The sequence below is a fragment of the Prosopis cineraria genome, unplaced genomic scaffold, assembly GCF_029017545.1.
Source record: "Prosopis cineraria cultivar Desert tree isolate PC_DT_omini unplaced genomic scaffold, ASM2901754v1 PC4, whole genome shotgun sequence".
Taxonomy (NCBI): Eukaryota; Viridiplantae; Streptophyta; class Magnoliopsida; order Fabales; family Fabaceae; genus Prosopis; species Prosopis cineraria.
In genome coordinates, this window is record NW_026555335.1 from 3128106 (window position 1) to 3199718 (window position 71613).

At 32.3% G+C, this 71613-nt stretch overlaps 5 protein-coding genes across 7 annotated transcripts; 3 read left to right on the forward strand and 2 right to left on the reverse strand.

The window, feature by feature from the left end:
* Positions 1 to 8999: 8999 nt before the first annotated feature.
* On the reverse strand, positions 9000 to 10229 carry LOC129308615 (protein FANTASTIC FOUR 3-like). The gene has a single exon (XM_054949853.1). It carries the CDS (start codon positions 9922 to 9924, stop codon positions 9094 to 9096), a length of 831 nt encoding a protein of 276 aa, XP_054805828.1. The 5' UTR covers positions 9925 to 10229; the 3' UTR covers positions 9000 to 9093.
* A 14173-nt stretch (positions 10230 to 24402) lies between these two features.
* LOC129308608 (protein phosphatase 2C 70-like) lies at positions 24403 to 32558 on the forward strand. Of its 2 annotated transcripts, none has more exons than XM_054949841.1 (13): positions 24403 to 24632; positions 25461 to 25650; positions 25791 to 25916; positions 26023 to 26198; positions 26291 to 26449; positions 27158 to 27301; positions 27407 to 27468; positions 28391 to 28526; positions 30895 to 30989; positions 31723 to 31838; positions 31922 to 32051; positions 32207 to 32261; positions 32346 to 32558. In XM_054949841.1, the coding sequence occupies exons 1-13, from the start codon at positions 24411 to 24413 to the stop codon at positions 32502 to 32504; spliced, it is 1770 nt and encodes a 589-aa protein (XP_054805816.1). In that variant the 5' UTR covers positions 24403 to 24410; the 3' UTR covers positions 32505 to 32558. The 2 variants fall into 2 exon arrangements, with proteins under 2 accessions (XP_054805816.1, XP_054805815.1); XM_054949840.1 differs by having other exon boundaries at positions 24405 to 24632; positions 25770 to 25916.
* Positions 32559 to 34400: 1842 nt separating this feature from the next.
* Positions 34401 to 39716, forward strand: LOC129308612 (uncharacterized). The gene is given in 12 exon segments (XM_054949850.1): positions 34401 to 34822; positions 35000 to 35047; positions 35167 to 35340; positions 35463 to 35529; positions 36432 to 36496; positions 36895 to 36973; positions 37861 to 37976; positions 38079 to 38158; positions 38623 to 38692; positions 39072 to 39149; positions 39253 to 39267; positions 39270 to 39716. Coding segments are annotated over 12 exon segments (1155 nt in total). The 5' UTR covers positions 34401 to 34591; the 3' UTR covers positions 39402 to 39716.
* Positions 39717 to 41003: 1287 nt separating this feature from the next.
* LOC129308606 (probable ATP-dependent DNA helicase CHR12) lies at positions 41004 to 50791 on the forward strand. Of its 2 annotated transcripts, XM_054949837.1 has the most exons (12): positions 41004 to 41472; positions 41860 to 42013; positions 42498 to 42562; positions 43065 to 43253; positions 44152 to 44301; positions 45250 to 45645; positions 46331 to 46590; positions 46724 to 46942; positions 47868 to 48075; positions 48145 to 48298; positions 48923 to 49525; positions 49862 to 50791. In XM_054949837.1, the coding sequence occupies exons 1-12, from the start codon at positions 41215 to 41217 to the stop codon at positions 50623 to 50625; spliced, it is 3420 nt and encodes a 1139-aa protein (XP_054805812.1). In that variant the 5' UTR covers positions 41004 to 41214; the 3' UTR covers positions 50626 to 50791. The 2 variants fall into 2 exon arrangements, with proteins under 2 accessions (XP_054805812.1, XP_054805813.1); XM_054949838.1 differs by lacking the exons at positions 41004 to 41472; positions 41860 to 42013 and having other exon boundaries at positions 42500 to 42562; positions 43048 to 43253.
* A 2405-nt stretch (positions 50792 to 53196) lies between these two features.
* LOC129308613 (2-hydroxyisoflavanone dehydratase-like) lies at positions 53197 to 54392 on the reverse strand. The gene has a single exon (XM_054949851.1). It carries the CDS (start codon positions 54300 to 54302, stop codon positions 53316 to 53318), a length of 987 nt encoding a protein of 328 aa, XP_054805826.1. The 5' UTR covers positions 54303 to 54392; the 3' UTR covers positions 53197 to 53315.
* Positions 54393 to 71613: the final 17221 nt, after the last annotated feature.

Here is a 71613-nt window from a genome sequence, read left to right on the forward strand (position 1 = left end):
AATTAAGAACTGACGACAGATTATCTAATTGATAGTAGCAACGCCATTCCCAGGCCAGATGTGTCAGTTTATATATTTTAGGACTTCAATCTGAAACCGCAAGATGTGTATAATTTTCTTGAGCTAATAAATTTGTCAAAAAGGAAGAAAAGGGACGTTGTAATTCAGAGCGAATTCACGGTCCAAATAAGCAGAGTACTGATGAATGAATGTCTGTGAATGCAGATATAATTAGGTTGTTGAATCAGAACATGTGCCCAACATCTCTCAAGTTCGCTTGATATTGCTGTCAGAAGCAGATATTACATTATACACGAGTTTTCATTTAGTGATAAAAAATAGAAAGCAGTAATACATATGAATTTGCCAAAATGGTAACTTTATTATTGTAAGCATTCTGATCCATTCTTTATATATATATATATATAGAGAGAGAGAGAGAGAGAGAGAGAGAGCATTGTCTAGGAGGACCACAACATAAGTGGATGAAGTTTAAAGCCAGCTTCCTTCAGATCAGATCAGTGGACAGGCTCTCAAAACTCAAATGAAGGACATTGCATTACAAATAAAGATAGAATTTATGATCTTGCTTTCGACTTTGTAACAGAGTCACAGATACGTTGGTCCCCTCCAAGCTTGTACGACACAGTTACGAATCCTTTTGTGGATTTATTCTCCTGTACAACATTTTTAGTCCTGCATTTTGTACTGTGCTTTGCTTTGCTTTGAGTGGTCTCCACTCTCCAAAGTCCAAAAGGGTAAGATCTTCCGTAGCATTTAAAACTTTCATTGCTTAAGTTTCCCCAAGTAAGGCTATAATACAATGGAAATTAAACTTATACGTTGGATAATTTTCGTACATTTAAGCACTATCTTGTTTAAATTTTAAGTCTTAAATTACGTACTTCAATTTTAAGATGATTTTCGGTAATAAAGAATCTCAATCTTTTGGCCCCCTACTTGATCGGTGATCGAACCCTCATCAATCTACCTTTGCTGAACAGGAAAGAGAAAGAACCCAAAAAAGAAAATAAAAATGACAACGTGAAAGCCCGTACAAAACTGCAGATTTGAATGCATGATGAATCATATCTTACTCATGTCAGTTGTCATTTGTTTACTTTTGTTTGCCAACAATTTTTTTTTAGAACTGGATTGAACAAGTTTCTTGGCCTACATGTGGCTTATGGGCATGCTTATAATGCCAATAGGACTTGATCTAATAGAAACGACTATTCTTCTGTAATTTGATGAATTAAAGCTCAGGATTTCATGGAAAGATATGCTCATATTTAATATTTAACTATGCCTTAAATAAAATTATCTCTAATACAAATATATTTTTGAACAATAAAAATAAAAAGTGGGTATATTTATATTTATAATTAGCTAAATTAGGCAAAATTTTCCTAAACTTTGAACTATGTATAAATATCTCTATTAACATTTAAAATTTAATAATAAATTTTCTTGAATTTTCATGTTTATGCAAATAACCTCTAACCATTAATATACCTCCTTAAACTTTATTTTTATGTGCATTAAAGCCCTCAATTTTTGATTGATATATGAATAACTCTCATAAACTTGAAGTTATATATAGATATTATATATATATATATATATATATATATAATTAATCATATAAAATTATCTATATAAATATAAGAATTGAAGGGAGTTTATTATAAAGTTTAAAAGGTTATGAAAGTTATATGTGTATGATTTAGCCTTTATAATTTATATGAAACGGTTTGAGTTGAATTGGAGTTTGACGCAAATCCAGCACGTTATAATTAGATTTCATGAAATATTTGTTCTTGCATTAATTGTACACTCTCTTCTCTTCCCTTAAAGGCTTTGAGCAAAACTAAACTTTTTTTTCCCCGGCCAAAGAGCAAAATTATAAACTAGGTGGAGCCCGTTCAGGGGAAAAACACGGGTAAGTTGCAGGGGTGTTCAATCTGAACTCATTTCAATTGGCCCGGTATCATTCCAATTATATCGGGATAGGACTTTACGGGACGGAACGGAAAAGGGTTTGAAACGAGACGGGACACAGGATTACCATCGGGACATTCCGTCCGTCCCAAATATTATATATATTAGTTTTTATTTTAAATATATTAATTATATTAATATAATTTATACTTATATTAATTGTATCAATTATAATTTTAATACTTGCAATTCTTATTTAAAACTAAAGTTTTTTATATTAATAATTTTAATGGCATGGAGTAAACATGATGATATCTTTTTTTATAATATATTAATTATATTAATATAATTTATTCTTATATATATCTATTTAATAACTTTTATTTATAATATATTTCTTGCTTATTTTTAGAAGAGTAATTAGCTTAGTACATCTTTACTAAAGTAGAAAAACAATGATTTGATGTTGTGTTTGACTTGCCTGTTGTTGCTAATCTTATAACATAAAGATTACTTGTATTTGTTATTATAATTTGTAGTTATGATTAATATAATTGAATAATTGATTTTAAATTATTGTTATTTATGTGCTTGTGTTGTTTTGATTTTAAACTTAATAAATTATATTATTTAAAATTTTAATGAACGTTATTATTCATATCTTTTTTTGATATTATTTCATTTATCGGGACGGCGGGACGTCCCGATCTTGTCTCGATACCGTCCTGACTCTTAACAGGATGAGACAACTTTCAAGATGAAACAAGACACAGGATCAAAATTTATTTCAATCTTTTTTTAGGGACGGAACACGGGATCGGGCGTCCCATCCTGTAACATCCCTAGTAAGTTGTTACTTATAAACGAGTGAATCCGTATAAATTTTATGATTCATTATATATGTCGATACATGTTTACATTTTTACTTATTTATACTTTCATTGAATCCAAAATTAAGCATTGTCATGTCCAAAATAAGAACGTTTATAAAAATAAATGTATAAAATAGGAATGCCCCTATGAAAAATTGTCTAGTTACTAACAACAACAAAAAATCTTAATCATATTTAAAGAGTGTCAAATCCTTTCCATCTATCTGACATAATCCGCATTAAATTTGATATTCATGTTGATATATTGATAGTTCATTAATCATAAGGAAATTCACTTTTCGATAGAGTTATATTTTCAATTGTTTCGGTGAGGTAATGTACTACTCAAATTTTTTTTTTTTTGGGGAAAAATTTGGGCAATGTATACAACCCATAATAACATTAAAAAATCACCGATGGACGACCATGAGGGCAAGAAATTAAGGTTATGCTCTGTTAATTATAAGTATATTCCAGATTAATTGCTCTTTATGGGGGGAAAATGATGTCAATGGAAGATGATATGAGCATGAAACATTTACGGGTGTCATGCTTAATTTACAATTCTACCAAACACTGCCCTTTACTTTTACAATACCACGACAGTCTCTGGAAATTAATTTACAGGCAAATGTAGCCAGATTATTTACAAGACTAACAACTCCATGCAAACTTTGGCCAACCAAAAAAAAAAAAAACAACTCAATGCAGTCTTGAAATCTCAGCTACTTTATTACTAAGCTTATCCAAAAACTGAAAAGCTGTTGTATAATGTAAAATTTATAAAATATTGTCATACATAATCAAGTTATGGCAATAGTTAATATAAATGTACATCCCTTAAAAATATATATACTCACTCCATTAAAAAATGTAAGGCCTTTTTTGAAAAGTTAAATATTTAAAAGTTTAAAATATTTTTAGTCTTTTGAGCTATAATCATTATATTTTTTTAAAAAAATATTTTTATTGAACAGATCACTTTATATTTTCTTAGGGTGAAACACCCTGTTAAATGGGAATAAATATTAAAAGATAAGGTTAATTTAAAGATAAGCAACTATTTTATTGATAAGTAAAATGTGAGATTTAGTTAAAAATACCTTATATTTTTTAATTGAGTGTGTGTTTTTCTAAGTTATCTCACAGTCAGCAATCATGATATTAATCTCTTGAGAAATTTAAACATTATTTAAGAAGTTGTCCTCTTTAGGCTTGTCGGTTTCCTTTCGGCCTCGCTGAGTTTATCAAAGTAATCCTCAGTAATATTGTATGAATTTTTTATTGCGTGAGGCTTCCCGTTAATTAATAAAAAATTATAAAGTAAATTATATTGTCATTATCCAAATAAATGATTGTAACTTTGTTGCATGCTACACTATTCACAAATGGACAAAATCCAATTAAATATTTAAGTTCTTGCACTTCACTTTCATCTGGGCAAGCCTATAGTAACAACAATAAGCCTTAGTCCAGTAAATGGAGTTAGCTACATGAATTATATGACATCATTATATTTTATTGCTAATCATATTTTTAGAAATATTGTTAATTAAAATGTCTTGTTCAATACTTTTATAAGCGTTTTCTTTTATCCTCATTTACCCCTCTTTAGAAGGCTTAAGAGTATCTATTTCACTCTTCTTATTGGTGTCTCTAACAACCTTCTCTGTATATATTCAAATGACTTTCTACCCTTTTCCTTCAATGAATGCCATATTCACCCTATCCCATACATGTTCATTTTGAACTTTATTTTTTTGTTAATGCCTGCACATTCATTTCAATATTCTCATATCTGCTGCTCTAACTTTATGCTCTTACTATCTTTTAAAGCCCAATATTCACTATCACATAACATGATTAGTCTTATAACAGTTTGACAAAACTTTTTTTTAGGTTTATTATATACTTTTAAAATTGATCACAAACAACTCTTGTAGTTTTTCTCTAATTAAACAACCTAACTTGTATCTCTTGCACAACATCCTGATCAATGTTCCTATTATGTTAAATAATAGCTCCCAAACATTGAAAACTTTTTACCTGAGGTATAATCTGATCTTTCAATCTCACTTTCATATAATTACTTACTAACCTCTTATAAAATATTATCGAGTTAAGATAATAGTTAATATTGTCAATGCAAGTCTAAATACATACTCCATTTGTTTAAAAATATAAGACATTTTTAATCAAATTTTATTTCTAATAAAGTAGTTATCAACTTTTAAACTAACTCTATATTTTCATATTTAATCTTATTAAACACTGGCAATAAATATAAAATCATTCACCAATAGGGAAACTTAAAAAAAAAGGCAATGATTGCACCTTAAAAGATTAAAAATATCTTACATTTTTTAACATTAAACTCCTTAAAAAATGCCCTATGTTTTTAAATAGATGGAGTAAAATTTAAATTTAAAAACAAGTATATGATACTAATACTAAAAGCTAGTTATAAAATGAGGAATAATGCGTGGGAAAAAAAACATAGATACTTAAGTTTGAAAGTAGGTTTAAGAAGCTTATTTTTCCCTTTATAAAAGCGATCAATAATTTGATTGGTTATTTCTTAACTACTGTTCAAGATTCAAGCCAACCATTTTAATTATTTCTCACATATGAAGTAAATCGAGTCTAAAAAATGAGCTATTTTGCAATATCACCTAGTTGGTAAGCATTGCCTTTCAGGCATTGTAGTTTACCCAAGCTGGGATGAGCTTGTTATTATTTAGGCTAAGTAAGCATGTGAGCTCAAGTTTTTAATTGGTTGCAACTTATTGATTTTGAGAGCAAGTCACTATAAAAAAACAATGAATTAGTGATAGAATTTAGTGACAAGATTTTCAATCACAAATCTGTTGATAATTTACTAGTAGAATTTAGCAACGGTGAAAAATCAACTGCTATTCTGTCAAAAATAATTTTACCAACAAAATTTAGCAATAGATGCTAAAACTTCCATCACTATGCTATCTTTAAACAATCATAAATAATTTAGCGATTGAACTTTTTGATGGAAAAGCCTGTTGCTAATTTTTAGGATACGTTATTCTCATTTTGGATAGTTTTCATGGCAAAACTTACTGTCATAATTCCGTCACAAATTGTTTAAATTTTATTATATATTTTATATATATATTATACATAATTTATTGAATAATTTATTATTATGCTATAGATAAAAAATTTAATAATTATAATTTTTTGTTTTAAATTATTTAGATATTAATAATAATTATAATAATTTAGATTATATATTTAATTGATTTTTTGATAACATAGTAACATACGTAATTATTTTTATTTAATAATAATAAAATTTTTAGGTATAAAATATTATATATTGTAGTGATAATAAAATATTTTTAATTTTAATATTAAATGTTCTATCAAAAATAATTTTTTAAAAAATATAATAGAATATAAATAAGTATTATATAAAAATTTAATTTGGTTTATTGATAAATAAAAGGAATGTTAAATAAATAAATAAATATATTTAAATTATATATTTAATGATATATATAGATGGTTAAACATAATATATTTAATTTATCAATTAAATATTAAAGATTTTTTTCATCTCAACTAGCAATAAGGTTGGGCGTAAAGGCTCGAGAAAGTGTGAGGTGCAAGGCACATTTGAAATTATTTAAAATTAATATATGACACATGGCATGAACATAGTAATGAGGTAGTTATTAGCCCACTAAATGATATGGTGATGATGATTTTTTATGAAACTTTTATTAGTGATGGAATTGCAATTTCATCATTAATTAGCGAATGAATTAGTCCTACTATTTTCAGTGATGGACTTATTCTGTTACTAATTCTGTCGCTGACTTGTTTAGCGACAAAATTTGTATTGATTAGCAATGAAATTTTTATCACTAATCCACTATTTTTTTTTGGCAATGAGTTGTGAAAAAACCTTAGAAAGTAATTTATGAAATCTTATGTAAGGATATTACGCCCGTTATGACACTTACTGGAAAATATTTAGGTCATTATAAGCTAACTCGGATCAAGATTATATCATGTCAACATCCTGATTGATATTGCAGCTAATGGGACAATTATCCTCACATTAATAGCAAAGATCCCAATTAGATTATTCCCTCCATAATGAGGGAATAATGTTTGATCAGGTCCTCCTTTTCTGGTGAGGGGTCCCTGAGCTTATAAATAGGGGCTTAACTTAGAAGCTAAAATGTGCAATTCTCATTCTTGAAATCTCTCTCTCTCTCTCTCTCTCTCTCTCTCTCTCTCTCTCTCTCTCTCTCTCTCTCTCTCTCTCTCAATGAATCTACTATGCACTTCAATCCAGGCTTTAGTTGTCTATTTTCGCATGAGTGGTTTAGGAACACTCTGTAACGTTCGAGTGCGAGCGCGCGCGCGGTGGATAAAATTCTCCGTGTACTTTTAAGGAGATTGTACATAGACTATCTAAAAATTATTTCCTTCATTAAAAAATATATTTTTTAAGGGATTAAATGTTAAAAAATATAAAATTTTTTAAATCTTTCAAGGTATAATCATTACTTTTTTCTCAAAAATATCTTTATTGAATATATTATTTTATATTTATTTTAGAGTGAAACACTCTATTAAATAAGGATAAATATGAAAAGATAAGATTAGTTTAAAAATAATTAACTACCTTATTGGAAGGTGATATTTAGTTAAAAATATTTTATATTTTTAAACAATACCTTGTATTTTTCAACAAAGAAAGTAGGCATTTTAGCTAACTAGTCGTCTTAATTTATTGTATAAGTTCCAATTTTCAACTTATTATAAGTATGGTATTTTTCGGTAGGGAGTAAATTTGTTTGTTATACAACAATAATTGAGAAATAAGGTGCATTGGCTATTTTTGTTTTACAAAAATAATTAAGAAATACATTTAGCTTATTCGTTATGCATTTTGATGTTGGGTGAAGGAAAAAAAGTATTCAAAATTTTTTTAACTAAGAGCATTCAATAATTTAAAATGAAAAAAAATACACAAATGTCGATCAAATTAATTCAATCGGTGCATCTATAATCAAATTGTTAAATATTAAATTCACAATATAATGGTTGAGTTCATTAATTTTTAACAATTTAATTACAAACGTATCGATTATATTAATTTTATAGATATTCATGCACTTTTTTTTCATTTTAAATTGTGTGATGCTCCTAGTGTCGATTCCTTAAATATTTCTGTTCTTTTATCCTTTTATATTTTATAATGACAGTGATGTTTTCATTTTTGGCAAATGTTCCGAGTCATCGATCCTCGAGATTTTTTTGCCCGGCGGAATAGGGCATAGGCATTCTGCACGTCTTCAAACGTGTCTCTTTATTTTAGGAAACAAAAAATGGCACTTCTGATATTTAAAGCCGTTGGTAAGAGCTCTCCTGTCTATAACACGAGTCCGAATTAATGTGGATAAGTGACGATAATACCCTCCAAATTTTTTAGGACTTGGAGGAATATAATTAAAAATAATAATAATGATAATATTTCGGTGCTACTAAGTATAAAGTTCACTTAAAAAATTTTATTTGAGGCGATAAACTTTTAGTTTTGGTTTGATTATAAGAATTGAATCAATTTATTCTGAAGTTTAAGTTCTAAAATTTGCAACCATATTAAATAAATATATTAAGAGCATCTCAAAATATTGATGAGTTGCTATTGGTGATAATTGTCCCGCAGCGATGAACCTAGGTTTTCTAAAATGGTTGAGGATGAAATCAAAAAGACTATTTTTTGAAGCATCCAGACGTGGGTATTTTTAAAAAGTTGTCACAAATTATTTACATATTAATTATAGATAATTAGCTTATCTAGTTTTCTTGATTTATAAGAATTAGTTAATTAAGAGACGAGAAGGGGTATAATTATACCATTAAGAAATTAAATCACCAAACTTTTTGATTCATTCTCATATTTGCAGAACGTAGCTAGTCGCTCTGTTGTATGCATTTTTTTTTTTTTTTAATTTTTTGGGTGGAGAGTGGGTGTGTTCCAAGAAAGACATATAACAGAACAGAGAGAGAATCAAAGAATAACGATAATAACTGCCGATCACAACCATAGCTTATATGGAAATACTTCAGACCTCAGGAGAGGGAAATCGAGGAAAAAGGGAAGTATAATGAACCGGCAAGGCAAGCAAGAAAAAAAGATTAAAAATATTTTTATTTTTATCAAATAGAGTTCCAAAACACAGCTTTAAGAAGTACGGAGTCACCCAGAGGGGCTCCCATTCTCAATTTAATAACTTAACAATTCTTTGCACCTAATCGGCCTCTCGCACATTTCCACTCTTAATTCTTCATATTCTTCATCTTCGTCATCCTCCTCCTCCTCCTCCACTTCGCTTTCGATCTCCTCTGTTTCGTCCGTGTCACCATCTTCGTAGTCAAACCTTGTGCTCTGATTTTTCAAAAGGCAGAGGCGAAGGCGGCCATGGCTTCTCTCCGCTTTGAAACACGAAGCACTTGATGTGACCCTCACCGCCTCGATCACCAGTCGTCCTTCTTCGCGGTGGGGCCTTACGCGTAGAGATTCCGAACCCCTAATGGTCGTCAAAGGAGGTGGGAAATTCTGTGCTCTCTCTTTCTTACCTTCCAAAACAGGACGCACCGCCCTTGTTTGCTCCCTTGTCGGACAATCTCCGGCACTGCCGTTCTCCGACGATGAACACAGCAAGTCAATGCTCTTCCCCACAATGTCAGTACCCGTCTCGTTTCCCAGATTCTCGGTGCAAAGTTGGAGACTTCTCTCGCTCAGTATCAATGAAGAGCGCTTGGTTTGAGGATGGACGTAGATGCTTTCCTTCTCAGATAGTTCTTTGAGGCCGTCATGGCGGACATCGGAAAGAGCTTGAAGAAAGCTCCACCCACCGGTATCAGTTTTGCCGCTGATTTCTTCAGAATAACGGGTTTTGGATTTGAAGGTTAGATCCTTGGGTTGAGGAGGACTAGGAGGGGGAAGAGATTTTGATAAAGGCAAGGTAAGCCTAAATGTTGTACTGGTTCTTGACTCGACGAGCTGAGACTCGAAATTATATGACTGCAACCCGCGGCACACTATTGCAGCCATGAAATGGATTTACAAAATTTGAATCTGAAATATTAAAATCCCACGATTTGCTTGTAGTAATTGAGAAAGAACCGGAAAGAACACCTCGAGGCTTCAACGCAGGAGTTGGAGTGGAAAATGGGAAACAGAGTGCTCTGCTCTGTGAAGCAGAAAAAAGTGGGTGGAGAAAAGATGAGATCTTTGAGACTTTCGAATGGGTGGATGAAAGAGAAGATAAGAGGAAGAACGAGAGATATTAATGGGAGCGAAAAGGCGAGGAAACTGGTATGTTGAAGAAGTGAAGCGGGACGGGTGAATTTGTAGTGCCAAAAAGTGAAAAGAAGATTGTGTCATGCAGAGAGGTAGGAAAGGAATTTCACTAGCGCCACTTGAATTATAGAATTCTTAATCCACCACACACCGCAAAGACGAATTTTTGGACTTGGACCCAATCAGTTGCACAAATCTACACACTCAATGAGTGTCTCGTATGATATGTCAAAAATTTTATTATATAATATTTAGAAAACATGTCTCAAATTTTTGAAAGGACAGTACTCATAAAAAGTGCCCTGACTGTGAGAGCTATTTATTTTAAATTCTTGGAGCAAAATGAATTTCAATTATTTTCAAATGTTAGATATAATATATTGATTACTCTCTTTAATTTTATTTATAAATTATTTCTACCAACTTTATCAATATCGATACAATAAAATTATAAAAAATAAAAACAAGTGAAATTTTAAATATAACTCTCAAGTAAAAAGTAAAAAATAAGTTAATCATATAATATTATTTTTTCTATCTTTTTCTCTCTTATTTTTTATAGGTAATTTAAAATTTTAATTTAAAACAAAATAATTTTATAAAGTGAATTAGATTGTGCTTTTAAAAAATAATTTATATAATGAGCTGGAGGAGTATAGTAAAGATATTTGTTGGTAGTATAGATTCAAGTCACTTGTTGAATTCAAACTCTGAATGAGAACGGAGGGGAGATGAAAGAATACAGCGTATTGGTATTTTTTGATCGACTCAAATGACAGGATGACAAGATTGTGCTGAAAATCCTCCTCACATGTGATGTAGGCAGAATTAGGGGATTTGGGAATGCCGTTGTGGGGAAATGAACGTGAAAAAAGGAGACACAGTTTGGGTTTTCAATTTCCCATTCTTTTCCAAAACAGAGCCAACAAAAGGGCAGAGGACAAAGGGATTCTCCCAAATATTTCTTGACAGCGATTGCTATCCCTGCTCATGTTCAGAGTCTATAAGCAGCGTATTAATTCCTATGTAATAACCCATGGTTCTAAACCATGTCCATGATTCAAACACCCAGTGCAGTCAAAACATGGCTGGTATTGTGGGGAAAAATCAGCCCACATCCTTAGAAGAAAAAAAAAAAACATGAAAACTTGGTTTTATCAGAATGTATTAACGTCAGACAATGTTAGGATGCAACTTAGCAACACATTGATTGGCTGGTGCATGGCAAGAAGACTGGGCGTGACCACCATGAATGATTATGTTAGGAAGGGAAATCAGCAGTGAGAAATACAGTATCCGAATTCTTTGGCCTCGCTTTTCATGATAGGTTTTGAAATTAGAGGATATACATGCAATAGTCAATCCCACGCGGTATGACCTGTTCTGACTCAATTATCACCAAAAAATTAAAAGCTTACAATTCAACAACCTTCATCATGACTTGTCCCGATCTCTATTTATTTATATTTATATTCTACTGTTTATATCTCCATATTTATATTGTTTTTCTTTCGGTGGGCTCTCTATATTTTTATTTTGTTGTTTACAGGTTACCAATAATACAATTCATTTTTCAAGTTTTATGCAAATCATGAGGTCAAACTAAAGGCGTTAGCCAAGTCAAAAGAGGCAAGTTAATTAAAGAAAGAAAAAGCAGAGATCGCCAATTTTTTTTTTTTTTGCGCCTTAAATATGGCCTTCTTGAGTAATGCTTTCAAAGTAACCTATAAAAATATTATTTACAGATAATTAAGAATCTTATAATTTTAAAATTTTGAAAAAAGATCATAGTTCTTAATTGAAATTAAAATTTTTGAGAGCCAATTTTCAATATTCATCTTCTAAATTTTTAGTACGTATCTTTAATAGTCAATGCTCAATTTTTAAATTTTTCACTGGCCATCTTGTATATTTTCAATACTTATCTTTCAAGTTTTTAGTATTGAAAATATTTTTTTATTTTTTCAGCAGTAAAATTGTGGAAGACGGTATTGAAAACTTCTAAACTCATTACTGAAAAAAATTAAATATTGAAAATATTAAAGATAACTATTGAAAATTTGAATGATAAATACTAAAAATATGGAAAATGAGTATTAAAAAATTTATAATTCTACTTAGGAGTTACGACTTAGGACCATTATCTTTTTCTAAACTTTCATAGTTTTATTAGAGCCTTCACCGTAATCAATATTCTTAGAAAGTACTTAAATATATTTGTCCATTTTATTATGTTCGGATTTTGGGTTAATTAATCTTCCTCTTCCTTCGAGAGACGATGATTTATTGTACGGACCAAAAGCTGATTGAAAAAGGGGGAGAAACGATTCTCCACTTTATTTGTCACACTTGTGCTGTTGTTGGCTACAAGCTCTCTCCCCCACCCCCACCCCACAAAAAAAAAAAAAAAACTTCTCAAAAGATACCGAAAGTTTTATTAGTTTGGCCATTGACCAATTTCCTGTTAAACATACAATCAAATTGTTAAATTTGAGAGTTTAAGTAAATTCATATTAAAAATGTAAACTCAAAATATAAATTTAAATTTTAAACTCATAAAAATTTCCCTTTATTAACATATAGTTTTAAAAGTACATAATTAAAATATAAAATATGAGTATAATTTAATTTAAATATATTTTGAATACATATCATTAAAATTAAATACACATATATTTATAGATTATCATACTTAATATAAAAAATTTAAAATAGAACAACTTATTTTTAATATTTTTTTTATTAATGTTAATTTTTGTTTTGTAAGTTTTCTTTTTCATTGAACCAGGCCCTATCATTTTTATGAACCAAATTCTACATAGTGTATATATATTTTACTCAACAAGTTTATGAATAGATTTATATAATTTTATAAGCTAAAAATAAAAAAAATAATAAAATTAAAAAATTAATTAATAAATTTAATTGAATTTTATCTAGTTTAAATTTATGAATGAGTTAATATAATTTTGTAAGTTAGAAATATGTAAAAATAAAAAATTTAAAAAGTTAAGTGATAATAATGCATACAATTATATTACCTAGCCATTTACATTTAGATTCCACTAATTGTTGATGACGAAACCCTTCATTAAAGGCTATTTTTAAGACACGAATATATATGGATAATTTATTTTAAAATATAAAGAATAAGAAAAGGTATTTGCACAGACCTTTGCCATGTGAAAAAAGCATGACGTGCATTTTAGTTTACAATATTTTTAATGGATGGATGACATAATTTAACCAGAGTATGATTAAAATATTCCCTCTATTTAAAAATATAAAATATTTTTAATTAAATTTATTTTTAATAAAATAATTATCTATATTTAAATTAATATTATCTTTTTATATTTATCCTTATCAAATTGGGACCTTGAAATAAATATAAAGTAATTAATTTAATATGGGTACTTTTAGAAAAAAAATACAATGATTACACTTTAATTAAAAAACTAAAAATATCTTACATTTTTTAACACCCAATCTTTAAAAAAAATGACTTACATTTTTGAATGGAGCAAGGTACGTAAAATCGGACCGGTCATTAAATCGATTATGGCACTGGGTCACGGGTTAGTAGTTCAATTAGGGTTGAACCGGGGGTTGAACCGGTGGCAAACCGGTCATGATTAAAATAATACAATTTAAATAAAAAGACATTAATTATAAAAATATTCAACTAAATTCAACCACTCAAAAGTCTAACAGTAATAAAATATAATATTTTAAATATCTATCATTACACTTACAACTCTTCAATTTCAAAAGTCTAGAGAAGAGATGGAAATAGAGTTGGAGAAGAGACGGAGATTGAGCTAGAAAAAAGACGAAGAGTCAGAGACTAAGTTGGAGAAGAGATGAAGATAGCAAAGACAGAAATAGAGCTGGAGAAGAGATGGAGATAGAGCTGGAGCCTGAAGAAGAGACGGAGACTAAGCTAGAAAAGAGACACTGATTAGGTTAGGGTGAGAGAGGAGAGACACAGATGAAAGGCCGAAATAAATGCTGTCTGAAAATCTGAATTGGACTTAGCGTGCTCTATCTCTAATTTTTTATTTTTTTGACTTTAGTTTTACTTTCTTTTTGTTATCTTATCTTATTTCTAAATTCAACACTCCGAAAAATAAAAAATAAAAAAAATTTCAAAAAAAATAACCCGGTTAACCCAATCAACCCACCGGGTTAACCGGGTTACACCGGGTTGAACCGGGGTTGACCGGGTTACACCGGTTTATTTTGTCACCGGTTTAGGAGTAAACCCAGACCGGACAAGAGACCGGGTCACCGGTTTTCGGATTGACCCGGCCGGTCCGGTCCGGGTTTCAATACCATGGAATGGAGTGAGTATAACATATCAATAGGTTTTGTCTTAATAAAATAGGTTATGATCTCTTAAGTAAGACATCTCAAATTCAAGTTTGTGTGAATAAAAAAGGCGTATTTAGAAAAAGGTTACTCTCGATATGAGACCCAATAATATTATTTAACTTATTTAGATAATCATATTAAAAATATACATATCTTACACTTGACATCATTTGATGCAAGAAAAGAAAACAAAAGGTCCCCTACATGTACGGTTAACATATTTGTGTGAAGTTTAAGAGAGTGCGTGTGTGTGTACATAGGCTTTGAGTGGAATTAGAACGAGGCAAAAATGGCAGAAAGCCAAAATGCAAGTGGCAGTAGAGTACGCAGAAAGGGAAGGGAAGGGCCTACCTCACAAGTTGAGGCCATTAATTTAAAGGATATATATAACACTGCAAAAATGAAAGCGAAAAGGTAGCAGTTAGGAGAGAGTCTTCTGACATAAAGCTAACAAGTGTTATGTAGTCCCGGGTACTCGGAACCCATACAGCTGAGTTGATCATTAGCAAGCTTCCCACACATCCCCGCACACCTACTGCGAATTTGATTCTTTTACAACATAATTCTATTGAAACAAGTTGCCTGCTTACCTGCACATGTTACTCAACTTACACTTGCCAATAGGACGGACCCTTTCCTCTCGTGCTATTATTATTTATGTACATAGTTAACATGTTATGCCCTTGGTTTCAGTGCGTGACATATATATAAATGCAAGCAACAGAAAAGGGAAGCTTTGGTCATATTATATATTCCAGAAGGATAAATTTAAGCCAATTTTGTATGCTTGGACTGATCAGCAGAAGTGCAGAAGGACGACATGATTTTTAAAGCATGCGGAAGTAACAACTCAGTTAATCATCGAACGAATTAGACGACCGTGCCCCAAACATGTATAGCTTAATTTCTCTGACGGAATTTGAGTGGACTGAGGTTTTGGATTCGATGGGGTGTTGGGTTGTGAGTTGTGCTGCTTTTACAAAAAACAAAAAACTCGTATTAAAGTTTCTCGACTCTTGAGAATATTTAATTTTGTACCTTGCCCACTTTATAAAAAAGATACACACAGCAGAGAAATTACTGGTTATGCGCATCGCCGAAGAGAGAGAATTTCATCCCATCACTAATCACATATGCCTGACTAATTAATACACATATATTTCCACGTTGAGCCACCAGCATTGATCCTGATTAATACTGATATGTGATGTATATATATGTAGATGGTTAATTAATAGATCCAATCCGTCTTCTTTTATTTTCGAGTTTGAAGCCTCAAGAAGCTTATTACTGCATCTCATATTTTATTACCTTTGGTCCTTCTAGATAAGCATGGTATCTTAAATATGATTATAAAGCTATCTTTAATTTCGTGATCGAGCCCAAGTTTCCATATATTAATGTAATTAACAGTTCCTAACGTACGCCCATAGTATATCTGAGAGAAATTAAATATCGACATGCACGGACGCCTGCATTGGAATTCAAGAACCTAGCTGGCCGGCTATAATTAATGGGTTCTTTCTCTGTTATTTCCCTTATGTGCATTGAGATCAATTGAAAATTTTAATAAAGACCTCTTAATCACATTTACTTAAAACTCTTAAGTTTATAAAATTTCATTGAAGGCTAAAGATATTGATTTGAAATTAAAATTTTAAAAAAAATAACAAAATTATCCTATCTCACTTGTTAATTGTCTTACTTTACTTTTTTATTTTCTTACAAAACATTGTTAATTATCCTATTTGATGTGTTCATTTCTTTGAAATGAAATCAAGTAAAAGTTTGATAATGAATAAATGAAATAGGACAATAAGCAATAGTCCATATGCAAATGAACAACATAAAATATAAAAATTAATAAGTTGTCTTAAAATAATTTAAATACCTAAAATAAAAATAAGTTAATCAGAGCAATTGACAATATCCATAAATAAATTAACAAATAAAGTAGGACAATCAACAGGTGAAATAAGAAAGTTTTCATATTAATTTAAAGGAGGGGTAATTTTATCATTTCTTTCATAAATTTAATACCAAATAAGTATTCCTAAATTATAATATAATTTAAAAAATTTAGATTTTTGAATTTAAATAAGCACGATTAAGTGGGTTTTATTAAAATTCTCCCTGAGATCAACACAGCTAGCTCATGAGTCATAGGACCATTTGATGAGGGAGATGAAGTAATTATATTTGCATCAGAATCCATATGTACATAAAATAAGTGCATGTTCTCTGACTAAGTAATAACAGAGAATCCTTAGACGAGTATACGTCATGTGCGCCCTTAATTCGGCCTTATCAAGTGAAAGCCTGGCCATCTGGGCCTACTCAAGCCCTCAAATTGTTTCCCCCTGATTTATTATATATTAATATAATATAATTATTATACTACAAAAGAGGACTTCATTGGGAAGCACCGAGGCACAGGAGAATCTAATTCATGCCCATGTGGCTTGCAAGCGCATGAAAACAAATTAAGGAAATAATATTATTGTTCGACCTTCCCTACATGAATTCCTTTTTGACCATGTGTGAGGCGACCTTTTTAATATTTTCTAAATCCTCTTCCTCCTTTTATAACTCATCAAACTAATCACGCTCTGCTACGTAGCCCTGCAAGCAAACATGTCAACCATCCACTGGTCACTAATTGAAATGGCAGGTACGATAATAATATATATTCACGTCAGCTACCTGATTTCTATTTAAGAATGTAATTGCATATTAAATTAAACCTTAATCAAAATATATATATATAAGAGCTAGAATTAAAATTTTACTTCTCTTCCGTGTTCTTTCATTTCCTTCCATCCACATATACCTTCGTAATAAATTAAAGGTCTTCAACATAACAGGACTGTGTTAAAATTTCTGATGCAGTCGTCTAATAAAATATTCCACCGAAAATTTATCCTTCATCCCGATTAATTGCATCGAGCCCACGAAATGCCCTTTGGAACCTGCCCACAAAGACGTGGTCGCTTGTTATCTTGTGCTTTACAGACAAGAGGGAAATACTGCCCGTTTTAAATTATAAAATATTTTTAAGTAAAATTTTACATAATAATAAATTTTATTAAATATACTTAATAATTTTATCTTTTTAAAATAAAAATATAAACTTCTCAAAATACCAATAATTTAATATATTAAAAAGAAAAGTAATAAAAATTAATTATAGAGAGAGAAAAGATAATATTAAAATTATAGCATATGAAACTTTAATCTACTCAAAGTGTCTTATATTTTAAAATAAAAAAACTTTTTTAAAAGTACTTTATAATTTGAGATGGGGGAGTATATTTTTATTCAAATCCAGCTAATTAATATCAACTGGCATACATGCATATGCAAGCGGCCGGGTACATTAATTACTTCTACTAGTGCTTTATATTTCTTAATAAATTATCGACCTTTTGCATTCTATAAGATCCGTATGGTTTTACTTTAATTTGTTATAATTAAGGCGCTCCTGAATTTTGCAGCTTTCGTCAATTGTTGATTATCGTGCACCATGCCATATTGTAATTGACAACTACTGCTCTATGGAATACCAACTCCGTTTATGGAGATGAATAGTGAAGTATGTGAAGTTATCACGTCTCACGTATTAATTAAAGGCTTTTTAACCAACGCATGTCAAATAGTAAGTTAAGTTGGATCAGTAGAAAGTAAGTATAGCTTGTGGTTTCATTAAATATTTATGTTTAAAGCATACTTACTTTGCATTTGTTATATACCAAGGAATTATTATGTGATAATATAAATCTAATTTAAATTTAATGATTTCAACATTTAACTTGTAAACGGATAGAGTTTATATATATTCGTATGCACTTTCAATGACATTGCGAGTTTCTGCACATATTCCAGTTTCTAGTTAGTTCAAAAATCATCTTCTGCATATTATTCAATAACAGCTAAGATCTAGCCATCAGCACGTAGTCGCCCATAGCACAGACATCTATCCCTGATTTTCTTGATAAGGGACGACAATCCATGCTGGCCCTTCAATGATTTTAGAGCGAGCATATATAGTTATTTGAAAAGAAAAGAGATAATTTTTATTTTTATTTTTTAAGAAAAAAGGAAGGAAAGAGAGACACAATGAACTATATCAGTTTTAAGTCTTTTCATTTATTTTTCTTTCCGATATACGAATATATATATACATACACATATAAAATGTTATTTATTAAAGTCTTTTTTTTATTTTATGTCAACATTTTTTCAAATGAGGACGAAAGAATAAAATGAATCCAGAGGGTGGCTGTCAAAGCAAAGTGATGAAGTTTAAGCGTCAGCAAGGGAGCGACGCAGAAATTTGGCTCTGGCAGTGGCATGGGACAACCTTAAAACATTAATTACGATGATAACCTTAAACATTACCATAAGTGTAGTTAGCTCTGCTCTGTGATCTGATTTTCTTTGGAAAAATTGAGCGTCTCGCCCCAATTCGCATGTGGTCTGTCCTCTCTGCACGTAGACATGACTCAGATTTGAATGACGGGACCACCCCCATAGACAAAGCCCCATCATCCCTCACATGACATGATCAACTCCGTCGTACCAACCAAAATATAAGATATCTTTTAAAAATGCTACTTGATCTAGATTATAAAGCATTGGGTGCTTCTTATAACTTTGTTTCAATTAATGTACCCCTATTCAATGCCTTACATGGATCGAACAGGGGTATTTCTCTCCAATTTTCACACACGCGCGTACACTTCATTTTATTCACCCAGGTACGTGCATACGATTTATTCTTAATCAAATCTCAATCAATTTCTCCCTTCTCATTTTAACTTGTTTAAATAAAAGCGCAGTAATATATAGGTACATAGCTAGATTATGTAATGAATACAACCATTTGGTGGCCGCCTCCTCCTCACATCCTCCTTTTGGGATCAACTTATCCTTTCTAGATTCCATCAAACAACATTTTCCTACGTATCTGGCCACATATAACTTTCGCTGATGAGGTCATGAACTAAATCACTGCATAAATTAAAATTATTCTTAATCTGGATCGTCGTGAAGCTCGTTGATTGATCGAGTGAGAGAATATAGAAAAGAGAAATGGAGATTGATGTCATGGAAGGGATATTTTTGCAACGTATGGATCGGAAGAGCAACATTAATAGCCGATACACTGCTCCTGATTAGCTCACAAATGTCCAATCAGACCTTGTTTTTTTGGGGGCGCGACAAAGTTAAAAGGAAAATTTGAGTGCTCCGATAATTAAGATGACGGAGATCATCCAATAGCGCTGCATGGCCCATGAATATGGCGCTCTGCCTCAACCAAAAATAATTTATTAATTTCCACAAGAATAAACCTCCAACTAATTAATGCTCTGTGCGTGTTCCACTACTTGGATATATTGGACTTATAACTAAGCAAACCACTCAAATCAACCACCCATTCATATAAATATTGAAGAAATTGTCATCTCAATTTCCACGCCTGCACCACCCAACTACCACAAAATCTCTACTGTAGAACCATGCATGTTTTCCTTCCCACCTCTGACTGCCGAAACTTAAATAAAGAATTACGATCCAAATCATGTGAAAGTATATGATAGCTAGCTAAGGTGTACAAATTCGACCGGGATTTTTGGAGAATGCTTAATTTCTGCGAAGTCATATCTATGCATGCATCCCTGCACCGCGCCCAAAATAACGCTGACGCAGTAGCAATGGACATTAAATAATAAAACACCGGCCCAGCAAAGTAGGGCCGGTCCATATGGTATTTGAGGCTTTGGGCCTATGATGACTGGTGACTTTCATTGCTGGGCCGAATTAAGACTAATGCCACTGGACACTTCACCTGTCTTGCGTTTGATCCTTTCAATTTAAAACAGATAATTATATGAAAGAATAATATAATATCATATGTAAACTTTATATTTTATGAACGAACAAGATTCAAATTCATGTAAAAAAAAAGTGCTCAATTATGGACGTGTTTATGGCCAAAAAATAATCCCGTCATGGAAAAAGACGTGAATGAGTAACATGCAATTTGCAAAAGCTGTTTTCACTAAGGACTTCCACCAATTCAACCAGCTTACTGGCAACTCCTCAAATTAGTGATAATCAAAATATAAAAGTGAATTATTGTTGTCACTACATAACATCTGTGTTTCTAGATTTAATTGTTGATATGCTTAAGACTTTTAAACACTGAGGTGATATTTGAAAATCCTAGTGGCCCAAGATCCATTTTACTTTAGAAAAAGACTTTAATTAATCATATTGTAAAAGATTGATTGACAAACGTGAAACACAAATGATAAATATGAGAGGAAGAAAATCAATGTCGTGTTATAACAATGCATTGTATTTGTGTACACTTCTGTCTCTTGATCTGTTCATTTCCCTTCCTCAACATATATAAAAGGCTATGTTTTTGTTATTATAGTCTCGTTTTTTATATCTCGTGCTATATGTTCATCAAGTATAATATATATAATATAAAATTTATAAAGAACTATACTATCTATAAATCATAAAATTTATAAAAAAAATACTCTACATTGTTTACAAATCACAAATAATAGAAATCCATTTTTTTTAAAAAAATTGCATATATAGGAGACGGAATATGGTCAAGAGAAGGTCAAAAGAGAAGTCATTGAACTTATCCATCACAGTCTGCACTTGTGGTTATAATAATATGTTCACATGCCAGTTCACATCACAATAATTCTAAAGGAGTAGTTCCTAAGGGTTCACGAGAACGCAAAAAGTGTTTTATATAACAAGACTCTCCGTTGCTTTATCACCAGATGTCTTGTAAACTTGTCTTTTAATCCTCTTTGAACAAACTCATGCTTATCTTTCCAGCAAATACTATTTACTTCCCACCTAACAATCACTTCATCTCTCAACCCAGTACGGAAGTAAATCTTCTCACCCAAGATATATGCCCATCACTCATATTGTATGTTTAACCAATTTACCTTTTTTACTTTACCCCCAATGTCACTTTGGCCTTATTTGGTATGGAGCATTGGAGGGTTAGGGTTGGAATCGGGTTGGAATAATCTCACTTTTAACATATTTAATATGAGTCACTTACTAATTTTCGGGATTGTTCAATCCCACTTAAATGAAAATACTCAAACCCACAACCTTTCTGATATTATAAAATTAATCTCGAGATTAAATTATCATGATCAAACTGCCCTTCTAAAAAATGCCCAGATCTGACTCTTCTTGTTCTCCTTCACTTGTTTTGCTCGGATGCATTCACTATGGATGACTCTGACGATGACTTCCTCTTGTTGGTGACAACTTTCTCTTGCTGTCGACGACTTCCTCACATGCTAGCGATGCAAAACAGAGAACAGAAGCACAGACGATGAAGGTTATGACATAATCCATTTTCTCTTTTCAGATCTGGTGATATGAGATTGATATGTTTTTAGATCTGGCGATGGGCGAGCAAGAATAGAAGTAGCAATGATGAAGGGTTGTGATGGGATGCCTCTTGTTTCAAATCTATTTTCATTTCATTTCAGATCTGTTTTCATTCCACTTTAGCTCTATTTCCAATCTTGTTTCAAAAGATGAAAGTTTACATTCCATTTCAAATTTGGGTTCATGTTGAAGATGAAGGCTCTCATTCCATTCTTGATATGGGTTAAAGTCATCTATTTCTTGAGATTGTGTTTGTGTTAGACTAGGGTTTGAGATCATCGTCTTCCTCCCTTAATTGTGCAAATCTATTCATCTTCATCCCCAATGGTGCTTTTTTTTATTAATAATAAAGGGCATTATAGTATTTTGATGATTTTTGATTAATTATAAAAAATATTAATGCAAGTATTCTATTTAAATATTACTTCACATCAAACGTGTTTTTAAAGCACTAATCCCACACTCGATTTCAATTTTAATCTCAATCCCTCAAAATTCATACCTATGTACCAAACATAGCTTTTATAACTTGCTGATGTAAAATTTGGCATTTTACTATGATTGATAATATTTTTTTCATTGTATATATATTTGTGCTTGTGTGGACAGTAATAATTTTAAAAAATTAGTGGTTAGGGTTTATTTTACTATGAATTTAAAAGTTTAGGATTTATTTTATATATTTTAAGAGTTCAGAGTCTCAGGTGATTTTTGAGCAAGAACTTATAGTTCTATTTGCTCATTAATCCAAAGAAAATTGAAAACCTCCAAATGCTTGCTTCATCAAATGTAACTTAGACGCTATGTTTTCTACTTCAAATCTTATGGTTAACATTAGAGTCCTATTCTGTAACTGTCATGGAGGCCTCATCTCCGTGCATGGAGAACTCCTAAGTGCTACTTCATCATTTATGAGTAAAGCTTTTGCACTTCTCAAAGCTCTTCATTTAGCTTTTGATCTTCACTTTAAGGCTTTGATCATGGAATCAGACTGTAAACTCCTGGTTGATGCAGTCAATTTTGCCATTCCTTGTCTGAGTGAAAGTGCTCTATCCTTATTGTTGAGATACAGGGTCTTTTTGCGGCAAATAATACTTGGTCCCTTCATTAAATTTTTAGGTTTGCTAATTTAGCATGTGACTGGCTTGCGAAAGAATGTTACAAGGAAGAGTGCCCTTGTGGTTGGATGTTAATCCCCTTCCCCCTTTTGCTTTGCTTCTCTCTACTGATGCCTGTACTTAGTTTATCTTAGTGAGTGAATATATTTTTTGGCCAAAATTAAGAATTTTTATTTTTATCAAATGATTATATAACTTTGAAATTAATTATACATTTTGGTTATTTTTCAAATTTCTTTGTATGATCAGGAGAAGTTGAAAGAATGTAGATTAACTTTCCCTTAAATTCTAAAATAAAAACAATTTTTTGTTTATATTTTTATATAAAAATATTTTATTTATTTACTCTAATTATCAAAAATAGGCGCACCAAAGTTAAATATGTACTTATTTATATTTTCATCATTATAGTTAATAGTTTTTAATTATTTATACAATTCTATATCACACATTCTAAATGTTATTATTTTGATGAAATTATCACATTAATATTTACTCATATTTTACCTTTTTTTTTCTTTGATTGGTTTGTGGGTAATGGAGGGAGGAAGATGGGAGATTTGCATAAATTTGATTTTTTTTAATAAAAAGTGAAATTTTTTTTAGTTGGTTTTCCTTATTCTTTCATCTTATATTTTCTCTTTATTAAAATTTTATAACATTGTTTTTCCCCCTTCAGAATTGAACTCATTAAATTTGCTCTCACTTTTTCTACTTAATTTTGATCCTTAATTAATATTCCCCATGAATATAAAATATAGTTTTTTAAATGAGAATGTGAAAAGTAAACTATGGCAAATTACATTATTATTTTCTAAAATTCAAATAAAATGTTTTAAAAGGCACATACAATTTTGCTCAATAAAAAAGAAAGAAAGAAATGGAGAGCGGCGTGAGTAACACTCCCTCCAATTTCATTGATAAAACACATTTTCAAAAGTTGATTTAATTTCATTTATAAATTACGGCTTTACTTTTTAAATAATATTTAAAATATATTTTTAAAATTATTTTTTATAAAAAATAATATAATATTAATTTTAAAATTTATTCTATAAAAATATATTTAAAATTTTTATATTTTATATTTTTTATATTAATATTAATGCAATTGAAAGAAATGAGTTATAAAAAGGTGAAGAAAACACGGAGTACAATTTATTCCGAAATGCGCGTCCCAAAACAATAAAAAAAATAAAAGAAGCAAACATCATAGATTAATTCGTGCTGTAATAAGCAGTTAAGTTCGATGTAATTGTAGCTGGTTAAAAAAAAAATAAAATCGATGTCATTGTAAGAAAAATGGAGTGCGACCACTTGCTTTCGAAGCGAGCTTCCCGCAGTGCCAGAGCCAATCACGACTATCTTCGGTCGAGAAGAGAGAGAACGAAGAAGATGGCAATTGTAGACAGCATTGCCAGTCTCTTTCTTCTCATCATGCTCATTCTCATCATCGTCCTCGTCTTCTTTGCCTGTAAACCATGGCGCTTCCTTTTCTCTTCCCGTTCTCGTTCCTCCATCAAGGTACTTCCGTTTCTTTTTCTCACTATCCTCTTTATTTTCTTCTTATTTTCCATCTATGAAAAGAATTGGTCATCTGAATTCCAAAACAGTAACGTTCTTAATATAAAGCTCTGCTTGGTTTCGGGAAGCCCAATCAGAATTTGGAAGTGATGTTCCATGCTTTTCGTGTATGTTGATTTATTTTGCGAGTTCGACCGGGGATGAGAGGAAGGGGGAGGCTTGATTTCAGCTTCTCCTCTATGGTTCACAGAAGGAAACCTCTGCGTAAAGGCTTAGACTTTGACGTCCTTTCCAGTCTCGTGCGAGTCCATTGAGTTGCTCCGAAACTTTTTCTTGAAGCATCCTTGTAGTGATTTATTGGAGGTTATGGGTTACAAACGTATTTGGGTTCAGTATTGATCTGGGGTTGCTTATTTCATTTTTCCTGTTTGTTCTGGCGATTTCCAAATTCAAGCGGACGGATTAAACTAGAAAATCCTTGCTTGGAGTTAATTGAACTTTATGTTTAACTTTATATCTTAGCAGCCAATGCTAGCTCCATACATCTTTCTCTATTGGTTGCAGCTTTGATGTGCGTGCCTATATCTCCGATGTAATCTTGGTTATATTTTCTTTTATATGATATGAGTTGATCAGTGATGCAAGAGTGGATGTATTTTGAAAGAAACATGTCATGCTTACGGTTCATGATCAAAGCAAAATGATTTGGCCACTTCTATCTTGAAAAATCTGTTTCATGATTTGTACTTCATGCTTCATAGTTCAAAGTTCAAACAATGTTCATTATCTCATATACACTATAATCCTTAATGAATGCTACTTTTGTAGGCTAATGAACTTGAGAGGCCTCTTGTCTTGGATGATGCAAATGTGGTGCATAGCCCAAATGGTGAGTTGCCAATAGATTATGATCTTGAGGGTGCATCAATCCCCAATGAAGGTCATTTTCGCCTGCCGCGACCCCCTGGACTCATTTATAAGCAAAGGCTTTCTGCTGCTTCTTGCAATATGCCTCAAGGTATTATACCTTAATGCTACTAATGTGCAGTCAAGTTATCTTATCCTATTTATGCTGTACTACTTTGCAATGTCATAATACCCTTGCATAATTATTTCCACATGATAATCTGGCTTCAGATGTAATTTCTGATCCTTCAGAAGATGTTGCTATCGGTCAGACACTTAAACTTTCCCCAGCCCAGTTGGCGGAGTTTCAGAAACATAACAGAAATTTTGAAACTGACAAACTGCAAGACTTTGTACAGAGAGATATATTGGATCAAAGTAATTTCTTAACTTCTTCCAGTTAACCTGTTGTTACTTTTCTCTGTATTTTCATTCTGGCTAAATATGTGAAGCATGTCATGATATCTCTCTATTAGAGGTGCAGGAAGTTGCCTTACTCTAGAGGTCATCACTGGTCCTTCTTGTGGACTTCATTGTTCTGTACAGTCAACAATTCCCTCCAAGCTACCGCTGACCCTGGGAAGAGTTTCTCCAAGTGATTTGTTAATAAAGGATTCAGAAGTGTCAGGAAAGCATGCATTAATAAACTGGAATTTAGAGGTAAACCCTCTTCCAATCAGTTGACTGTTAGATGTGCGTGTGAATCTTGCAGGATGTATATGTTACGTTAATTATTGTTAAATTGCTTTCAGAAAATGAAATGGGAGTTGGTAGATATGGGAAGCCTTAATGGAACACTTTTGAATTCTCAACCAATCAGCCCTTTAGACCCTGGAAGCAGGCAATGGAGTAATCCAATTGAGCTTACCAATGGAGATATCATAACACTAGGAATGACTTCAAAAGTAATTGTAAGTAATGCATTTCTTAATATCTACTAAACACATTGCCTTCTTTCAAGTTTAAATTTTTTCTATATGCAACACTTGTCACTACTATATGCATGATATTAACTGCAAGTCTCAGGTGGAATAAATTTAGTTGGTGAATGAAATTCAGTGTTTTGCTCCCTTTGCTGTTCAAAATTTTTTTGAGTTTTGAGGGTAAAATATATAAACTATCATGGGAACAGTATTTTTTGTCCTATTTTATGCATGAATATTTAGGACGACAATTCCACTATCTACTAATTTCGTTGAATGATGTAATTTCTGTTGTAATCTAGTGATTTAAATTTCTATACCACGGAAGCCTTTTTTTGAAGTTGACTTGTGGTGTATTTTTTATTCCTTTGATTCCCCAAGAAACAGATAAAGTTTATTATCCCTACACTGCTTTGGAGAAAGGATGTAAGAATGCATGTTTTCTTCTTCTTCTTCTTCTTAAGGGGAAAAGTGATTATCTGGTGGTAATTAAAGTTCCATTTTATGTATGCTTTTACCAAACTCTATTGAAAATAAATCCTTCTTCTTCTTCCTTTTGCATAAAGCTGTTTGCATGGGAATACTCAGGAAGAGTGGGCTATGTCTTCAAGTTCAAATGCTACTGTCAATTATGTGAAAACTTATTTAATGCACGTCTGTTTGATCTATTTCATTTTTCTTTTAAATGTATGCTAGGTTCATATTACTTCTCAAAATAAAATTCACATTCCCTTTGGAGTTGGTATGGCATCAGATCCCATGTCTAGGCGTCGAGGTGGGAAAAAGCTAGCCATGGAAGATGTTTGCTATTATCAATGGCCTCTACCTGGATTCAATAAGGTTCTGGATTAATTAACAGTGCTTGTTCTTTCTAGTTTTCTTCCATTTTTTAAAATTTTGTACATTCCTATAGTTAGCTAACCCACCTAGATGCTTAACTTGCAGTTCGGACTGTTTGGCATTTGCGATGGGCATGGTGGAGATGGAGCTGCCAGAACTGCTAGCAAGTTAGTGTTTCTATGCTGTGTTTGTTGTGTACCACTTATTTTGAATTTTGTACTCTGCCTTTTGTTTGATGACTGTGGAATGTGACAAAATCATGTCATGTGGCATCCCCCCCCCCCCGGGGCGGTGGACACACATTTGTAAAATGCTATGATCTGGTAACATGCAATACCAACCAATATCAACATAGAATATGAAAATCTATAGTAACAATGTTACTCATTCCATAGACTCTGTGCAATATATGGGGCTCACCTCGCTTGAATTATTTGTGAATATCTTTTGATGATGCATATCATCATTTCTACTGGGTTTCAACCTCCCTCTTTTGAGTATACTGTATGTTGTATTGATCAATGTTTTTCAGGTGATTCTTCATACTTTTAGCCATGAAACTATTATTTCTTGCGAAGTGTAGGTTAAATAGACATGCTGAGTTGCCTGTGTTGTTAGTTGTCAATTGTCAGTTGTTTCCTTGATTTGTATCCTTTATACTTGTGGACAGTGGTAATTTATATCTTTCTCTAATCGTTGCGAATAAATTTATATCTTCCTTAAAGACATTGTAGCTGAGACCATCTGAACTTAGTTATCATGTGACAAAATAAATCAAGGTTAAACACTTTCAGCAGATCATGCTTGCATCTGTTCTAAAATTATTCTGAATCCCTTTTCACTATTGCCATAAATTATGTGATTAATTTGCTCCAGCACTCTGTTCTTGTTATTAGTTTCTGACAATTGAAGCTGCTATAATGTGATATGTGAATATAAAGAGTATTGCTGAACGCAAGGCTAAGTTGGGACATATGATTATTCAAAATAGCTGCCGTTTTTTAAAATTCACAGATTTTACTTACTGAACCAAGATAGTTGTGGTTCGTAATGTTTGAAACTTAACCCTTTTCGCAATTTTTTTATCAGACTTTTCCCTGAGATAGTTGCAAATATATTATCAGATTCACTAAAAAGAGAGAAAGTTGTATCATTCCGTAATGCTTCGAATGTTCTTAGAGATGCATTTTCTCAAACAGAAGCTTGCTTGAATCACTATTATGAGGTATATTTTTCACCCTTTTGATCTATCTTTATTGAACCTGTTGTTGGCTCTTCTTATTACTTGTGGCATTGAATCTTCTTATTTTGGATTATATTTATTACCCTCCCATTATCTGATTCTGATATATTTTTTAACACCGTTATTCCAAAGTACTAACAGTGGGTAGCAGAAAACAGAATGTTGATGTCTTGGTTGGTCAACGCCAGGACCACCATCATTGGGAAGACTTATCTCCTTTGCAAAACTGCTAAGGAGATTCGGGGAAAATGTCTGAGAATCTTACACCTTCAAAGTGAGCACTACCATCCTCTTTGAAGTGGAGGGTCTTATTTGTGATTTTAAACAGGGAAAGGTCACTTTTACTGGCAAAGCCTTCATGAGACTCATGACTGGTCATGTTCAGAGGATGCGTCGTATTATAAGAAGCTGGTTGAAAAGAAAAGGATCGGCAATTTCCTTTTGTGCCTCAAACTCATGTTTTGATTAAGTAAGGGGAAAACTGAAGAGTGTTCAATCTCTGCCAACTCAGAGAGAGTGGTGCAAGATGAGGAAAGTTGGAGGAAGATTACTCAGCCCCCACCTCTGAATTCTGATGATTCCAAGCCTCCAACCTTTTCCTATTATCCATGGCCCACAGCAGACTCTTCTTTATATTCTTATGCTAACAACTCATTCTTTCTCTGAATCTCCTTCCCTGTCACGTGCTCCTCTCACAGCACAAGAGAGTTAATTACTCTTAGACACCTCACTAAGGGGGTAAACATAATTCTTCTCCAGGGATTCTCGTTCATTTTATTTGTCTTTTTCCTGCTATAGGCCTTAACAACCTGAAGCCCGTCATCAGTGGGTCCATCAAGTTCAAACATTAGGTGGAGGAACTGGGAAGTGTATGAGGGAAAGATGGAGCTTCTTGTGGGAAAAGTTCATGGAGAATAAATTTAGATGTGTTAACTTTTTTAAATTTGGGGATAATTTAGGGGTGAAGGGCTTCACTTTTAAGTTCAAGGGGGGCTTGTGTATACTTTCTTGAAAAATATATTCGGCTTCTCTGCTAAACTATCGCCATCCAAGTTCATTAAAAGGTCACATTCTTGTCCCATGAATATATATATATATATATATATGTTTCTTAAATGTCCTGGGAGGAAACTAGCAGTCGACATAACCATACAGATGTAGTGAGCAAAGACCTGAGTAATACAAGGGCGACGTTGAAGTTGAAGCTATGGCTTATTGGGTCCGCAGCTGAAGGGTCTTGAAAACTTTATAGGATGCTTGTACATCGGTGTATGTGCAATTTAGGGGGTTTAATATGGGTTCCAAGTGAATAAACTAGGGCTCATGATTTGGCTGGGCTGCTTGTTACAACATACAAGTTTGCTGTTATTATTTCAGCTTTACATCTTCCTTGATGGAGCCTGATGAGTTTCTTTTGGGAATTCTTAGATGCTTCTTTATACAATTCTGTTTCTGTTTTTCTTTTGGAAAACTATTCTTGTCTATTTCTCTAGCAGTTTATGTTGTCCCATGTTTTTTTCCAATTTAATACAATTTGCACATCCAGACAGACGAAAGATATGCAACAAAGTTCCAGTACTAACAGAAGGCTGGAACTCATGCTGTACGTGAAAGAGAAGCCGTTCTTCCTTTTATTAAACTCAATAGATTAGAACAGCTACACTTTTTTTTTCTCCTTTCCTTTTCAATCTTATCTTGTGCAGAGTCAGTTGGCCTATGTCTTCTTGGATTATAGTAAATATTGGGCACCTTTACCTTTCAATACGTAAATTGTAAGTATAGATTGCCCAGGGTATCCTATATCTACCATGTAGGAATCCTTCCTTCCCCGTCTCAAGTTGCTAGTAATCCCACATTGTATATACAATTTTGTCTTATGATAAATGTGAATGATGAAGACTTGGTATGGGATGCCCAAGTCCCACATCAAGTAATGTGAGTTGGTTTTGCTACCTCAATAGTTAATTTATAGGCCCATTCCATTTAAGTAGCAGTCAATTGGTATTAGAGCTAGTAGTCAATAGTTTTGGAAAGGGCTACCTTCTTGAGGGTTTTGATTGGTCAAATGTTTTGACCAGTGAGACAAAATTGAGTGAAGTGTCGTGAAGTGCAACTATTAGGACATCACCTCTCTGGAGGGCCAATTTATTGAGACTTGGGTAATATGGGATGTGATGTCTAAATTACACATTGAATAATATGTGATGCTCAATGGGATAATTAAATGGGTTCATTTTCCCATCCCACTTGATTACCCATCTTTAAAATTTACAAAGAAGTTATTTTAAATTTCAATTTATATAGTTGAGAATGTTATGCTTTATTCACTGTAACAATAAACACTTTTCAGGGATGCACGGCAACAGTGCTTCTGGTTTGGGCTGATGGTAATGAAAATTTCTTTGCGCAATGTGCAAATGTTGGAGACTCGGCCTGTGTTATGAAGTATGTTTCTTTATGATTGAACTAAATAAATGTCCTGATAAGTCTTGTGGAATTTATAGCAAGTCCTTGGTTGGCAAGTTGACTAGCAGGCTATCAGATGTTTTTCATTTATAATATGGTTCATGGCTTATGCCATCTTCACCAAGCTTCATTTGGTTGGCCAAAAGGAAGGGAAATTGGAAAAGAAAAGCACGAAAAAGGATACTTTTTTTTTTGTTTTGTTTTTGGGAAATGTCTATTATGCTTTTATTATTATTATTATCCCATAATTGTCTATTTCTTTTTGTTTTTTTTTTCAGTAAGGTTATGGAGATCATTACCGTTCCTGTTATCTCCTTTTCCTTTTCCCTCGTGCAATAAAATGTATAAAAAAAGCATAGTAGACATTTTTTATGATAACGTTGCATTGAATTGTATAGATCATATTCTTAAATAATAAATTTCTGTAAGAATAGTCAATAATCTAAGCGAAAGTAGATGATGCCATATTCTTTTACTTGCAATTGATTGCGTTATATAATTTTGTCTAGTTTTGAGTACTTCTCACCTGTGCAACAATTTTAGTGCCAGCAATATCCTTGTTTTCACCTTCCTAGTGACTTCCTCCCCTAGTTTTTGATCTTTAATGCACTTTATATGTAATTATTTTGGCTTACTGCTTAGGTGGTCTGTAAGTTTTGTGACCATATCCTTAATGCCTATATGAACTAATATTCATTTATTTTTTTGGCAGTGTTGATGGGGTAGAAATTAAGATGACGGAAGATCATAAGATAGCAAGTTATTCTGAAAGGCTACGAATCGAAGAAACAGGCGAACCTCTGAGGGATGGGGAAACACGTTTATATGGTATCAAATCAAATTCAAATGTACTTTTCTTGGATTTGTTAAGGAATCGGCAAGTGCTGATTTTGCTTCTCATCTTTATGCAGGTATAAATCTTGCAAGGATGCTTGGAGACAAATTTCTTAAACAGCAGGATTCTCGTTTTAGTTCAGAGCCTTACACAAGTCAAGTTGTGCACATGAATCAGGCTAGCAGGGCTTTTGCCATACTGGCAAGGTAAATTTACTTAGTGGTGTATGCATTTAGAAATTTTCAATTTTCATTGCAAGATGCCAGGACCAGTTGGTCAAATTAATGTACTTCACTTCCCGAAACATAAGCATGGTGCTTTGACCCTCTAGAGTATAACTTTTGCGTCTGCAATCGTACAGTGATGGGCTGTGGGATGTTATGAGCGGGAAGAAGGCAATTCAGCTAGTGCTTCAGGTCTTGAACAAACACTTGAAGTTTCTGGCGATAATGTATTTCAACTACTTCCTGCTCTAACAGATTGCTTTTTGCACTGTGCAGATGAGGGAGAAATACTCAACAGATGATGATAATTCAGCGGAAAAGATTGCAAGTTTTTTGTTGAGTGAGGCTAGAACACTCGGAACAAAGGATAACACCTCAGTAATTTTCTTAGATTTTGATGCCTTCCCCAAATTTTCTTGTAAAGATGAGTGTTAGTATAAATTAGGAGTTTGTGTTTACAGGAAATGGTAATATGTGTTGCTTTTCTCAGATCGTCTTCCTTTCCTGTGTTCCTCATGCTCAATCTGCGGAATCAATAGTTCTGCGCCAATTTTCTCTTTCCTATCTCGTCGCTATCTCAGGCGGGGCCGGACAATTCGAATACTCAACAAAAAAGTGGACAGAACATTTAATTAAAAATATTGTAAATTATACAATAGCATGTCAACGGGTAGCTTGTCTTTTAGATAAAGAAAGCTTAACTTCTCTTCATGTCGAAATTATCAATAAGAGATTTATATCAAACTTTTTAATAATTCTATGATCTAATTAGAAGCGAACAAATAAGATTCTTTTTTTATAAATTTGAGAAATATAGATTAGAACATAGAAATCCAAGCAGTGACAAAAACATATGAATAAAAATATTAAAAACGTAAACATATCAAAACAATACAAATAACCATCTCAATCTCATATTTCATTCTCAATGTTTAATTCCAAAGTCGAGCTTGGGAAGTGCCGAAGTGGGATTTAGGAAACAACATACCTTTGCTTTGTAGTTGAGTTGCTCATGCTCATCGGGTCATCGCTGCTTCTGGACTTGGATGGGAACAGGAGCACGGCAGGAGCTTCAAGCTTCGCACTTGGCAACTTGCACAGCACGACAGAGTGAGTGCTTAGAGCTGGCATATAGCTTATCAGACTCCAATTTCTCAAATTAAAAAATTTGAATCAATCTTATTTATTTTTTAAGTTGGGTTAATTTTTTTGAGCTGGGTTAAATTTTATTATGAGACTAAAAGTATAAAATTATACTCCCTCTATTCAAATTATATGACGCTTTTAAAAGAATATTTTAGTCTCTATAAAACACTTTTCAAAATAAAACACTTTGAGTATGTTAGTGTTTCATTAAATATATCAATTTTAATATTATTTTTTATCTTTATAATTAATTTTTATCTCTTTTCTTTTCAATATGTTAAATGATGATTATTTTTAAAAATTTATATTTTTATTTTTAAAAAATAAAATTATTAAATATGTTTAATAAAATTTATTAATATATAAAATTTTATTTAGAAATGTTTCGTAATTTAAAATGAAAAGATCATAATTTAAAAAAGAAATTGGAGGCTTGCAAATTATCTCCCAACATAACCTATACCTATAGTCCTATACCTTACAAATAATAATGATAAAAAAATCTGCCCTCCCCTCGTAAAAAAAGGAAGTTCCGCCCCTGATTTCAGGTGTTTGACATTTCGATTTTAAACTTAAATCATGCAACACACACAATTTTTAGTTCAATGCTCCTTTAGCAAGAAATTTATTCCACGTAGTAATGTTATCACCGAGAAATATGATTACAAATCAAATACTTAAACAACATTGTTTTAAGCATGAACGTTGATTTTGCCTTAACGATAAAAGATTATATGTATAGTTTTACTTTAGTTTTATAATATCTTTTATAACCTAAAACTATCAAACTTAAATTGTGTGTGGAATACGACATTTTAAAATGATATTATGAAAATTTTAAATTTTGTAATCAAACAAAATTTATGGATTATTCATCGTTTGAAAAAATTGAAACAGGCAAGCATGGAGAAAACTAGTTAACTAACACGATTCCCTGTCAGCCACAAGTCAATAAGTAACTTCATCCTTAAGCAGGGATCCACTCGTGAAAACACAATAAAATTGTGGAAAATTCAAGAGCAAAAATAACAAGTGGTTTGTTATTGAATGCTATGAAAATGAACTAGGATCCTGTACTGTAAATGTCAATTTAAAAAAGTTACTGGAAATGGGTACGAAAAACAATGACTTGAGTGTGGACAACCTTTTAAATAAGGTTTAAATTCTGTAAAAGATTAGTCTTACACTGATTGTGGAGATACTTTGGGAAAAAAAAAAATTGCATTCCCAGGAGAGCTCCTGTTTCGGCGGGATACAGATTCTTATTGTCCACGAGAGAAGGGGAAAAAAACAAAAGAAGGTCTTTGCACCTAAAACCCTCCAAAGGCACGTCGGGTTCCGCTCCCAGTCCCATACAGAGCAGAGACGTCGCAGAAATGGGAAAGAAGAGAAGAACCGATTCAGAGGCAGAAACAGAAGCGAAAGAGCAACAAAACGATTGCGAGCTTACTAATGGTGATGCTCACAAGATGAAGAAGCTCCGGAAGAAGGAAAAGAAAAGAAACATTGAGAAGGAGGATCACGAAGCCAAGGAAATGCCTACTGTCAGCATTGCCGTGCCTGGTTCCATCATTGACAATACACAATCTTACGAGCTTGCTACTCGAGTACACTCCCCCACCCCTTTCTGGGTTTTGTTTGATTAATAAGGAATTACAGAGAACAGGGAATTCCTGCATTTTTGCTCAGTGCCCAAAAACGATAGCTTTTTTCAAGAGGCCCTTTGTTCTATTTCTCTTTTCTCTTTAATACTGAGAATTCTTTTCATATTTCTCCCTTTTCAGTTGGCTGGTCAAATAGCTCGTGCCGCCACTATTTTCCGAATCAACGAGGTTGCTGTTTGCATTAATTTAGTGCTTCAAATTGTTGACTTGTCCCAATTTTCTATAGTATGATGAAAAGTTGATTAAGCTAATATTGCTTATAGTGATCGATTTTGTTGTCCGAATAGGTTGTCGTATTTGACAATAAAAGTAACATCGATAAAGACCACAATATTGCGAAGCCGGATGACACAGACGAAGAAAGTGGTGCTGCTTTCCTCATAAGAATCTTACAGTATCTTGAAACGCCACAATATTTGAGAAAGGCTCTCTTCCCAAAACATAACAGCCTGAGATTTGTGGTTCGACCAACTCACTGAAATGCAGCTTTCCTCCTGCTACTGCCCGTAACTGCATTTCTTAAATTTGTTTATTCAATCGTTGTTCAGTGTCTCATTTCAGTAATTTGTATTATTCTTAACAGGGCTTGTTGCCACCCCTTGATGCTCCGCACCATTTACGTAAACATGAATGGGGTCCATATCGAGAAGGTAGGCTTTCATGTTCAACTGAAATTTCTCATGCCACGTCTTCTTGTATATGAAAAGTAAAAATCTTTGTTCATGGAAGCCTGATTTAATTATCATTTGTTATCGACTGGCCCATGCAAGAGATTGTAACCTAGCACTTGCAGCATATTAATGGGCAGCTCCATAAGGTTCTGTTATATTATGAAAATGCTGTCTATGAATGTGGAAACATCGTTTCATCCCAAGAGAAATAATAGTTATTTGTCAAAAAAGAAAAGGAACCATACCAGGGATATTTTCGCACCCTATTGCTCTCACTTCGTAACCTGAAATATTGACATTTTAGTGAGGCATTCAAAGATTTGATATGTTTTGGGCTTTAATGCGTAATTCATGCAAGGAGAGGTTAAGTTGCTATAAACAGGGTCATTACCATCAGCTGATGTTTTATTTTATCGAATATGTTAGTTATATCTTGATATGTTGATTGATATGGCAAGAAGATTTATTGTAATGGTAATTACTTGAGGAGAGATAATGTAAAGTTTTAAAATTATTTTGTTGGAGTAGGATGCTCTAATTTTCAAGGATAAATTCTTCTCCTCGCATCTGCTATGGATGTGATTGCTTACATGCCCTCCTCTCTTGTTTGTCATATTCGTCTTTTGAGGAAATCACCCTGAAATACATTTAGTGGGAATGGGGAGCTCTATGGTGTTCGTTATCTTGTTTATTTTTTATTTTTTAATATTTTTTTTACCATTTTAGGCAGGCATATTATCCTATGTTTTATTTGCATGCACTTTTTTGCCTTTTATAGAGCGTCTCCTTTCTCCAGATCAAAACATTTACTACATTATTTGTTGTTTTATTCCCAAAGTTACTCTGGCCATAATTTTGATACATTGCCATAATTTTGGCAGGTGTCACCCTAAAAGAAAAAGATTCAAACTCTGGTGGAACACTAGTTGATGTGGGTTTAAGTAAGGTATGGGCATATTATCTCATCATGTACTTAACCTGGAGCTAAACATTTTGCTTTGCATCAACCGATGAGCCCCTTTCATTTCTTTGCACACTCCTTTGTCTCCTTTTCTTTTATCTTTCTTCCATTCTCTTTCCCTGTTTCTCTTCTGACGTTTGTCAATGGAGAATACCTTGAAGTGTTATCCTTACATTCCCCTTATGCTAGCTCTGGAAGACATTTGATCTGATATAACCTGAATGTTCTTTTGCTGTACTGTGCATAGATGGAAACACTTCTGACCATCTCTTCTTGTCCCCCCCCCCCGGGGGGGGGGGGAAGTCATTTACCAAATACGCTTGGTCATTGGTAAGTATTAAGTGTAATTGTGTATGCTCTAATTTAGTACACAACCTTTGCAGCATGTTTTAGTCGACCAAGAACTTGAGCCACAAAGAAGAGTTACTGTGGCAATGGGTGCCAACCGCAATTTGGATGCAGGTAATAATTTGATCTCTGTTTATCTGCCTTATTTTGATTTGCTTAAGCTGTTTTGCAATCATTTTTGTGTAAATTGTGTCACATGATTCTCGCCATAAACTATGCCATCCTAATAGGATTGTGCAGACTAGATTTTTGTCCTTCTTGCTGTTATATCTCAGCTTCTTCAGGGTATTGGCCACCTCTCCACTTCCAGCTGTGTGTTGGTCAATTAAAGAGATGGAATTTTTTGTTCTGTATTTATCCTTGGGGAATGGGGAAAACCAAGCTGGCTTCCTTTTCTGTGCAACCTTTCATTATCAGCTTGAGGTCTTTATTTGTTTATCTTGCAAACTCATTATGACGAATTGGTATTTCTAAAATGCAGTTTCAATATGCTATTTCTTTAGAGTGATGTTCCTTTTCGTTCTATCCTAGAATTTCTGTAAATTCCTTTTCCTTCAAAGATTTATTGCGAGGGTTGGTGGAGTTTTCTTCCATTGTGAAGATCATTGGAGAGGTCTGATAAATATAATTTCCAAAATGGAAAGGCACAGTTTTCTCAGCCAAGTACTTACTATGCAAGTAGGAACAATGTTTCACTGATTTTCTAACTGAAGCTTGTTATTCTTCTCTTGGAATGAATCATCACCTGCCTCTTCTTGCATACTAAGCTTTGATAAGGGGGAAAGAAAAAGAAAGAAGAAAAATTGGCATGTAGTGCAAGAGAAAGTATAGGCTAAGGTGATTATTGAGGAAGTGTAGTTCTGAAGGAGCTTCAGTTAATGACAGTGGCTTGTGGATGCTTACTATTTGGCTATTTGATTGCTTGTGTAATCTTTCTTTGGTTCGAAACCAAGTTTAATGTTTATGGAGCTTATTTACAAGGTTCTGCTTCATTCATCTAGATTTACCACATCAGATTGTCTCATGGTCCAAGCCTAGGGAAGAAGGATTATACTGGGGATATCAAGTGCGTTATGCACATAATCTGAGTTCAGTGTTTAAGGATTGCAAATACAAGGTATCCCTTCTCTCCATTTCACTTTCCATCTTGGGTACCATAATTTTTGTTTTACCCTAATTCATATGCCTTTTCTCTCATTAACTTCTGTCATTATGACAGGGTGGCTATGATCATATAATCGGTACCTCTGAGCATGGTCAGATTATCAAGTCATCTGATCTTAAAATTCCTTCCTTCAGGTATTTGGCTGTATCATCAATTATAAAATTCTATATGCTAGATTATTTAGGTGATAATTATAACTTGGTTGAACTACTTCAAGCAAACAGAGAAATACAAAATTTGCCTCTGCATTGGCTGCTGGGAAATCATATTTATTACTGTCATCTTTCTACAGTATGAGTAAGCTCTAATTGTTAGTTATGCACAAATAATTCATTATACTTTCGCATTGAACTTATTTCCTTTGTTGATTCACTCCGTGTAAATTTCTTCTTATTCTGTAAATGTGATTGGAGCCTAAAGAGTCTTCTTTTTAGTGTCCCCCCCCCCTTCCAAAGGTGAAATTCTTCTACTTAAATCAAGCTACATAAACTGAACAAATCTGAAGTGTAAAGGTGAATAAAGTTATATGTTTGTGATGATTCAAAGTTGTTTCCATTCAAAACTAATTTATGGTTTGCTTGTTTCTCTAATCTGGTAGACACTTGCTGATTGCCTTCGGTGGACTTGCTGGGTTAGAAGAATGCATTGAAGAAGATGATGCATTGAAGGTATTCCATTGTTCAATAATTATATCTATGTTGTACTTGTGGTTCCCCTGTGCCAAGGCAAGTGCCAATCAGAGATTCCTTAGGAATTCGAAAAGCTACTTTTGCGAGATGCCCTCTTTAGGTTATGAAACATGTTTTTTCTGTACTATTGGGTGATTTTTTGTTTTTTATGAGCTCTTTTGTCGTCAGTCTTCTAAAGTTCTCAGGCTACATGCTCAGAATTTCATATTCAGTGACATTGTGCAGTCTTGTATGGCTTTGTAAGCTGTGTGTAGTTGTCTATTATAGATTTAGAATTTGCACATGAAAAAGGACAACGGTGCTGAATATAATTTCCTTGCTGCTTCCCGCTACTGATAATATTTTTTTAAAAAAATAGGGGGAAAATGCCAACGATGTATTTGATACATACTTAAACACATGTCCTCATCAGGGGAGCCGAACGATCCGGACTGAGGTACTATCAGCCTAGCCTTTTTTGTCTTTTGCTAGTCAAAAGTGTAAAAAGTTTTGACCTGTCAAGAATATTGTCACTGTTTAATTTCCATCTTGTTCAATAGGAGGCTATTTTTATCTCTCTCCAGTATTTCCAAGAACCAATCAGCAGCGCATTGCAGGGTTGAACGTTGAGTTAGTCAAGAATACAAGTGGTCATGAAACATTCACTGCAATGGCATTATTTCCCGTTCATGGATCCCCTCAGATTTAGTTCAGGCGACAATTCTCCAAGCATTCAATGCAAAAGCCAAATTTGAATCTCTTCCCATACTTAACATTTTAAAGAGAGCACCATGTTGTTCACTTGAACTACTGTTCTTTTCAGGACCTTTATGAAGTTGTTAACACACCTTGTTTACTTAATTATCAACTTTCACGCTGGCCCAACTGTATATATGGCTTTTATAATTGCTTATGGGTTATGTTGGATTTTGTGCTGGTTCATCAATAAAGAAGATGCAGAAAGTAGTTACGCGTGCCAGTTGTAACTAATATCTTGCATAAAAGTGTTAACTTTTGTCTTTCCTGTGGGCTGTTGTTTCTTGTCCAGGCCTTGAATAGATGGTATCAACTAAGGAGAAAGAAATTTGTAATTTTGAAAGTTTTGGGATAATGAAAGTGTGCTTTCGTAATCCTCGAGCTTTCTTTTTGTCATAGATAGTCATCTCATATCACATCTAAGTTGGTTTAAGGTTTGGCCTTATTTCAAGAGAATCAAGCCATCTCTAATCAATGTGTGCTGTAAATATAAAGGCAATATTTCTGGTATATTTACTGTTGATCTTGATCCATCATCGTTTTCGCGTTCTTTTAGATTTTGGGTAAAAATCCTTGTAAGCTGTTATGAGTGGATGCTTTTAATCAGAATATAATTTTGTTGATTGAAAAATGATACCATTGTTAATATAATATAATATTATTTTTACTATTTTAGTTTCAATTTGGAAAATATTATATTAAATGCTATATAACAATATCTTAAATAATGCAATAAACACAGTGAAATAATTGACTGTTGTATTTCAAATTAAGTATTTATTAATAATATAGGAAGAAACTGATTTTTGCCAAAATATATATAATAGGAGATATTTCAATAAAACATATTTAACATTCGACTTAATAAAAATTTCCATTTTCCATTTAAAATAAAAGTTGTATATATTTAACAAGTAAAGTCTTTATCATATGATAAAATAAATAGTGCACAATTTACACGCACTCACATTTTGATTTATAATGAACAATCTTTCTTCTAAGCATAAAATCTGCTTGTTGAATAATAAATGATAATAATACATTATAATTAATATGATGTTTGCTTTTTTGTTGGGTAAGTACTGGGAAGTGATTTGTTTCCGTTTACATGAAAAAAAAAAAAACACTAGAAGTTTTAAAGAAGTTGAAAAGCTCAACCTCTCAAAGTATTAGTTACCAAGCTAAAATCAACAAAGTTATGTTTTTTAAGGGTTCTACGTCAATGTTTTGAAATTGTCTTTCACATAAGCATGTTAGACCTAAAATAGAGGTTTTATGTTTTTAATATAAAAAATTAGTATATTTATTTTAAAAAATAGTTCCAATTTTTTTAAAAAATAAAATGTACATAAAATTTATCCAACTGTTCGGAAAATTAACTTTTTACAATTTGGACCAAAACAAAAGAAGTTTAAATAGAAAAGGGATTTGATATAGATTGAGGGGCATAAATGTCTTACCATGTAAACTTAGAGCCGTGTTTGGATTCAACCAATAACAAGGCGCTTCGGTAACAAGACCCTCAAAGCATCCCCGTTTATAAGCGAAGAGAGAGAAAGCGGCGAAGAGAGGGTTTTGGGCGAAGTAGTGAAACAATGAAACGATAATAGGAGGGGCGTGAGCGGGCGTATGTTTGTATTGTCTTTGTAAGAAGAGTGTGTTTTTGTTGGTCACTCTAAACTCAAAAGGCATAGCAAGCACAGATTAATTCCCTCTTTCAAATATTCGTTAAATAAGCGAACCGTTGCTTCGCTCCCGCCACGCTCATGGCTCAGCTGCAGAGCCAACAGCAGCAGCAGCCACCCATTGATCATGCCCAGAAGACCAAGACTCTCATTTGTGCTCTCAACCTTGTCTCCCGTAACCTCCCTCTGCCTCCTGATCTTTTCAACACCGTTTCTTCCATCTATCATGGCGTCGAAGATGCTTCCAGTAATGGCCATGAATTTGAGGTCCCTGATGGGAGTGGGGGTGGAGCCGGATCTGAAGAGAAACAGGTGGATGCCCCTGCTGACAAGGTTTTGGTAGGTGTTTTACCTTAAATTTTTGCTTAATTCTTTGTTGTGTCTGATTTTTGGGGGTAATTGGCGGAGTTTGTGAGACTAGGGATGTTTCGGTGCAATGGGTTCTTGTCAAGTTTTGGTTTTTTTTTTCCAGGAATTCACTATGATTTAGGAAAATTAATGAGTTTTTGGTGCTTTGAATTGTTTGGGGGCATGCTATTTGCAGCTTAAGTAGAACTTTAGGCTTAATTCGTGCGAAATTAGCCTATCTTACCAATTTTGTTATCTAGACTGATTTGTTACAGTTCTTGTTCAGTTATACCCCACGTTTTTTCTTTTCCTTTTGTTTTTTTTAAATAAAGCTTCTAACTTTTATCAAATTTGTACTATTGTTTTTGTATTGTGCAGGATAATGCAGGAAATTCTAGAGAAGATTTGTTGACGGATCTTGAAGATGCACTATTGAAACAAAGACCAAGTTGTGTGTCGGGTTACAAATTGAAGGAAGAACGGGAAAGCCGTTATAAAAGTCAGATCAAGCATCGGTTAAATGAACTTGAAGGTTAAAATTGTAGTAAAAAAAAAAAGAAGCACTACCTTCTCTCTTACATATTTTGCACCTGTTTAGCTATGTAATCATGGTAGAGAGTGTGGGTTTTATTTCTTAGCACTGCTTTCAGCATGTGAATTCATCCAAGCAGTACCGTTGTGACTCCTTCCAATTTTTCACAACATTGATAGATTAATCAATCTGTTTTTGCAATTGTTATACTCTTAATGACCTTTAGAGCTATCGCTTCCATAATCTATAACACCATCAATCTTGGCCAAGGATTTGGTGGTAAGTGGTGATTGTTGGTTTAGATTTAATCTTTTCTTGTTGATAAGCTTGCTTGAGAACTGATAGATGGTAAGACCAAACTAAGTTATCATGTTCAGGGCATAAACGATGTGTTGGCTGGCCTTATGCATTGTCTGAGATTGACTAAAGTTATATCAACGATTTTTCAAAAACTTTACTTAGACGAAGTATTGTTTTGAGCCAGGATTGCCTTCAAGCAGGGGAGAGGACCTGCAGACAAAGTGCCTGCTTGAGCTGTATGCACTGAAGGTAAACTTGATTCTTGAAATCTTTCCATGACACTTAGTGTATTGTGGCTCATGTCTATCTTGGAAGCTAGATATGTGTGTGTATGTGTGTGTGTGATAGTTGGGCTTTTGCCTCTCTTAGAAGCTGGGCAGGCAGACTTTATTTCTTTTTATGCAATGTGAGGTAGGAAGCTTCAGTTGTTTCTGTGGCTTTTGAAATGTTATTGAGTTTGGCCAACTCGTGCCTTTGTTAGAAGATAGTCGGCACTTATTTCTTTTGGCAAGTTTTAAATTAGAACACTCATGTTTGCGTTATCCTTAAGTGTGGCTAGGTTTATCCAATGTATCAAGTCAAACATTTTGCAGATGCAACTTCTAGCTTTCTCTTCATTTTAATAAAATGTGTAGCTAAAGATTCTTTTCTAGTGAGGGTGATTAGTGTATATGTATATTTTTTTGTTCCATCTAGAGCTGAGAAATGACATGAACTGTGTCCTTGTTGGCAAGGACCTTTTTTTTGGCAGCTAGCAGAGTTACAGAAGAAGGTTCGATCTGATGTGAGTGCTGAATACTGGCTCAATGTTAAATGTGCATATCCTGACAGGCAGTTGTTTGACTGGGGAATGATGCGGTTGCGCCGTCCTATGTATGGTGTTGGGGATCCATTTGCCATGGATGCTGATGATCAGTTAAGGAAGAAAAGGGATGCTGAGGTGATTATGTGTATTAATATTTTTTTTTCTCTCTGTTTGTGTTTGTGTTTGTAATGGCTTTCCATATAATGTATATTATATGTTATATTTCATCTCTCTGGATGATGAAGCTTTATTGATCCAATGAGAATGTTCCATCTTTTTTGTTGATTCATTTGATTGTTCTTAGACTCCTATTATGGTTTATTCTGATGGTTTATGTCAAAGTCCGCTGATACTTGACTGTAAGTCTGGAGCTATATGGGTCGCCTTATCACTAAAACATACCTTGCAATATTTCAATTGGATAGTTCATGGTTTACAAGATTTTAGGAGACATGCTGAAAGCATCACTTGGTGACTCGCATGCATACACACGCTTTCACAGAAGTTGAAAAATAGTTATTAATAGTCTCCCTTTTAGCACCAAGGGCTCCAAAATGCTTTCTGAAGATGTACGGGTAGTTTTAAAATATGCAAGAGTTAATTGATGATGATCAGTATATAGATTAAAAAACAAATGCATATTTAAAAGAATTCTCATAACATATCATAGGTAAATTACAACCTCAAGTACTTGAATCATAAAATACGTCAATGTTTGACAAATTTTCTTAGCTTTATTCTAAAATATATAAACCAACTCTTCTTCATCAAGTGCAACATCATTATATTGATCTTCATTAAGTAATCCTTAAGGTTATATGCATCTTTGTGGTCTAAAATGTAGAAAGAATTATAAATCAACTAGGGTTTTCTAGTTGTCTGCACCTTTTTAGTCTACAATACGATACGTACTAGTTAAAGTAACATGACATGTGTACTGATCTGGAATTTTTTGTTCTATGCTTATTTTCAGTATCTGAAATGGACTAAAATTTGCTTCCTACTTCTCTTGTCTCTAAAACCTCCAATGCAGAGATTGTCAAAATTAGAAGAGGAGGAAAAGAATCAAATAGAGACCAGAAAAAGAAAATTTTTTGCAGAAATACTTAATGCTGTCCGTGAGTTCCAATTACAAATTCAAGCTTCTTTGAAACGAAGAAAACAGAGAAATGATGGTGTTCAGGTACAAAATTCCTTCTTCAGTCTTTCATGTGTTGCGAAACATTTGTTATTTGGAAGAAAATACGATATCTAAATTTGACATATAACATATTATATTTGAAATCACTTGTGACTACTTTTGCCGTGGGAATCAGGTCTACTGACATTTAGTAGTTTGTTTGATCTGTAATTGAATGAGTTACAGTTTCTTATTTGATGTCTTTCTTCTTTGCTGTCTTCAATCTTTATTCTTTTACCCTGCCTCACCCTCTCCCTTTTTGTTATTAATTTTTCTGTTTTAACATTTAATGCAATTCTGGACAAAATGAATATTGAAGCTTTTTTAATCCCAATTCATCCAGCTTAATCTTGCGTATGAAGCTATTTTATTGGTGGTAGGATGGAGTTTGATTTATTGCATATGAAGTTATGAAGTATGATATCTCTCCCTTATAATATTGCATTTCTTAAATTTAAGATTGACTTGTATGTTTCTTTTAAAAAAAAAAAGGATTGACTTGTATAGTTATTGAATTTGAAAGGGACTTTGAAGAGGAGAGGATGGACACAAAGAACATTAAAAGCAAATTATTGTTTGGATGTTACAAAATGAATTCAAGATGCTGCTGAAAAATTGGGGAATACTTTAAAGGAAGGAATTAAGAAATGGGAAGAGAACAGGATATGCAGTTGTAGAAGTATTCCCTTAAGTTCTAATAGTTGTAGGCGCATTGTATTTCCAACTTAATGGATATAGTTGCTGGAGTACATTGGTACTTTCTCTATAATTGATGCTTGTACTTCTCTTGTCTGCAAGGATTTTGTTTATTTCCAAAAGCTGTTAAAAGTTTGAGCATTTCACTGCTTTTCTGTGGCAAATTTATGAGATTTGTTGTTCTTCTTGATGCGTTGAATTTTTCATTTATCATCGATTGAAGAGGGCTTATGCATTCTCATAAGTAATTTTCAGGCATGGCATGGAAGGCAAAGACAACGTGCAACACGGGCTGAGAAATTGAGGTTTCAAGCCTTAAAGGCTGATGATCAAGAAGCTTATATGAGAATGGTCAAAGAGAGTAAGAATGAAAGATTGACTTTGCTTCTTGAGGAAACAAATAAGTTGCTTGTAAATTTGGGAGCAGCTGTTCAGCGTCAAAAGGACTCAAAACAAACAGATGGCATTGAACCTTTGGAAGACTCAGAAGCTGAACTACCAGAGTCAGATGGTTCTAAGAATGGAATATCCAAGGAATCACCTCCTGAGGAATATGCTGATATGATAGATTCTGATCATAATGGTGACACTAGTGATTTACTTGAAGGTCAACGGCAATACCACTCTGCCATACATTCAATTCAAGAAAAGGTAGGTGTCAGTACATTATTTTAATGCACTAAAGTTCTTTAAAATAAATAGTTTTCCCAATGAAAGATGTATTGTGTTTGCCATAATCAGTTTGACTTTCAGCCAGTACATACAGTTATTTCTAATGTTTGTTTGATATTGGGTATGGTGAATGCTTTAGTTTGGATAAGTAATGACCTTATGCTGGGATCAATTTGTAACTTGTTACCAAACAATATATGGATTATGGACAATAACATTCCTTTTGACGCAAGAAAGAACCTTTATTTGGTTAATTCTCCCTGGCTAGTCCCCCCCCCCAAAAAAAAAATAATGATTGGGTGTCGTCTCAATATGTTGTCCTACCCGGGACAAATCACAATGGTCTGATTTGCTTGAGATTTATATTTACTTTAGAATGTACATATAATGTGGGGGTATTTTATATACTTTTTCCAGAATAGTTTCTAATGATCTAAGCTTCGCTTTATATGGATGCCTTACACAACTGTCAGTCCGGTTCTGTTCATGTCAAACACTTGGAATTATGTTCCTTCTATGTAGGTTCTCATAAATTATACATGTTCAACATTTTAATTGAAATTAATGCAAAATTGCACAGTTAGTCATTTGTAATAGTATACCTTATATTGCTGCTCTTCTATGGAAGTTAAATGTGGTATTCTAACAATTTATATTTTTGCAGGTAACTGAGCAACCTTCCATCCTTCAAGGTGGAGAGTTAAGACCATATCAGTTAGAAGGGCTTCAGTGGATGCTTTCTTTGTTCAATAACAATCTAAATGGAATTTTGGCGGACGAAATGGGGCTGGGGAAGACAATACAAACAATTTCTTTGATAGCATATCTTATGGAGAACAAGGGTGTGACTGGTCCCCACTTGATTGTGGCTCCAAAAGCTGTTCTGCCAAATTGGATAAATGAATTCTCGACATGGGTTCCAAGGTATGTCCATTGGAGTTTGTAAAGTTACTACCTCTCCTGCTCTCTTGGTGGGAAGAGGGAGGAGTGTTGTGTTTGATGGGTTTATGTAAATCATGATCACTTTCAAATCACTTGCGGATTTTCTTGTATTCAGCATTACAACTGTTCTTTATGATGGACGGTTGGATGAGCGAAAAGCAATGAAGGAGGAATTGTCAGGAGAGGGGAAGTTTAATGTTCTGATAACACACTATGATCTTATAATGAGAGATAAGGCATTTCTCAAGAAAATTCACTGGTTCTACTTGATTGTGGATGAAGGGCATCGGTTGAAGAATCATGAGTGTGCTCTAGCAAGAACGCTTGACTCTGGGTATGATTCAATATGGCCAATATTTTCCTTACAATTTTTTTTTACACGTGTACATTTTCGAGGATTCTAATGATACAATTGAGGTGATTTTGTTTACATTTGGGATGCTTTTTTGAGTTGGACTTGATGCGCCCTCTTGTTTTATTTTATTTTCAAAAGATGCATATTTACAATCTCAATTTTCAGCCTCTTGTGTTTTAATTTCAAATATACACTTTTTCATCCAATTTTCTTTTATTTGGATGTACCATGCTTGAAAGGAGCGTTGACCTGTAGCTATTTATAATTTATAAAGTATGTTTAAACATTTTATATTAATTTTACAAAATGATTCCTAATTTTCTTTTTCACACTAGTCCCTTTTTTCAGTATTTTATGATATTTTTAATATATTAAATAGTATATAAATATTTAACTATCATCGTTTTGGCCACAATTTGGTCAATGAACCGTGAATCAGTACTTTCACCAATTTAATGTTTGCCTATTTTTAAAAACATTGAATATAACTTATAGAGCATAATTACTTTGCTGGATTTCCTTTTTCCAATTTCACGATTCTTCCTGCTGCTTGGTTGTTTTATTTGTTTGAGAGCTGTTCGAGTTATCAATTTGTTAATAAAGGTTTGAGTCAAGTGGAACAAATGTGATGCCTGCGAGTAAAATTTCAAGTTTTGGCCTTATAGATGGGGGCAAAAAACTTAGTTAGGAGAGCTACTTTTTATTTGGGGTCTAATGATACTTGAATCTGGATTAGTTCATAGTATTGGATACATGATACTTGTCCCTAAATAAAATAACCAATCTGTTTGTGCTGTACACATCTTGACTTTCTTAGGCCCTGCTGCAAAATTTTCATTTCTTAAATAAATCTCTGTGACTTTAATTGTGTTACTTTTCTAATTGAAATTGTATTTGCGTGCAGCTATCACATCCAACGTAGACTCCTGCTGACTGGCACCCCTATTCAGAACAGTTTGCAGGAACTGTGGTCCCTTCTTAATTTTCTCCTTCCAAACATTTTTAATTCAGTTCAAAATTTTGAGGACTGGTTTAATGCCCCCTTTGCGGACCGAGTTGATGTCTCTCTAACAGATGAAGAACAGCTATTGATCATTCGTCGTCTTCATCAAGTGGGTTTCTCTTCTAGTTTCTTTTTCACAGGCCCTTTTCAACTTCTGACTACTCTTTTTCACTCTTAGGTAATAAGACCCTTCATATTGAGAAGGAAGAAAGATGAGGTGGAAAAATATCTTCCGGGGAAATCTCAGGTCATACTCAAATGTGACATGTCATCATGGCAGAAAGTATATTATCAACAAGTTACTGACTTGGGCAGAGTTGGCTTGGACAATGGTTTGTTTGTTTGTCTGTTTTTGGTCATGCTTTCCATTTATCTCCTTGGTTGATTCTCTTTTTTAACAGCTTGACCCCAAAAAATATTTTTTTCAAAGTGCTTTCAATTTAATGTTTGTCAACTGCAAGTGTTTAACCCCCCCACCAAAAAAAAAAAAAATTCCCTTTCTTTGATCGGTTCTCAAAAACCCTTAGCTTGTTATTTTCAGTACATGCTTATGATTCAGATAAGCCCATTTTTAAAAAATAGAGCTATGAACCTTTTCTGTGCGATTTAGTTTCCTGTCATTTCCTAGCGATGTTTGGGCTGTTGGTCCCTCTGATCACCAAAATAAGAAATTTCCTATTGATATGTTTAGCCAGTTGCAACTTTGTTTTGGATAGGTGAATCCTGAAAAACCCATCCATGGTAATTGAATATGGAAATGGTTTATGATCACTCGGTGTGTTGAATTTTTTCTCTCTTTAGACTACATGTTTAAATCTTTCTGTTAGTCAGTTTAACTGAGATTTTGAATATTCTACCCCTGGTAATATTTAGGTTGTTTTCAAAGCTTTTCTGCTTACGCAAGATCTGTGACTAGTTTGTGTCGAACGTTTTTCTAATTGGAGAGCAACTTGTAGGCACTGGGAAATCCAAGAGTCTACAGAATTTAACAATGCAACTCAGAAAGTGTTGTAATCATCCCTACCTCTTTGTGGGAGAACATAATATGTGGAACAAGGATGAGATAGTCCGAGCATCAGGGAAGTTTGAACTCCTCGATCGTTTGCTACCAAAACTTCGCAGAACTGGGCACAGGGTCCTTCTGTTCTCACAAATGACTCGTCTCATGGATATTCTTGAAATTTATCTGCGTCTTCATGATTTCAAGTTTCTTAGACTCGATGGCTCAACAAAAACTGAGGAAAGAGGGACTCTACTGCGACAGTTCAATGCTCCTGACTCTCCATATTTTATGTTTCTTTTGAGCACCCGTGCTGGAGGCCTTGGTCTAAACTTGCAAACAGCAGATACTGTCATAATTTTTGACAGTGATTGGAACCCTCAAATGGATCAACAAGCTGAGGATCGAGCTCATCGCATTGGACAGAAAAAAGAAGTAAGGGTTTTTGTGCTGGTTAGTGTGGGATCAATTGAAGAGGTGATTTTGGAGCGTGCAAAACAAAAGATGGGCATTGATGCTAAAGTCATCCAGGCGGGGCTTTTTAACACAACTTCAACAGGTCTGTTGTATTCCTGATATATTATGGCGTTAGAATATGCTCACTTTTTCTTTTTCTGGTTTTTTTTTTTTTTTTTTGCCATCTCTATGCTCACTTTTTAAAAATCAAGTAGAGGATTTCATTTGAATTTTAGAGGAAAAAGGGCGAGAAAATAGCCTTTGGTTCACTGATTCAGCAGAAGCACTGAACCGTGTTGCTTATAATCATGGCTGAACTTATGTATTGTGTTGTATCAAGCTGCACTAGCAAAGAGCCAAAGAACAAATCATTGGAGAGACTGAAAAATAATCTGAGTCATTGAAGTCTGTCATATAGCTAAATTGTGTGTGGTTGCAGCTCAGGACAGGAGAGAAATGTTGGAAGAGATTATGCGCAGAGGCACAAGCTCACTTGGGACTGATGTGCCAAGTGAGAGGGAAATCAACCGCCTTGCAGCTCGATCAGATGAAGAATTTTGGTTGTTTGAGAGAATGGATGAAGAGAGAAGGCAGAAGGAGAACTACAGATCTCGCCTCATGGAAGAACATGAAGTGCCAGATTGGGTGTATTCTGCAACAGTGAACAAGGATGACAAGGTGAAAAGTTCTGCTTTTGGTAGTGTTACTGGAAAGCGGAAAAGAAAAGAAGTGGTTTATGCTGATACGTTAAGTGATCTACAATGGATGAAAGCTGTGGAGAATGGGGAAGACGTGTCAAGACTTCCAGTTAAAGGGAGAAGAAGAGACCACCTGCCACCCGACAGCAACACAATTGCTGGTGATAACGTGCAAGCAGAAGAAAGTTTTTCTGAACTACAAAATGAAAGCTTCTCTATGGCGAAAGAGAGATCAAGTGAAGACTCATTCCATGTCAACCCTGGTCCTGCCCCAAAAAGACTCAGGCAGGAAGTAATAAATACACAGAAACATGAATACGAGGGCGTCAGAGGAAGTGTTTTGAATGAGCATATGTTTTCCTGGAATACCTATAGAAAGAAAAGATCAAGCAGTCTTGCTCAGAGCTCATCGTTATCTGATTCCAGGGGGCAAAGTTCAATGGAAGAGCAAATTGGAGCTGATGTGCCATGGCTACCTATCTTTACCATAGCAATGAAGCTGTGATTCTGCTTTTAGCCCTAGGAATTTATCAGTACTTTTAGCTAGATGACACTCAATCAACGAATGATCGTTTCCACCAAATTCATTCTGGTATTTGTAATCTGCCTATCGGCATCAATGTAAAATCAATCAATCTCTGTCCATGATCTTATAGGCACAAATTTTGGAATTAGCCTCTTAACATTGGTGATTTCTGATCTGACTAAAACGGATGAATGAAGACCAAAGTGTTGTATAAATCAAAACCTTACATTAAGCATTAAGCGGAGGAGAAATGCGGAAAGTGATTTAATTAATCTTTTAATCACGAGTCAGATTAAAACGAAGTTTGTCACACGGGCCACTGACTTACTCTACTCCGGTGACGCCTGTTATTTTTTTCAAACTTTGTTTAGTCTAAAATATAAATCTAATTTGATAATATCAAGGACCTTTAATATTTTCCCTATATTTTACCCTTATGTGCAATTAAATATTATAAGTAATTAACTTATTTGAGAAATGTGTTACCTTGACATGCTGAGGATAGATTTGCAAAGTACTGCAAATTTTTACGTTGTGATTCCATTTAACTATCACTCTTGGCCTGAGTGCAGTATTATGGATAAGTGGAGTGTATCTGTCAACCATTAAGGGAAACTTTTATTTTTAGTTATCAGATATCAGAGCTGCCTTGGAGAGACAGCTAATTAAGGCATGCCAGCTGCTTAGGTTACCGGAGCATATCATCTAGTTGGGCATGATCTTTATATATATATATATATATATATATATATATATATAAAATTAAGTTTAGGTGAGCTGGGGGGGTCACCAGGATCAAAATATGCTTCCAATGAATACTTAAAAAGATAATTACAGATTGCTCACTTACAAAATTCTCACAATAACAATAAATTTTAATTCCATGACCTCATAGGTTATGAGTCAATTTTTGCGAACACAAGGATAATCTTCTTTCCTCCAATAAGTGGCAAATCTTATGCGTATTTCTATGGGACCAAAGCTTTTAAGCTAAATAAATGCGAATGTTATAGCATTGCTTCAGTTATAGTAAATTAATATACTCTCCTCTACAATAATAATGGAATCTATCTTTACAACGGCATGCTTTAATTATAGTTATTCGCTTTTTATTCATTCAAATATGTCAAGGTGAATATCCAACCAATGTTACATGCATGGCGCACTCCTCCCTCATCATTCTTGAGTCTTTTTCAGGGGAAATTCTTACATTCCTTTTTCACTCTTAAGTGGATCGCCTGCTTAATTACTGTTCACGTGACCAATCAAGATTAAAAATATAACTCAAGTTCACCGGAAATATTATATATTCCTTTAGAAGTTCAAAGCGGTACTCTTATCAACTCCAATAGTTTCAAAAAATATTTATTAAGCTTTATAAAGTAATTTGGCAATGTAATAAATATTTCTATGTACTAATTGTCTTTCTCAATTTATATGCAAGTACTTAAAAAACATACTCCTTCCAGACTGCATTATAAGTCACTGTTAACTGATAATTTATGTTTTTAAAAAAAGTTAGTTAAAATCTTTTCGTTCAAAAAAAAAAGTTAGTTAAAATCTTGATTTTATAAAAAAATTTGACATTTTCCCAATCATATCTTGAATGAAATAACTACAATATTTGATTTATTTAAAACATACTCATCAATTACTTGAGTAGAGTACGATAAAGTAAGTGTATGGTTCATCAATTACTTGAGTAGAGTACGATAAAGTAAGTGTATGGTTGGATATATATATATATATATATATATATCTTAATTGATATCTTGTATTTTTGACTAAATGAGAATTTAAAAAAATGACATGTACTCTCTCCAATCTCATTTATAAGTCATATTTTAAAAGGTTCATTTAATTTTATTTATAAGTTACGGTGTGGCTCTTTAAATAACATTTGAAAGATATTTTTAAAATTACCTTTTATGAAAGAGAAAAAGTAACATGACATCATTTTTTAAATTTATTATACAAGGGCATATTTATAACTCTATATACTTTTATTCTTTGTATTTTTTTTTATATTGGTATCAATAAAGTTGGCAAGAATAACTTGAGAGGAACAAAGGATTATTGTGAAAAGAAGGCAGCATTTTAAAAGCAAAGGCAAATGCTTAAACAACATACTTCCTCTGTTAAAAAATGTAAGGTATTTTTTGAGGAGTTGGATGTTCAACAATGTAAGGTATTTTTAATCTTTTAAGATATAATCATTGTTTTGCTCAAAAAAAAGATATAATCATTGCTTTTTTTTTAAAAAAATACTTTTTATTTATTATAGAATATTTAATAAGGATAAATATAAAAAGATAATATCAATTTAAAAATAAGTAATTATTTTATTAAAGAATAAAATTTTATTAAAAATACTTTAAACGGGAGAGTATATTTCGAAATGGGAGGAAGTTATATATTTTAAAACCATAAGAAAGAGTTGAGTAGGTACCTCAACTCCAACTTACATGATCTCATACGATAGGCATAAAATGAAGGCCAAACATATATAGCAAGACAAATGCCAAATTACCCCAACAACCCCCCCCCCCCTTCTTTTTTTATTTGGGGAAGGGGTGCTCAACTCAGTCTCTATTTTGACTCATGGATCTGCTCTCTTTTTTTAGAATAGACGGCCAAATAGCAACAATAATGCAGATGCTTGGACGGAGTCAGATGAGAAAAGAAGCCAAACGGTTGAAAACTTTCTTGGCATTATCGGTTTCGGGATTGAAGATGTGGAAGCAATGATCCTCACCTTCAACTTCATACAATTCAACTTCACCTTTCCACCCACTCTCCTTCACTGCCTCGTAGTACAGAACCACTCTGTCTCTAAGCTGATCTTTGCCACAAACATAAACAAGTAGCTTAGAGCACCCCATGCTGGCCAAGCTAGGAGCGCCATCCACCGTCGGGTTGATCGCCGGATTATCGATCCCTCCCGGTGCTGATGGGTACAAGAAGTTCCACAGTAAAAGCGGCAGGCTCTGTTCGTGCCCCTCCTTTGGTTCAGATCCGATGGGCTTCGATCCCCAGAAGAACGGGCACGAAAGGAAGCCGCCCGCTAATTTCACACCACCAGGTAAATCTTCCGCCCCACATCGCATGGCTATGTTGTGCACGATATTTCCACCGGCGCTGTCACCGCCGAGGTAAACTCTGTTGAAATCGCCGTGATTGAGGAGCCATGGTTCGCCGGCGTTGGTGGGCGTTGAATGGGAAGAAACCCATTTGAGAGAGTCCCAGCAATCTTCGAAGGCTGCCGGAAGACGGTGCTCTGGGGCAAGCCTGTACTCAACGGAGACGGCGATGACATTAGCCTCGGCGGCTATGAGGTTGAGGTAGCGTTGGTCGAGGAAGGAGAAGGCGGATTCGAGGCAGAATCCACCGCCGTGAAAGTAGACCAAGATGGGAAGCTTCTGGACTTTAGATTGGACGGACCTGGGGAGATAAAGGCGAGCGGAGATGGAAGGGTCGTCGGAGATGACGACGTCTTTGGATGAAACTCCGGTGTCGTTGTCATGGAGAGATGGTGGGACAATGGGGGACCCAAAGAGGCGTTCGACGGTGCCATCCTTGTAGAGTCGGATAAGATTAGGAAACTCTATTTCTATCTCTTTTGTTGCACTTGATGTAGCAGAGGCAGCGGAAGCCATTGAAATTACAGAGGAAACAGGGTATCAGAAACAGCAAGAGCGATTCTATGGAACTGAGAAGAGAATAGAAGAGAAGAGGGTGAACAAGTGATGTTCGAAGTTTCAATACATTTTTATAGACAAAACAATCATCAACATATCATTTAAATAATAATAACGTGTCGCAATCAAAAAAGATATATGTCCCCGAGGCAAAGTACGTGCCAGTTGTAATACAATTTTCCGCTGGCTTTCAGCTACTCCACCGAATCAAGGGATTTCAGCTTTAACGATTCTTTAGGTTATAAATGGAATGAAATTAAAAAAAATAAAAATAAATTAAATCTCCTAATATCACATGCTATAAATATAAAAATCACTGCACCTTTTACAAACCTAACCAATTATTATTTTAAATTTTATAAACTAAATTAACTTTTTATTTAGAAACATGGTTCATCTTTGGTTCCCATCTTGATTAATTTAATTTTATTTTTATTTTTTTAATTCATTACATTCATTTTCTTTCTAGTAAGCAAATGAACTCTGAATATATCTTAAAATTAAAAAATATCTAATTTTAACCCTATTAGAAGTAGAAAAAAAAATACATAGTATATGATAAGTCATAAAATTTATAATATGCGTAAATATGAAAAAGGATATTGAATGACTTTCCACTTGCCTTATATTAAGAATTAAATAATCTTTCTAAAAAATGCCCCCATAATATGGATAGAATGGAGTATATTATAAGATTTTTAACAAAATTATGCCCACCAATAAACTAGTTAATAATTATATTTAAAATTATATTTTCTCATGTTTGTGCTTATTTAATAGGATATCTCAATTAGAAATTCTTATTAATTACCACACCCCTTAATTAAATATATTTTTAGAGAAAGCCTTATTAATTATTTTCTCCATCCTAATTTATAATATACTTTTGATGAATATTTAATATTTTAAAATATAATATACTATGATAAAAATAAAATTTTACCAATAGTATTTTTTAATAGTACCTTTTTTATTATATTCTCTCTCTCTTGCTAGAAGTCTCTCACTCTTTAATTTTATTAAATGAAAGACGTTTTTTAAAATTTATAATTTTATTTTAAAAAATAAGCAAGCTGTAAAGTAAATCTAATAAAGTACGTAAGATTTTATTTAAAAATATTTTATAAATTAAAATAAAAAATATATATTTTAAAAAATTCAAAATATTTTATATTTTTTATCGTGATACTTCAAAAAAAAAATGTCTCAAAATATCATACAGGAGTATAGAACTAGGAGAATTATGCCTGCATCTCACTGGTGGCAGCGCCAGACGCTGAGCCACATGCACCTAATTTTATTTAAAAGTTAATATTTTTTTTTGAAAAAATAAGTAATTTAATAATTAAAAATACTGATTATTCTATGAAAAAAATACAATAACATAAATAGTGTAATCGTAATTTTTTAAAAAATTATATTAAATTGGTTAATATAATCTTTTATATAAATAATTAAATATGCTCTTTATATACTATTTAAAAATTAAAATATTATATATCTAATCAGCGTTTGAGCTCATATATTTGTACTTAGTTTAGGAATGCGAAATATCATGAGTGCAGATGTAAAATTATAAAATTTACATATTCTATTCATAATTTTATTTTCAAAGTAAAGGTGCATCTGCACCCTGATTATAACGTGCGCCACGGCATCCACCCAATATACTAGAATATGATAAAGTTTGTTGAAAACTTGAATACATAAATTGATATTGTTTTGGCCAAAAAAAAAAACTACATAAATTGATATTGTACTTGTGCTCAATAAATTTTATGTTTCTAAAGCGCTGCATGAGATATGAGAATAGTCCCTCCCGTGACAATTTTCTTGTCAATTTATTAATTTTTTTTTTTTGCCGTAAGTCATTTGAGTGGCCCTTGGAGGAAATGATGGAGAATTAGTGTGAAAGGAGAAAATTGCAGTTTCTTGGCTATTAAAATTGACTTGAAAAAAATCATATGATAGAGTTAATTGGAACTTCTTGAAGAATTGCCAATCAAAACTTCAATTACTGAGTTAGATAGTGAATGTTATATGAAATTGTATAACCACTTTTTCTATGCAATTCATTTGGAATGGGGGAAGAGCTTATTCATTCAAACCACCAAGAAGTGTTGGACAAGGCGATAATATCTGTGCTTATCTTCTTATGATTTCTATGGAGAAACTTGCCCATTTGATCTAGCAAAAAATGGATGATCGTGAATAGAAGCCAGTCAAAGTCTGTAAGGATAGCCCTCTTATCTCTCATTTGCTTTTTGTTGATAATATTTTTCTTTTTACAGAAGCTTCTCTTCAATAGTTTGATGTAATTAATGATTGCTTAAATCAGCTCTATGAAAATTCATGACTTAAGATTAATGCAACAAAGATCAAGGTGTTCTTCTCCTTCAATGTATCTTACCATAAAAGCTTGGAGTTGAGTAATGCTCTCGATTTCTCTTACACCTTGGACCTTGCCAAGTGCCTGAGAGTACCAATCCTTCACAAGCGAGTAGATAAAAATATGTACCAAGAAGCTATTGATAAGGTAGAAAAAAGGTTGACTAATTGGAAGGCTAATTCACTTACCATGTTGATCAATTTTGTCAATTATAGTATTCCTACTTACACCATGCAAACAACTAGCATCCCAGCTACAACATGTGATGAACTGGAGAGGGCAAACAGCAACTTCCTTTGGAGTATTACTAGTGAAAAGAGAAAAGTGCATCTAGTTACTTTGGGTAAAGTATGTAGACCTAACACTCATAGAGGAAATGGAATTAAGCATGCGCAACCACATAATCAAGCATTTTAGATGAAGCTGGGTTGGCATATTATCAAACATCGAGATGACCTTTGGGTTCAAGTTATAAAAAGTAAATATAAATATGGTTTTGATATCCTTCTGACTATTAATAAGAAAAGACCATGTTCTATTATATGGTCCAGAATTGAAGCCACTTGGGATTTTATCCAAACTAGGACCATTATTAGTAAAGATCGATAGGATGCTAGTTGGAAGCAAAGCCAGAGTGGCTGATTCTTGGTTAAGTTTGCCTACAAAAAGGTGGCTCAACATATAATTGATTACAATAGCACTTAAGAGCGAATCTAAAAGCTTCAAGTCTCAAAACTCTAAGTCTTTTTTATGGTTATTATATCATAACAAATTGCTTACTAATACAAGTCAAATGCAACATGGAATGCTCTTGGATGTCTGGTGTGAGACCTGTCAAGATGTTATGGAGGATCTCATCCACTATCCTACGAGAGTGCCCAATCACAAAAAGCTTTTGGGTGGAACATATTGCACATAAGGGCAGAGTGAAGTTCTTTGGTGTGGATCAGATGGAATCTGCAATCCTAAAGAAAGAAGAGATGCACTCCTTGCAGCTCTTTCTTTTCTATTGTGTGTTGGCTCCTTTGGAGAAGATGGAATGAGAATGTTTTTCAAGACAAAACCACTTCAAATGCTACTATTGATGCTCAAAGTCTAATAGTTATAAACATTTTTAAAGAATATCAAAGCAAGCTCGCAGGAATTGTGTGGTGGAGGCATACTAGCCCTATCCTTAGTGGAATTTGGTACCCACCAACTGATGGATGGAATAAATTGATGTGGATGGTGTGTATGTTGTAACAGAAAATATTTTTGGATGTGGTGGTTTGATTCGCAATCATAAGGGAGAATTCTAGAGTGAACTCATGTTCAAGATGAGTGATGGAGACCCATTACATGCCAAGTCGTGGGCTTATTTGTAGGGGGCTTAAAGTTATTTGGATCTTGGATATATAAAGATTATTCTTGAATCGAATTCCTTGGAGGCTATTGAAGCAATAAATGGAGCAATCTCTCTCTCAATTGGATTCTGATTTGTCTCAAAAATACAAGTCCTATTGAATCGTGCCTGAAAAGTACATGTTCAAATAATCTCTAGATATGGTAATGAAACAACAGATGTCCTTACTAAGAAGGCCCTATCGTGCATAGCTAGGTTTCATTCTTTGAATTTTTCTTCTTATGACTTAATTCTTATGATACAACAAGACACTCTTACTATGGTGTAGTTTATTTGTTATCAAAAAGAAAAAAGATAAAGAAAATCGCAGCCAGTTTGGTCAAAAACGTCTCCCGGAGAAAGTGGTGGACTAGGTGATGACATGGAGGAGGAAAAAGATTATTTAATTTATAAAGAGATTAATATATATATATATATATATATATATAACAAGATAAAACGACGAATTAAAAAATAAACATCACGAGCAATGAACCCAGTGGGAGGTTTCTTAAGAGAAAGATGTTAAGGAACTTGTCCCAACGAATGATTCTTATATAAGCTGAAGCATTCTCTGGAAAGGGAGGAAAGTGTGAACAGTAATTCGCCGTAGTAGCACATGCGAGGACGAACAAATGAACATCCAAACCATCCGAATGTTTCCTTCTCACTTTTTGGAGTTTTACTTCGTCATAGCAAATAAATCCCAGACTAAATTTATCGGTGTATGATTTGATTTTTACCAGATAAACTTGCATAGTGATATTGCGGTGGTCGGTGGAGAACTAATATGATTAATAAAATTATTCCGATCCTTCTAATTTCATTGAATAAATCCAGATATAAAATAATGGTTTGTGAATGAATAAATAACGTTATCTCCCAGCAAAGCATTTGACATGTTTTGTTGAAATCACATTGGCTTGTCCTTGATCTCTTCATTCACCATGGCCTTTTTTTATGGCAATTGGAGTCTCCATTTTAAAATAAGATAAGCTTCGACTTGGCCAAAGATAATACTCTCTCCTTCCAATTTTAAATTAGTTGGATTGGTTATTTGTCAAAAAAAATATGTATTGTTTTCCTTAAAATACTCCTTCCTTTATAAGCAATACATATATATAACCATATGAATAGTTTAAAAAAATAATAAATATGAAAGACAAAATAGATTGAGCTTACATTTAGAATTTAGAACCAAACCAACCTCCTCAACTAATTCATTAAAATAAGTATTATTTAAAATTATACCGGAATATTTTGCAAGGCTCATTCTTCATTAGGTGAAATAATCGTTAACTTCAAGATCTGGCTAAATTAAGCCAACAACAATCCAATCACCAAATCCATCTACATAAATCTAACTCGATGGTTAGATTATTCAATTGTTGATTGAACAGAAAATTAATCAAATTAAAATTTTCACTATAAAATGAAACTAATAGATAGTATTAGTTTGTAAGAATTATCAACAAAGGCCAATGGAACAATAGAGCCATGCCTGTTGGCTGCAGTGTTGTTGACACTGGATTGAACCGGACGGTCCAATCAATCCAACTGTCATCCACTGAACAAAACAGTTTACCAATCTGACAATTGATCTGGGTTGGCCTGAATTTAAATGGTCGATTTTGAGAGAACTGGTTTTGACCCGAAAATCAGAGTCGGGCAACTTTGATCAACCCGGTTCAAAGCCAAGAAAAAATTTAAAAGAAAAAGAAATTTAGGCTAAATTGTTTAGATTTACAATCTCTCTTTTCTAATCACTAATTCTCTCTTTTCTTCTCTTTTCTAATCCCTAATCTCTCCTTTATGGTCCAAACTCAATTTCTAACTTCTCCTTCAACCTCTATCTCCAGCTTTAGAGATCTAACCTTTGATATCGAGACTGAAAGCTTGTGAGTCATGACATAACAGTGTGCCTCCAACTCTAACATTTTTCTTTGAGATCACAAGCTTGTACTGATATGCCTCTACCTTTAGCTCCAACGGTCCAAACATCTAATTTTTAAAATTGAGATTCCAAACATCATTAACAAATTAATTTTTTATTTATATAGTTGTATATATAAATATTATTTTTTATTTAATGTTTATATTATTAGTTCGATTGATGGTCTAACCATCGATTAGATCATAAAAATCACGATTCGTTATTTATTTTGATTTGATATTGGATCTGAATTTCAAAACACTGATTGGCTGTTGCGTGATGCGACCGCCACCGAATGAAACCGTCAAAAATACAGTTGGAGCGGCCATTCTTTGACTTTTCTATGCTTGTACTTTTATGGCCCCACCTGTCGGCGTTTTATGCTTTTATCATTTCATGAATACCAGACACTGGCTGCGAGTTACGAGTAACCTCCAAGTATTAAAACAAGAGTCCAATATATGAGCTTTTAAACAACAACTGATGTTACTTCCTTCATCTTAATTTATAAAATATTTTTAAAAAAATATAACATCTTAAAATTTAAGGCTTTTGACAAGTTATTTTAAAAACATTTTTTTATTCTTTAAAATAAAAAAATTATTTAATAATATATTTTCAAAAAATATTTTGAAAAACAAAAAAATCAGGTATTGTTTAAGAGAATAAAAAAACGAAAACATCTTTTAAATATTTTAATATTATTATTTTAAAGAATAAAATAAAATGCAAAAAAATTATTTTTATTTATTTATTTTTGTTCTTAAAACATGTTTTTAAAAACACCAATTCTTAAAATAATAAAATAAAAATAATTGCAAACAAGTCCTAAGACACTTTGACAATAAGATTGCATCTGTGATGATTTTTCAACATTACCCTTCAAATATATTTTCTCTTTAATATTCTATTGTAAATGGAATTAAATGAAGAGTATTTTTTAAAATTTATTTATTTATTTTTGGAATTAAATGAAGAGTATTTTTTAAAATTTATTTTTTTAAAAAAATAATATTGTAAAATATATTTAATAAGATTTATTGATCCATTTAAAAAATTAAATTTTATTAATATGTATAATTTTATTTAAAAATATTTTATAAATTGAGATGAAAAGAATATCATGTTATCATCAGTCAAATCCTCCACGGATGCAACTCATGGAATGTAAACGGCTGTGAAGTACAGGGCTAATGGGATTGTGGAAAGATTTCAAGTGAGGTTGATAACAAAAAGTTATATTCCAATTGCTTTTAAATGTCGGAGTTGGTAGGGAGATTTATTTTGATCTTAAATACAAAAATTCAATTACTTTTATATCCTATATTTGTCATTTTGTACTTAAAGTATCTGTAGAGTTAGACTTGGATCGAAGATTGATAAATGATGTATAATGTACATTGATAACACTTTAATACAAATGATTAAGGGAATTATCCATCACATATTTTTACCAACAATTAGATCCTACAAATATAATTAAATATTACGAGATTTATTGATAATTAATTATTTAATTATTATTTCTCCATGCTCATATTGTTAATAAATTTTGTGATATTTGACTGTGTCGCATGGGCCATTCAAACACAATGCTCCCTCTTTTCAGTCAAACTTGTCTATAGTATGGCATGAATATTGACTTTTTTATTCATTGAATGAAATGCTAAATATGTGATAACTGCACCAAGCAACCTTAGACTTTGGTTTGTGGAAAAATCGGTGAAAATGACCTTATTAGAATAGAAATTATGCCAAGGACCAAATCAAATTTAAAGACTAAGCTAAATATTTTATTTATAAAGTAATTAATTCAAATGATTGAAATGCCCCGATGCCTTTAGCCTGGATATTTTCTCATTGTTTATCACGTTGATGGAAAGCATCGAAAATCCATTCTTGACCAATCCACCTTCCATCATCATTCCTTCTCTTGAAGTTGCCCCTTATCTTCCTTGCCTTTTGCCTTTGCTCCCTCTTCCACCATCACCACTCTTTCTCATATTGTCCATCATTTACATTTGTACTCGTCATTCCGCCATTCGAATGCCCAATTTGCTTAAACTTGGCATTTGAATTCTACTATCATTGACCCATGCTTCATCCTGCCACAATCGCTGCCCAAAATCAATCCTTTTGGTTTGTTGCTGATGTTGACACCTAGTACTACTATTTTTTTTACATTTAATTCTCATGGAATGCAGTTACTTCATATAGACAAGCACATCATTTTTCATATCTTCCCTTTTAAACATAACTTCTAATAGCAGTGTAGTTCTATGTATTAATAAATTCAATTTTGTTTTGGAGTGAGGAGTCTCATGTGATTGGTTTTTATTCCTTCTTATCTAGTTTAAGGATTTTATTTAATATTTTCTTTGCTCTCAACCCTTAGGTTGATTAATGAATGATTGAAACATTAGAATTTAAAGGTTAATGTAGATTTGCTCAATATAAGTAATAACTTTCTTTTTCTTCTTTTTTTGGAAGGGGTATATTTCTCATAGGTATGCAATAAAGCATAGATGTGGCATGGTTGTCAAAGGACCAAATTTGAGGAAAAACATATCAAGAACTGATCCATTAAAGGACAACCACTTACTTTTAAAAGCAAAAGCTTTAAATGATTCTCAAGAAGCAAGCATATTGCAGTTGCTGTTAATGAGTTGTTTAAGAAAATAATTAAAATTATATTTATTCAATGAATGCTAAACGTGTCGCAGAAGGAAAGAACATAGCTAATGTAGTCCTTTTAAGGGGTTGTGGTATTCAAATTGAAGCCTGTTATTTAAAATTTTATCATACTTTGTTCATTTAGTTACCAAACATGAAGTGTTGTTTAATGAAACCAAAATTTGTAGCACGATCTATTTACATAGTCTGCTACATTAGAGGAAGGCACTTAAAGTAAATTATTTTTATGAAATACATAACAATATTTAAAACTTGAAAATAATTATGGTGTTGGCTATTCTGGTAGAAGTATAGTTGATGTTATATTCCTTGAAATTTATATTTTTTTGTGCTTTTGATCACAAACTTGGTAAAATAATTGGATATTAAAACACATGATGTTTCATCCAAATAAGAAAAACAGATGTAACATATCCAGAATTGTAATATAACTTATTGATGCTAATGTGCTCTTTTGCAAGTCTTATATATGCATCTATTTTAGATTGCTTTTTATAGGTTAATCAATTAACAAACAGACATAGCTTGTGGCCATGCATAGTAGTTCCAACAAAAATAATTGCTGGCCTAGGCTTATCACTTGGCATTAATATTCTTGAAACTCCTAGAGTAACTAGAGATTATTGAATGCTACTAACTTCAAAAGCAATAGAAATATATAACCGAGGCACTCTCAGCTCTATTGCAGTCTTGTCCTTAAGTTTTTGTACTCAAAGAGGGTAAGCATAAAGCATGCCGATCAAAGGGATACGACTTTGGATTTCTACATATCAAGGTCAAAATTTTATTTGTTTTTGTTTCATTCAGTTTGCTTACTTCTAATTATTTTTCTTTTACACTCCGTATTAGCATAAAAATCTCACCATATATATAGATGATTTCTCTTTTATTGTTAGCTTTTACCCTAAATGAGGGGCTAAGTTGTGATTGTCTTAGGACTAACATCACAATCTTGTACATGTACTTTGAAAAAGTGCTTATACTTTTTGGTTTTGGTGCATGTTACTCTTGGAGATTAAAAGAAAAAGATAAATCTAAAATGTCAAAATGTGCGCATATATGTGCGTGAAAGTTCCATTATCTATTCATCATGTGTTCATTTTCTTTTTGATAGACATGAAATTGAGTTTGGGATTAATTTTAAATGTGTGTTTGATATGCTTTGATTTGCCCTTGTCTTTCCATTTATTTTCAAATTTAAGTATCACATGGATGTTTAAATATGTTTCATATTCAATAATTTTGTGGATATTGTGTATTAATGCTTGAATGACCTACTTGTGATGGATATTAATTTTCATTTCAGGCACATGTTTTTGCAGCACCAAAGCATAAGGTTTTTTCTGAAAAGGATAAAAAAATAAGTTTAAGCTAAGAAGCTCTTACATGCATATCATAAATCAAGTGAACTACAAAAAAAAAATGCTAATGAAAGGATCCCTTTAAAAGATTGAATGAAATTGTGATTGTATTTTAAAGTATACCTATGACCATCCCCACTTGACATAAACATTTCAAAATACATGTCCATAATTCTAACATTCTGTCTATAAACATATCAACATAATTTCTTAATAACTATCTCAACATATCTTCTCAATAATCACATAAATAAAAGTAGGCAACTTTAATAACAAATTAAAGCACAATTACCTTATAGCTTTATCAATAATTTACTCTTTACCATTTCTCTTTCACCATAATTTTTACCAACAATACAATCTATAAATTGACATGCCATTACAATATATTAGTTTTAATTCTTGAAACTAATAAACAAATCTAATAGTCAACTTAGAGAATATAGCTTACATTTCTGATCTCATTATTTATACAAATCTAAGGTTAGTGTGACTAACCAAGGTGTTAACTCCCCTACTAACGTAATCACATATTAACAAGTCATAATGAATACTCCAAACCATTTCTAACACCATAATGTTTCTCTTTTCTATTCCATAAATTTGCACCATAGTTATCCAAAATAAAAAATTTGATTTCAAGCCTAGAGTCATCATTCTAGAGCCTTATAAACATGTTTCTTATCAACATCTAAACATAACAAAATCCTCTTAACACTTTCAAATTTAACAACTCAACCATAGTAATCTAGGGTTAATCTATAAGCCTTGAATTTGAATTTCATTAACAAAATAGTACTCTAAAACATTTATTATATTTCTAACAACCTCAACAACATCTATTCCATATATATATTCAGTTATTCACTATCCATAGGAAATCGTAACTAAAAATCTCCCAAGAACCAATGAGAAATCAATGTAAAAAGAAAGAAAGGAGAGCTAGAAACTTACCTTAAGTGGTTTCAAGCTTAAAAGTTATGTTCTCCTTCTCCTATTTCTTCTTTGTGTTCTAATTTAATTTTTAGAACAAGGATTAATATGCATGCCTATGTGTGCACGTGGTCGTGCCTTTGCATTCCACTCCGTGGGTGGATAAGGCTACTTAAATCAGGCTTGCCTCCTTTATTCAAGTCTGCAAGTAGGTGAATCATATTTAGGACTCATCTACTTGCAATCACACACAAAGAGGGCATTCTCAACCTTTGAGGTTTGTCTACAGGCGAAGACACCCTTTGGTATCATGTTCGCAAATAGAAGCCCTAATTCATCTCCAAACCTTAATTTTATCACAATAAATGCCCAACAATAATCATGATTAGACGCTTAACATTATTAGCCTCAAGAAAATCTTATTTATGCCACAAATTATAATTTAAAATTCTAATTAAAAATTTAAGATGTTACAAATTGTGCTACGTGACTATAATCCAACTATGAAGATTATTCAAATGTTTGAGTAAATGTGTATTTTAAGTGTTGTTTGGCATGATTTGAACGTAGTCAAGTGTCCTATACATAAGTTTTTGACTTTGGTTGTGATTTGAGAGGTTAAAAGTGTCTAGAAAATATATTTTGTCCTAAAATGGGCTTTTGTAGATAAACACTCATACGGAGCATTTTTTATATCAAATCAAAGCCATTATCTAGATTATATGATATGTGGATACATGAATAGCTTAAATTGGTTGTGTTAAAAGTTATGCTTGTTTAAAGTTTATAAATATAGTTCAATATGGTATTTTTGTTGATATAGACATGTGCGGTCTGACGCATATAGCTTCAATTGCAATGCAAGGCCCCTTCCAAGAAATGGAGCCTTTATGTCATCCACAGCAATGAATGACTCTTGTTTTCTAGTTATGCCCCTATCTTCAAAATTTGTTTTTAGAGAAGTCCCTTTTGACATTTTTACCATTTCTAAACTTATTTTAGATAATTTAGGCTCTGGAAACCATGCTTCACTGCTAAATAAGTTTTTAACATCTTTTAGGTTTTAAAATGTTTGTTTTCTATAAAATTCCATTTGGTACTACTTATTTCACTTAGTTTATTCCTAAATTATCATGATAGGGTCAATTTTTTATATTTAATAATTTTCTATCATGATATATCATTTTCTAACATAGTAGACCATTGTGAGAAACTTTTAGCTATAAGAAAAAAAAATTTTCTATCATGGTAAGCCTTAATATAGTTGTTTTGACTCTTAATCATTATAATAAACTTTTTTCTATTATGGTAAAGTTTTGAAATATTATTTTTATTCTTTCTACTGCAGTAAACCTTTAATTATCATGATAGGACTTTAAAAAGTGAATTTAATCCTTTATTACTATAATATACACTTTTCTACCTTGTAAGAATTTACAAGTGAGGTTTTAAGGAATTACTCAATTTTATAAGAAAAATCAATTTAAAATTTTAGCTCACGTTTGCTTACTAAAATAAAATGCAATGGAATGGATTAAAAAAATTAAACAAAAATGAACTAAATCACCCTTCCCTCCATGTTAAGTATGATAAAACTCATTAATATATATTAAAAATATGAGAATTATTGTTTCCTTTAAAAATCTCATGAATTATAATTTTCAATCCTATAAATTAAATTACTCATTTCCTTATGAATGCGCTCACATGTCTTATTTGATGATATTATTTTTATTTTTATTTTTAATTCATTTAATTTTATTTCATTTTATCATACGAATCAAACGTGACCTTAAAATGCCATCAAACAATTGTAAAATAGGATTGAAAAAAAGCAGGAAATCCTAAAATTAGATTTCCATCAGAAACCTCGTAAACAGGGAAAAAGAAAGGTTAAGAAATAAAGGGGACCGGCAGAAGTGGAACAGGTACAGAAGTAGAACATGGCAGAGAAGAGAAAATGAAATGAAACGAGAAAAGAAATTACAGAGCGGAAGAGGCTAAAGGGGAGAAAAAAGAAGTGGTAAAGGGAGAGACGAAACGAAAACATTGTTGGTGAATTGACCCCAAAAAAAAAAGAAAAACATTGTTGGTGACAAGATTTCTCTTGCACTTTTATTATTTTTCTTCTTCCACTATTTCCTTTCTTTTTTGACTTCTCTCTATATTTTTTTCTTTGCATTTTTGGTGGCTGCTGCTATGCATAACTCCCATGTTAGGTAACATGACTTCGATTATGTTATGTTCATTGCAGTGGTTTGATGAAACATTTTCAAGCAATTCTTTAATAAATACAGATATAAAAATTTAATACTAGATGTTCTATTTTTAGTGCCCGTATCGCACAGGGAATTCATTCTAATTTAGTATTATCATACTATTATTGAGATTTATTGACCCAATTGGTAATAGTTCTTCCAACTAATAATCAATATAGATTTAAAACATTTTTTAACCAACAGAACTATTCTAATAACTTTGGTTAAAAAAAAAAGATTCTAACAAAATGACACTACTGTAGCATTTAAGAAGAAAAAAAAATAACATGATGATTTACCTACATGATTCCCAAGTTAGAGGATGTAAATATATACAAAGTTCTACTAAAAACAAAAGTTTCAAGAGATGTCAAATTTGATATTATTATGTCGTCGTCGTTGTCTGTCTATTTTGGAATAAAATCCCAAGTTCAACTTGAGTAATATTAGAAGAAATTAACATGATGGTCATAATTCCCCTTCCCTAAATTACAATCTCTAAATCCTAACAAGGCAGTGCCCAAATAAACAACATATTGCATCAAAAATAATAAGGGAAAACATATTTGTAGATCCTCATAATTTTATTTAATTTTAAATTAAATTCTTACAGTTCATTTTATTTTGATTGAGTCCTTATAATTTAATCAATTAAATTTTTTAATTCCTGAAAGTTAAAATCTTTACATTTTTTCTTTTAGAAACAAAATTCAGAACTTTTCTATTTTTGTTAAATGATTATATAACTTTAAAATTAATAATATCATTTTTATAACTCAATTTATATAATTAGATTGTCTTCTAATTATATTTTATACATGTAGAATTTTCATAAAAAAATATAAACAGAAGATTAAATCAAATTTTCTTTTTTTTTTTTAATTTTAGCTAAAAGTATTAAATTAAATTTTCTGCAAATTTTAAGAGTATTTTTATTTTGTAAAATTTAATAATTCATTATTAAGTTTAGGGGCCAATATCTATAATAGATAAAACTATAAAAGCTTGATTAAAATAAAATAAATTATAAAATTTTAATTTAAAATTAAATAAAATTATAAAGATCTGTAAGTATATTTTTTTAAATAATAATAAACAACCACCACATTTAGTCTATTAGAAAGATGGGCTGAAAAAGCAACAATTGGAGATATTTCAATTAATTTATCGGTAACACCCTTACCCCAAAAGACAAGGGGAAAAAAAGGCAATGCGCACGTAGCAAGACAAACTAACTTGATCGAAAATTTGACCCGTTGTTCCTTTTTTTTTTTTTTTTGAAAGGTTAAGATATATTTGTTATCTTTAAAATATTTTTTAAAGAGCACCCCATATTTTAAGATTTTTGTTTGAATAATTTTACTCTTAAAATATTTTTTTCCTTTTTATCAAAATGTTAATATTGATTATTAAAAAATTTGATTAAAAAAGTTAAAATACTTCATTTTAATAATTTTAAGAATAAAATTATTTTAATAAAATGTTAGGTGCTTTTTAAAAAATATTTTTAAAAAGTATACCTTTATCTTTTTTAAAAAAAAAATTGGACTACCCTGTACCATCCATATATTCTATTTTAACAGGGAGATTTAACCAAATAAATTGGGATAAGCTAGAAGATGATAAAGGATGACGAGGCTCTGGTCTCCTAGTTATATGTGACGCCAACAGGCGCTTGTGGCTGGTCCTCTTGCTTTTTTCTGCAAAAATAGGTCGCCAAATCGATTCATTGCAGTGAGTCAAACAAGAAAACATGTCAGACGGCTGAAAACTTTCTTAGCGTTATCAGTTTCAGGATTGAAGATGTGGAAGCAATGATCCTCTCCATCCACTTCCACCATTCATTGCAACTATGGGAAATGGGGGATGCCTGTAGATAGAGACGTGCTAACTGGTGTGCTTTCGTTTATTGGACACATTTTATATGGACGCAAGGTCACCAGTTGTAGACTTTAATATTTAAAGAATATAATTTTAAATTTTTATACTTTATGCGTGTTTTGTTATATATCTCTATACTTTTTTAATATTATATATAACTATTTATATTTTTATTTTTTAATATTCTAGGTCTTTAAATAAATAAAGTGCAGGGACCTATGAAAGATTTAAAACATAAAAAAGTGTAAAAATTTATAACAAAACATAAGTATTGGACATAAAGTTATGTTTTTTCTTGAATATTTAATTTTAACTCAAGTGTTATGGAAAAATATCGAAAGAGAAAATTAATTATTATTATTATTATTTAAATTATATTCTTTTCTCTGAATTTAATATATGCTGTAAGAGATTATAAAGAAAATAGATAATATCAATTAAATACACATTAAAAAAGTTTCCAAAGATACTAGCATATTAATTACAATTTTTATTTTGTGAGCTAAAATATTAGTAAACCACAATTTGTTAAAAAGGGCGCAATTTAAAATTGGTTCCCTGGTTCTTGGTGCGAACAGAAAGGAGCTATATGGAAATGAATACAGTATGTTTGTTCCGCTGGAATTTGGAGGGGAGATGAACAAAACTGGGAGAGAAGCCTCTCCATTTCTCTCATCTCAATCATTCATTAGTTCTATAATTTTAAAAAAAGTATTTAATAAAATAATATGCAAACAAAACCAGAGTTAAAAAACTCGATCCTCAAATGGGACAGGTATGTTGGAATCGGACGTGGGGACTGGGGACCATTGACTCAAGTTATTGCAATTTGAACAGTGGAACAATCTTTATTTAATCCGATTAAAATACTAAGTACAGATGTGCAGGATTTTGATTCGTTCAAATGGTCGATTATGTAAGTATTTCTTTATATTTGTCATTTAAGATTTTAATAGATTAAGAAAAACAATTACTCATTCCATTTTTTATTTTAGAAATTATCATTTGAAACCCATTTTTTGTCTATTCCATTTATCTTGCGCGTGAAAGAGTTGGTTCAACAAGAATTTGAGCGGGAAAAAAGGAGGTATCTCCAAACGGATGCATGGGGCTTGTATTGGAGAAGAAGGAAGGAAGGAAGGAGATTAAAGCTAAGAAACTGACTGAATCCTTAAATGTGGTTGGTTTATACTTTGTAGGAATCTGATAAGCCGAGGAGCATTGACATCGATTACAACAATCAAGACACTTTTAATGGAGATATTTTTAAAGCTGAGGAATGCAACCATGAACCGATCCGACCATCTAATAATGGGATTGCCCAAATCTATACATGTAAAGTGCTGTTCATCTCTAGTTTAATAAACAGTAACCATAAACTTTTTTATCCACTTTATTAATCACTTTTTAAAACGATGAAGTGATTTGCTTTATAAATTATTAAATTAATAATAATATTTTATTTTAAATAAAATATTAAAACTATCCTTAAAAGTATGAGAAAGAGAGAAAAATAAAAAAAATAATATTATATAATTTATTTATTTTTTAAAGATTATATTTGTAATTATATTTTTTATTCTGTATATTTTTATTGTATTAGTATTGATAATGTTAATAAAAATGACTTATAAATAAGATCAAAGAAAATATTTTTAAAAACTAAAATCTAATGTGAGTTGTCAAAGAAAAAACTAATGTGGGACCCAAAAAAAATAAGTGTGGGACTCATGATAAAAAAATATTTTTGAATTTAAGATTAGTGATAAAAAATATTATAAGGCATAATATTTTTGATAAATGTAGGAACTCTACTTATCATTTGTTGCTTATATGTTTATATATGTATAACATAATTAATTGTATTATAAAATATAAATTTAAATAATAAGTCATAAAATGGAATGTTTTATTATAATGAAATTACAGACTTAATTTATATAAATTATAAAAAAAATATGTGTATAATTTGATGGATAATTTTTATTATTTCAAATCTTAACACACATAAAATAACAAATTCTGTATGAAATAATTTTTAATTTTATTTTTAAAATATACATGATAACAAATTATAAAATAAAATAAACTTATATGGAATAAATATTGGCTCATTTTTTAAAACAAAATGCATATTGAAAGATTATGCATGGCTTATAGTAAAAATTATAGGTAAGAGACCTATCATGAGTTGATTGTACTATATATATATATATAACATAATATCATTATAATTTTTTAGTTTTGCTTCTAATAATATAACAATTAACATGTATAGTCAAAACTTTAATATGTATAGTCAAACCAATTCTTACAATAAATTATTATTTAAATTTATTTTATGTAAATTAACAAAATATGTTATTTTGAGTACACAAACATAAATTATTTTTTATTTTTAAATTGTTACTATTCATTTGCCGCTGAATGAATAGTCAA

Coding starts and splice junctions, on each gene's coding strand:
- LOC129308615 (XM_054949853.1), bottom strand. CDS start 9,924: ATGGCTGCAATAGTGTGCCGCGGGTTGCAGTCATATAATTTCGAGTCT.
- LOC129308608 (XM_054949840.1), top strand. CDS start 24,411: ATGGAGTGCGACCACTTGCTTTCGAAGCGAGCTTCCCGCAGTGCCAGA. Junction 24,633..25,460: donor GTTCTCGTTCCTCCATCAAG/GTACTTCCGTTT, acceptor CTACTTTTGTAG/GCTAATGAACTTGAGAGGCC. Junction 32,262..32,345: donor CAATTCAGCTAGTGCTTCAG/GTCTTGAACAAA, acceptor TGCACTGTGCAG/ATGAGGGAGAAATACTCAAC.
- LOC129308606 (XM_054949837.1), top strand. CDS start 41,215: ATGGCTCAGCTGCAGAGCCAACAGCAGCAGCAGCCACCCATTGATCAT. Junction 41,473..41,859: donor CCCCTGCTGACAAGGTTTTG/GTAGGTGTTTTA, acceptor TGTATTGTGCAG/GATAATGCAGGAAATTCTAG. Junction 44,302..45,249: donor AGAGAAATGATGGTGTTCAG/GTACAAAATTCC, acceptor AGTAATTTTCAG/GCATGGCATGGAAGGCAAAG.
- LOC129308613 (XM_054949851.1), bottom strand. CDS start 54,302: ATGGCTTCCGCTGCCTCTGCTACATCAAGTGCAACAAAAGAGATAGAA.